This window comes from Carex rostrata, chromosome 21 (assembly GCF_964058835.1).
Source record: "Carex rostrata chromosome 21, lpCarRost1.2, whole genome shotgun sequence".
NCBI lineage: Eukaryota > Viridiplantae > Streptophyta > Magnoliopsida > Poales > Cyperaceae > Carex > Carex rostrata.
The window spans coordinates 1,362,643-1,425,762 of NC_135938.1; the positions used below are offsets into that span (position 1 = coordinate 1,362,643).

Sequence of the window (63,120 nt, forward strand, 5' to 3'; positions counted from 1 at the left end):
CAGAGGCGGCTGCTCGCTTCATCGCCCATGGTTGGCTCAGAGGTCCTTATGCTGATCCACCTATCTTAGCTGCTATCCATACTGAATTACCTAGATCAAAGCATAATTCATTTCTATGTTTCTAAAGTGTCCAGCATACAACACTAAAAATTAATAACATGGCATTTCTATGAGTACAAGGTAGTTGGTTTGCAAAATGAACTATATCTGAAAATGTGTTCCATTGTATACTAAAGTCTTGACATCACTACAACAGATCTAACTATCAGAGACCGGTTTTTCAATCGCTGATGTCAAATCCGGTCGCTGATGCTCGCCCGATAACGTCACCGATCGCTGATAATTTATCTGCGACTAAATTTTTTTAGTCACTGTTGTTTTTTGCTAACGTCATGAAAATGTATCAGAGACCGTTGTACCGGTCGCTGTTGCTTTTTTGTTTTTGTTTTTTTTTTTGCAAAATGTAGGTATTAATTATTAACACATTATAGAGTGCATCGCTAATTCAAATATCACATTTAGATAATATAAATTTTACATATTAATTCCACATTAATTCAAATATCAACACAACAATTCTAATTTTTCCATAGTATTAATTACGATTTCCTCAAAATTCTCAAGTCATGAAATCAAAAAGCAAAAAATAACCTGCATATTTAGAACTTCATATTCGGAATTGTAAATTGAAACAAAATCCTAAAATTACAGTCTTTCACTCATCTAAACCTTCCAATTCAGTAACAAAATTACATTTTCTGGTTTTGTCACAACAGTAGCTTCAAGAATACCTGAGCTTTGAAATAATAGAACCGGTCATGCCCACACAATATGAGACTTAATTTTATTAACAAATTCAAAGGAGCACAGAATTATCTCTTCATATACAAACATACTTGAAGTTAATAGTTGCATACTTGGAGTAGCCATGCCCACATCAAATAGACCAAAAGAAAAACAACGAAGGAAGGCGACAGTGTTAGAGTTGCAAATTTTATTTGATTAGCCTCCAAAATTTGGTCCAGCTCGAGCATGGCTCTGTTCCAAAGAATTTTAACTAAAGGGTATTAGCACCATAATAATATGTCTCACTTTATTAAACATACCAATGAGGATATATAGCCTATGAGAAGTACTTTAACAAAAATCAGAATTTCATGAGGATAGCAACTAACCAGAATAGGGCTGTATAAAAAGCTCGCGACTCGTGAGTTACTCAAACTCAGCTCGGTAACGAACTCGCTAACAACTCGTTCGTTTAAAATTCGAGTTATTCTGACTCGAGTTGAGTAACTCGTGAGTTAAACGAGTTGAGTTTGAGTTGGACTGAACTCGCTCGTTACAACTCGTGACTCGTTTGATTGATGATTTTCTTCATAATTTTTGACCTATTTTATTTTCCCAACTAGATGTGACTGACTCAAGTTGACCCAATTCATTTCATTTAATCATTTTGTTGTGAATTGTTTGTTAATTCAATATTTACTTCTCATATTATTACATAACAATAATCATAAGTTCAAATGTTCAACATTTCAACACCTTAAACGAGTTGACTCACGAGTCACGAGCCAACTCGAGTTACTCGCGAGTTGAATTCGAGTCAACGAGCCAGCTCGGCTCAATAATCTCAACTCGAGTCAACTCGACTCACTATCTTCCGAGTTGAATTCGAGTTGTCCATAACTCGAGCTAACTCGGCTCGTTAGCAGCCCTAAACCAGAAATATAACACAAATGAGAGAAAAGAAAAATAATCTTGCCACTAGCATCAGTGAAGTCTCTGATACCATCGCCCACTATAAGCAGTACAAACACATTTTTTGAAGCAAATCTCAATACCTTCATAGATACATATATAAAACTTAGTTATCAGGCAACAATACTTAATAAAAGTTTAAATTGAACCTTAATAGATTAGTTTAGTTCTGAATTACCTTAGCTGATGCGTTTCTAGACTCCTCTTGTATCATTGTTATTTCCTCTTCAGTCCTTCGATTAATCTCTACTAAAAAAAATCAGGTTGTTAGAATACCAGAATCAGTCCAAAAATAAATCAATAAGTTTAGGACTAACTATTGCTGGCATACATCTCAAATCCTTCCTCTTCAGGGCCCTTATTCTCTGTCTTTGGCATTTTCTTCTTTCTGGTAAATGATTTGGCTCAAGATTTAAAAATATTAGAAATAACATAATTAGTTTTCTTTTTCTTTGAATTGTGTTTTAGCTCAGTCCCTTCTTCTTTGAGCATTAATCCCCATCCTTCAAATTGTGCCGAGACTCTTTCCATAAATATATAATTGAATGGATTACATTCTAAAATTGAAAAATTACATACACCAGTCCAAATATACCATAATTTGTGTCTTTCATCCCAAGAAATGAAATAAATATGGAAGGTTACCTAATAATTTCTTTACGAGTACCATCTTATCAAGTAAAACAAGTTCTTGACCATTTGTGAATAGTACGTATGTGGCAGACATACTCAATTCTATAACACTACATTATAGATATGTAAAGGAAAAAAATGTACTTATCAAGCATCTACAACACTAAAGGGCTCAGCTAAGATCAGCATACTTCCTTACTTGTGGGGTACCTTCTCCAAATCTTTCAAAAACCTACCATGTTATCACAAATAAACATGTCATATTGCATAAAAAGACCTTCGTAAGTTTAATTTGTGACATGTTATGGCTTATGACCAATTACATGAAAAAGTATAATTTTGGGCATAAATAATGTGCAATAATGACCAATTGCAACTTAATTCTGCTTCATTATCAACAATTTTGATAAAAATTAAACAACTCGAAATTAAAAAGGGAAAGATATCAGATTTTTGCCTCAACCTAAGATAAAGAAACAAGCAAATGAAGAATAAATGTACCATTCGCTACAAACCTTCATATCTAGAAGCCAATTAAATGAATTAAGAAAGGGGACGACAAATTCCAGCCTTTTAGCCAAACTGAAAGAGTTGCAATGTAATGCTTAAGTGCCGATCATGGATCAGGTGTTATGGAATTCAGATTGGGAGAGAGAAGAAGAGGGGAGAACAAACCAGATCCGTTAGCGCTGACGAGGAGACAACGAGAGGCGGGAGAGACGCAGAGGTTGAAGCGCGTGAAGAGCAACAGTTGGCCGTCGTAGGAGATGGGTGGCGCGGGAGGAGAGGGGTGGCGCATGAGAGGAGAGGTGTGGCGCGCGAGAGGGTTTTGATCGGGGCGGAGAAGGTTTTCATTTTGGCGGAGAAGGTTTTGATCGCGCGTGTTTCATTTTTTTTTTTTCAGTAGCCGCGTTTTTTTCATTTTTTTTTGAGCGACATTATAAAAAATAAATAAATAACTTTCAGCAGAGCCAACAGCGCCGGTTGCTGATACCGGTCACTGATATTTTTAGTCGCCTGATTTTTTATAAATTCTTTTTTTTGGAGGGGAAATTGAGTATCTGCGACCGGCGTAAGCACTGATCGCTAATATCAGTCGCAAAAAGTCAATTCTACTATGGTGCATGATCCCATTCAAAATTAAGTTTACTTAGTGAATACATAATTAACAAACAAATGATTTCTAGCTTATGTCATCTAACAGAAACTAGAAACTTGTTGTAATAATTCGTTTCTCACTTTTAAAGGTTATTGATTTATAAATAATTCTCAAAACGGTTAAGATCGGTGCACTAATTAATGATCAACCCCATGCGCACTACCAAGTTCAATATTAATTCTTCAAAACGAATATAGAAAAAAAATGTGTACACCTAGCAATAATTCATGTTTTATAAGAATAGCTGGTTGATACAGTACCATACGAAAGCATAGCTAAAAATAACATAACAGGTACAGTTGCATGATTGAAACTAAATCAAGCAACAAAAAATAGTGTTTTTGAGACTCAATTGCAAGATACATTGGTACCAAAATTAATCAGTGCAAGTTTGACATAATTTTCTCGTTGGGTCTTGGGTGATAATTGTGAGACCTCAAACTATTTGTGTAATGAGAACACGTCAAATTGGTGCCTATGAAAAACATTAGTCTTTTCATGTTCTCTACTTTAAACCATTCAACCATTTAACTGAAAAAACAAAATTGCAATATTTTTATTTATCATTTTTATACACATTTATATATATTTAATAACAAATGTAATTATTAACAAATATATATTATCAATTAACAGATCAATAATTAACATGTATAAATAAATAAGTGGATGATGATTGTTAATAATTAAATGTGTTTTCAACTTGTATGAATATGATTGTTAATAGAGATATGGACTAATTATTTTGAACGCTGTAGTTCTTATATGGACAAAGGTACAAAACATATGCATCAGCGTACGAAAATTGAAATACATCACAAAGATGTATTATCTAGTTTTCTTCATGTATATGTCACATACAAAGAAAACAAATTATAATAATATAATAGTTATATTATTTTTATAGAGAATTAACTATGCTAATAATTCATATATCCAATCGTTGGAACTAATTTTCACGTTTGTTCTTATACCAGTTCAATAAATATTGCATCATATATTTAGAACTTTTATGATAATATTCACTAAAAACTTAATCCTTTATAGATACGCCTTATAAACATGCGATTCACATCCGATTCATTCTTATGTTCTGTAGTGGGTAGTTATTAGTGGGCACTTAATTAGAGAATGTGTAGTACTAATTTAAATACTGTAGAACTTTGTAATTGAAATAGGTTTGCTTCTATTCTGAAAAACAACTCTCTGTTTCTGAAAATACTGGCACAGCAGCACAGTATTCTGTTTTTATCTGTTTTGGTTGATTGAACTGTCAATTAGTTTTATGTCCCAAGTTTATCCAAGACAATACACATAGAATTGGGATTCTGTGAGCTCAATTGGGAAGGCAGCAGCTTGACATTGAGATGCTCAATTTGGGTAATTGGATAGAAAAGAGTAGAGTGAAAAGATAATGAGAAGTTGGAAGGAGAAGAGAAAAAATAAAGCTAATGAATTTCTGATTAATCGCATAACTATTCTTTACAATTATGAGCCTATTAATACCTGATTAGATATAATAAAGAAATTACAAAACTGCCCTTCGATTAACCAGTAACAAAAACATTGTTGTTTTAACATCTGTTTGCTTCTATCAAAGCCCAACACAGCATACAAGATTTGGCATCTCCTCAAATCAAGTTTATTTTATTTACTCAACTGAATCAATTTTATTTTGTAGTCATTTAAAAAAATTCTGTAATGTATACACATACCCTTTGACATGCACTATTATCAAGAATACAAAAAGGAGAAACCAATTGCTCTTTTGTTATTTTCAGATATTGTCCTGAGTAGTCGACACTCTTGCTGTAGAAGTACTTGTCTCAGTAAACAATCCTTCCCAGTACCATTCCGGCCATAACTATTGCTCCAAACCATTTGGTTGTTCTAAATCTGCAAAGAAAATAAAACACCAGCTTCTTTATCGACAAGTTTAAGTGTTGGTTATTCAGTTACCAGCATTTATGGTAACTGAGACAGTTCAAAGTTTTGACAGTTTTGCACTCTGTAATGAGTGGTGTTTTGTTTACTTATAAGATGGTTAGAAATAAAAAGATCTTAATTTGATGATATTCAATTTTCAACACTTGTACAGTGTTGAATTAATCTGAGACCGTGGAAAAATTCCAAATTGTTATGATGCATTCTAAATTAATCAATATAATTAAATGGTTTGGTTCAACCCATTTATGAATAAAAAAAACTCTTCTGAATGTGTTTGGAAGTAATATTTCTGGCCTAAACCATAGGAAAAAAGGCAAAGGAACTTATCATATTTCATAAGAATTCAATAAATAGCTGATACACTGGTACTTACTTCAGATAACAATCCAAACCATTTGACAAGTCAACTGCATATGTCTGCCATAATAGATGTCCATATGCAGGAATCATAGATAAGTAGAAGGGCCAACCTAACAAAAAGAAAAATAAAATCAGTTGAAATAAATTTGACAACAAAGTTAACAAATTCAGTATGTAAATGCACCACTCAGTAAATAGATCGATTTTAAGAGCCTGAATTTATCATTTAAAGGCAATCTTATATATGTTGCAATTAAGCTAAAAAATATACCCATATTAGCATTGTAGCCAGCAAACATCAAGCTTCCAATGCAAATGGTTGCAAATCCAAGGAGCCATGTCCTCGTTGAGTCTCCAAACAACAATGCTATGGATTTCACTCCGGCTTCCTCGTCTTCATTTTTATCCTTTTTTTAATGGAAAAAATAGAAAATTGGTTTCAAATTAATATTGAAATCTTCCAATTGACTATATGTCAGTACAGTATTGAAGCTCTTTTTTGGATATTATTTTTTCTGTCAAATAACTTTGTAAAATTCAAGGTAACCAAATGTTATTTTTTGAAATTAATTAGTAATTAAGGAAGTAATAGGTTTATCTATCATTTTGTTGGCACAAGAATCCTGGTAAAACTATAATAAATTAAGCTTGAAAGTTGAAACAGTTTGTAATGTGAAATAGCAGGTATGAGCTATGCCATAAGCACAAATTCAACTTGGGGAATGTGATATTCAAAAATAAATAAATAATTATACCTGATGTGCATATATTGTCTCATATACCATTGTCCAACATATACCAGCAATGTGTACGGGGAGGAAAATGTGAACATCATTCAAATTTCCTTTTACAGCTGCCCAGCCGAGTGTAGCACCCCAGCTCTGGACTAGACCAAGAAAGGCTGGAGTCTATAATATTTAACCCATCATGTCATGAACAAAACCAGTTTATTGAAGTGATTCTATATTTTCATTAAGTTAGAAAAATTAAAAGAAACCAATTAATTGCACCAGCTGAAAACATACCCAGTGAGTCACTCTCTTCATAAAAGGATAAGCAAGACACAATACTTGTTCCACTGCTGCTAGCACAATACTATTTTACCAGTAGTAAAAAGATTTCAAAACAATTAGTACTGGAAAGGATCAATTCGATGTGCCATTTAATATGACATAATAATGTCACAATAGCACTTTCTTCATCATATATACCATAATTTGTTGAGTTGTAGCACAAGTGGTATAAGCAACGAGATAAGGAATGCCCAAAACAACCACCCTTGAACCGGTGTGATTTCACCAGATACCAGTGGTCTAGTCTTGCAACGCTCTACCTGAGATATAGATTGAGAGAGACAATTATATCAATTGAAGGAAAATAACTATATATAAAACATAGTTGACCAGTAAACCTAGGAGTGTACTACAAGAACAGAAATTTGCAGAAAAGCACTGTGTTGCTATGTTTAGTGGATGATTTCTTCTTCAGGAGTCAGAAGTCGAGATAGCTAGGTTGAATTCCCAGTGAATTAAAAGGCAAACATGAACAGGAGAATGGCTGTTGGGTTTTTATTATTTTAAAAAAACAATAAGTTGGCAATCTATATTACAAATAAATATGTTTTAAGACTAGATAAGGAAAATATACAGTTTTTTAAGATATATTAAACTTACCTTTCTGTCATATTTTATATCAGCGAGGTCATTTGAAACGCAACCGGCGATAAATATAATGAAAGACATCACGTAATACAGTCCGAATAATTTCAAATCAGGAATCGTTCCAGGTTTTGTTGCCAGCATAATAGACCTATCAATAGAAAAGTAGATGTCATTTTCAGAAGCTAAAAACTGATCATAAGAAAGACACGGGACAAAAAAAAATTTCCCTGATCAGTTTTATTTTGACATTTGAATTGAAAACTTGATGAAAACTTGTTTCAACAAAGAAGGGAACCAAAAAGAAAGGTCTGGTCTAAGTAGTTTACAAGTTATGCAACTTTGCAAATAATTGAATTGCCTTAATTTTCTTGCCATTTATGCACTTTAATGTTCCTTAAATCATAACTTAACACCTAATTAACTAGCTCGATCGGTTCATATAATCATATGTTGGATATTCAAAATATTATCTTGCACTACTATTTTTTCATAAAATTAATGTATATAGCACAGTTGTAATTTTTATATCTACCAAAACGCAGGCCAGGAATGGAGCCGAACTGCCGGCCCGTAAGCCCCTATACGACCTAGTTCAGCATACGGCTTGAGCTTCTTCAGTACATTCTCATCCACCCATGATATTACAGGACTGGCCTTGCAGACAAACGATTTGTCTCTAAGCAATGATGGAGACAAAGATAGACCCGGCTTTAGCACAGGAAGAAACTTTTGTTGCAAAGGCTGTGCATGCGTCCTGCGAAGACTCACTTGTTTTTCAAAGTAGGCACGGTTAAAGTTACCACGTCGTGTGTCGTATGGAATGGCGACAGAGGTACGTAAGACTTGCATTTTTTAGAGAGAGGAGATATAGAGAGAGAGAGATACAGAGACACAGAGACACAGAGAGAGGCTGTTAGTTGTAGTTTGAGATGGTAATTAACATGACAGTTGTAGTTATAGATGCTGAAGAATTTTCTATAGACGTTGTAATTGTTTTTGATGAGACATATTCAAATTAAGTTGCGTGTAATATTCGACCCTACCATGCGTTTTTTAAGCTAGGAAATTATAAAGTTTGACTTATCTAACTGTAAAATTGACAACTCACCAAGTATATATCGTAATTTACTAGTTAAACTATTTGTAAATCTATAATTAATTGCAATCACTACTACAGAACTCCAGTCTTCTATTGTATAAAAACTGATTCTGTCAACGGCTTCATGATCACCATACCGATAATAGACTAATTATCTTCTATCGGTATAAAACACATTACCGATAAACGAATTATACTTCGTCTAGCAGTAGTAAACTATGTACCGATAGAAGGAATTCGTTTATCCTATCGGTACACTATCATGCAAGTTGATATTTTTTTTTGGGAATTTTTTTTTTAAAATTAGTCAGCTCTCCAATTTGCTAGCCATATTAGTCATAAACAAACATAGATACATAAAACAACATAAACCATCGTCAAAGGCATTCAACAAGTAAATTTTACTGTTTAACTATTTTACTACCAAAAAACATACACATCTTCATCATAAACTACAAAAGAAGAAGATATACACGTCTCCATAAATAAAAATCAAACATAAGGACTATACATTTACAGCTAGCAACGATCCCTTTTCTCCATGAGCCTCATACTGCATGCGGCGTGGCCCAATAGTATCTCTTATCGATCTTTTGCAGACTAAGACTGCAAACAAAATATGGCGTCTCAGTTGCTGGTGGCTTGTTTCTCTTCCTGAGACGGGATTTGGGTGCTTCTTCAATACTAGAGGGTTGAGAGGGAGGCAAATTTGGCATAAATCTACCTTCGTCAACAGTAGTAATTGAATTGCTAGTTGGTTTGGTATCTGTCAGTGGCGGATTTATGTACATTGAATTGGAGTTAATTGGTCCATTGTTTATGCTTGATTTTTTTATATAATATATAGTAAAATAGTATCGGTACTAAAAATGGACTTTCATTCTCAGCTTAAGTTTTTATATAATTGATTTTCATTGTGTTTGAATTTCATAGTTTAAATTACAAAAATAGACCACTATCTATGAAGGTAAAAAGTTTCTCAAAACCCTAAACCCTAAACCGTAAATTAAGGAGAAAAAGGGCGATTCCCCTGGCGAATAATGGCGAAACTCAAAGCAATCCCAACGGGAGGGGGTTGGCTCAAGATTACTGACACTTCCCATCAACGGTGTCACCGCGACAGAGTCTACAACCGCCGCGCAGGACCGGCGCCGACGGCATGGAGGTCACGGTACCCACAGTCGTACCTATACGCGAAGGTAAAAGGGCTACCTAATGGTACCCAGTGCCGCCCAAGGTCTTCTCAGCGCCGAACACTGTCACTTCACCGCTCAACTAACCCCTTGCTGACTCTATTCCCCCCCATCTCCGCTGTCTCCCCAGAACAATTCCTGGCGACTACCAACCCGATCCACCCTTCTACAAATACCCGATCCACCACCCACAGCCTCACCGCTTCACTATTCCCCACTCCTTACCCCCTCTCTTGTCACCCAAAACCTACAACCATGGCCAAGAACAAACACACCACCCCCACCAACAGACACCTTAGCAACCCCACCACTCAACAGCTACCCAATCGCTCTTATGCTCAGGTTGCTTCCCCAATTCCACAGCCTACCTCGGCAGCCCCCTATCACCAATCTGCTTGGAGGTTCTTCATGGACCAGAATCCCTGGACTGTTACTGAAAATCCAAATCTGAATTCGGTGAGCAACCTTGACCAGCCTGACCTCCCATTACCACCAAACCCATCGCACCCGGCCTGGAAGAATCGCTGCTACATGTGTCTCGATTTAGGCCATGATCAGAACGACTGCCTAAGTGAAGACAGAGTTTGTGCCAGGTGTTGGAAAAAGGGACACCTGGCAAGGGACTGTGGGCACTCCCTGGTGGCTAAAAGGCAGAGGTTCGATCCCCTACAACCAAGAGGCAATATGGGGGATTCTGGCCTACCACCAAACCGGCCCCAGGCAACAGTAGTCTTCATCCCAACAACACCCCACATCCAACGCACTAATATAGAGCTTTCCAAAGCAGTAATGATCGATGCCCGTCTCATTCCTTCACACGATCACTGCACCATCCAATCCCTCCTTATGTCAGCAACCAACTCTCAACTACCATTCCCTCTTACCCACCTTGCTGACACAAGATACATTCTCTTACTACCTGTTGAGGTGAACCGTGAATTCTTCCTCAACACTCATGGTAAGAGACTTCATGAACTGGGGCTGGTGGCATACCCATGGAGTGCAGGTATCGATGCGACAAAACAATTCCTTAAGTTTAAAGTTTGGATTGAATTGAAGAATCTCTCCCCACAACAGTGGAACCTTGACCACTTGATCCCGGCCATAAGCACCTTTGGAGTAGTCCTTGAGCACTCACCAATGCAAGGGGTCAGATCATTCGAGAAGATGATGACAGTTGTTGCCCTTCCCGACTTAGAAAATATCCCTCGATTGATCTTGATGTGGGAACGATGCTTCCTTCGCAAAATTGAGGTCATTGTGCACAGCTGGTTAGAAGAACCAATCCAGCCGGTCACGGAGACAGACACAACTCCACCACTTTCAGTCTTTGATGAGGTACGTAGAACTAATCTTTTGGCCCTGTCAGGGATGGCAGTGGATTCGGGAGGTAAGGAGGTTATAACAATCGAATATGACACGCTATTGGCGGTTTGGGCGGCCATGCCGGAGGGGCCTGACAAAAACCGCATCGAGGAGTCTCTTAAAAAGAGCCCGCACTACCTCAGCCGCGAATATGAGCGGCGCAACAGAGTTCTTGCAACGGGGAAGGGCAAAGGTGCTCTAATTCAGCCGGGGGAGCTGACACCGGTTCAACCAACGGTCGGACTGGAGGACCAAAAAGAGGGTCCAATTGGAGATGAAGCAGCTAGGGCTATACTAGCAAGCATTAATTGCAACTTGGAGCGTGGGGAGCACAGCTCGGGTACAGACCTCAGGTCAAATCAACCTCAGACTTCGGTAGGTCTTACCTCTGCCCAGAGAATGTCATGGGCTGACATGGCAGACGAATTTGATTTGGGCCAAGACACAACAGCCAACTTGGGCCTTCAAACTCTTACAGGTAATTTCCTTACTAGCCCAACTGATTCAGCTGAAGGTGAAATGCTACAGCCGGCCTCCATGACAAATGAGGACATGGGCTCAGACCTGATAGTGGATCTGGATCCGATACATATCGACCTGGGCTTTAACAACTTGGAACCTCCAGTGCATGACGATGAATCAGAACTGGATGAGGTTCTACTAGAGGTAGAAGGGATCCCTGTTAATCCAGAAGTGGCTGCCGATGAGCTACAAGAGGCACATCTGGTGGAACTAGAGGCCGTGCCGGCTCAACCCGCGATCCAGGAAGACCTGGAGGACTTGCCGTTGGAGCATGCGGCTGTCAACCAAGTACCAGACATCAACCTGGAACCGGCGATCAACCAGGTGCTCGTCCCACTGGGCCCCAACACCGACTCTACAGTCAGAAGGTCAGTCAGAATTTCTGAGAGAGGTTCAGCCTCCAAGGTTTACATTAAAAAAAGGGCTCCGAGAAAGAAAAAAAAATCAGGCAAGGCAAAGGAGGAGGAAGCCAAGAAAGTGGAGGCGGCAATCATAGCTGCTCTTCAAGATGAGGTCCTGGCTAACAAGCCACTTACTGAGGAAGAGGTGGCACAAATAGACACCTACTGCGGTGCAATGCAGCTGCCGCCAAGCGAAGACACTGACCCAACTGAAGAGGAGGCCGAAGGAAATGAAACAACAGGTGAGAACAATGAAGAGGAATCGGTACTGGCTGGTATCAACTATGATTCCGATGAGGATTTCATGAAGGACGATGAAGAGGGAGGCTCTGCCTCAACTTAGACTAGGTCTAAGTTGCTTATTAACTTTGTTTTAATTTCTGTTAGTTTTTGAGGTTCTAATTAGTGATGCGCACTACTCTTTTGTAACTCAATGTCTATGGAACCAAATGATCTTAAGTTTGCTTTTAAATTACTTAACTGGAATGTTAGAGGTCTTGGAGACCTTAACAAATGCATGGTGATTAAAAATTCTGTGTTAGACTTAAATTGTGATTTAGTTTGCTTTCAAGAAACGAAATGGAATGACCATTCAATCTTTAAAGTAAGACAAGTCTGTTCGGCCAGATTTAAATCATACATTACCTTGGATGCGGAGGGTTCGAGGGGCGGGATATTACTCGCGTGGAGTAACTCCTATAAGCTCCTCAACTCTTATATTAAGAACTATAGTGTGAGTGTTATTTTACAAAGAGGCGATTTTATTTTTATGCTTTCGGGCACATACGGGCCACAACAGGATAGGGACAAAATGAGATACTTGGAAGAATTGAGAGAACTTAGAGCTTTCAATAATTTGCCGTGGATCTTAATGGGGGATTTCAACATTCACCGGTCTCAACAAGACACAACAGGAGGGCCAATTAATTTTGGTATCGTGTCAGAATTCAATAACACAATACATGAATTAGAACTCCTGGATGTGCCTCTGATAGGAAGGAAATTCACTTGGTCAAATAAAAGACCAACACCTACCTTCTCAAGACTCGACAGAATTTTTATCTCGCCTCACTGGAATTTGATGGGAGCCTCTTATGAGTTGCAAGATGCCCCGTCAACCGCATCCGATCACACACCCCTTCTTCTTAATGTAAGACCTCACTTCAATAATCATACAAGAGCCTTTAAATTCGAAAATTACTGGTTGAGGCACCCACAGATTAATGAACTGGTTCAAAGTGTGTGGGAGCAAGCAACAGATACACAATTAGATCCAATAAAAACATTTCACCAGAAAATAAAAAAAACAACAAAGACACTACACAGATGGGCTCAATTGACATATAGGAACAAGGATACATACTTAACAAGGTCGATGTGGGTGATTCAAAGGTTGGATAGAGCGGAAGAGTCACGAATTTTAAATAGCTTGGAGTTCATGTTACGAATACGATTGAGAGAAAAGGTCTTCAAGCTATCAAAGGAGAAAGAGGAGAAATGGAAACAGCGGTCTGGGGCAACTTGGCTTAAGCTTGGAGACAACAACACTCGTTATTTTCATGCAGTAGCCAACGGTCGGAAAAATCAAAATTTCATTTCAGAAATTAAATGCGGCAATACAACATACAGGGACCAAGTGCAAATAGAACAAGCTTTATTCACTCATTACCAATCTCTTATTGGTTCACCTCCATCTCATAATAGAGCTTTCAACTTATCGGGCAAGATAGGTCCACAGTTAGCCGATCAACTTGCTCACTTGGATGCCGAAATAACTACTGAGGAGATTAAAGAAGCAGTATTCAAATTGCCCAAAGGGAAAGCGTGTGGACCTGATGGATTGCCGGCGGAATTTTACCAGCATTTTTGGGATGTAGTCGGCCCTGATTTGATTGAACTAATACAATCCTTCTACAGTGGTAGACGGATTACTTCAATCAATAAGGCGTCAATAACCTTACTTCCCAAGAAAGAGGGAGCAGTGGATATCGTCGACTTTCGGCCAATCAGTGTGATCAACACCTCCGCAAAGATTGTTACAAAAATTTTGGCAAATAGGCTTCAACCTATGCTTCAAATTTTGGTTAGTAATGCGCAAACGGCGTTTATCCGAGGCCGATCGATCATGGAATCCTTCCTCGTCGCAAGAGAATATCTGAGCTACTGTCATAAAAAGAAGATTCCCTCCATTCTATACAAAGTCGATTTTGCTAAAGCATTCGACACGGTCGATTGGTGTTTCATGACGAACCTTCTCATTGAGAGGGGATTCCCACCGAGATGGCTGTCAGCTGTCCTTAACATCCTAACTACTTCGGCTTCATCGATCAAAGTAAATAGTGCGAACACGAATTACTTTCGACACAAGAGGGGTCTTCGACAGGGTGACCCGCTCTCGCCACTCCTCTTCATATTGGTCACCGATTCGCTGTATTGGTTTATCAAAAATGCGACTCCAAGTATGCATTTACCGATGACATTCACCCCAAGACCAATTCAATATGCGGATGATACAATCATTGTTGCGGAAGCACACCCCACTACATTGAGAGTAATAGTCCGCATACTGCGCATATACGAGAGTTTGGCAGGTCTAAAGATCAATACACGAAAGAGTAGCTTCGTCCCGATTGCGGTACCAGAGCATCTCACGAGTGTAATCCGGGATATCATAGGATGTAACAAAACACAACTACCGATAACCTACTTAGGACTGCCCCTCTCTTGTAGGCGATTAACAAAGGTACACTTTCAACCATTGATTCATTCCGTTAGATCAAGAATGGCATCCTGGTCGTCTTCAATTCTTTCATATGGGGGCCGAGCTACTCTCCTCAAATCTGTCCTTTCGGCACTGCCACTTCACTACATGCAAGCTATGAAATTACCCAAGGGAGTGATCAACCATATTGACAAAGCACGTCGAGCCTTCCTCTGGAAAGGCAATGACACATGCAAAGGGGTTAATTGTTTGGTCAATTGGCCTACGGTTTGCACACTCAAGAAAAATGGAGGTATGGGGATCCTCGATTTACAAATGCAAAATGAGGCGCTTCTTACGAAATGGCTTTGGAAAATTGACAGAGATTCACAAAGCCTATGGGCTCAGGAGATAGCAAGGTTGCATGGCATTACTTGCACAGCACAAATAATGGAGGATAATAACCAATCCGACTTCCTCAAAAATATCTCCACTTGTATGCCTTTTTACAAATCATCAATAAGACCGGATGAAGATCTTCCTATTGTACACTGGCGTTGGACAACACATGGAAATTTCACCACTTCATCGGCCTACTTGATGATGCATGACAGAGGGGCACGTAGCATGCAAAATGGCATCATTTGGAAATTTAAGGCTCCACTTAAGGTTAGAGTGTTCATCTGGATTATATTCCAAGAGAGCCTATTAACGCAGGAGGAACTAAACAAACGAGGATGTCAGGTTAATCTGGGTTGTCACCTATGTCCGGATGTTGGCATGGAGACAATGAACCACCTGTTATGTACATGCACCTTTGCATTGGGGTTTTGGAGAATGATTTTATTTAGGTATAACCTGAGGATAGATTTACATCAACACGAGAAGATCATTGACCTATGGTGGGAAGCAAGGAAACGCATGGTTCAACCAATGACCAAACTTTGGGACTCGGTTTGGACCTCGGGCTGTTGGGCTTTGTGGCGAGAGCGTAACAGGCGTTTGTTTTCATCTGAGGCAAAGAGCATACCAGATCTGGTGGGCATAACTGCAATAGAGATTGACTATTGGCAAAGGAACCTCTGATCATAGGAACAAGATGGAGTATAGCGTTTTTTTTTTTTTTTTTTTTTTTTTAAATAATGTAAATATGTACATACTTTCTTACTGTCTTTGTAATTGACTTTTTCTTATTAATGAAATTGTCAGTTGAGCCATGCTCACTGACCTTCAAAAAAAAGAAGGTAAAAAGTTTCTATTTAAAGTGATATTTCTGAGCTTATTGATATTAACGACACGAATATCCACGACAATATCACCTGATTTCATCCCTGATATCAGTTAGAAAGAAGAACAATAATCAGCTCATTCTAAAAAAAAAAAAAATCCTTTTAATTGTAATCATTTTCTATTTCTTTTGTTCTCTTTAGAATTTGAGACTTTGATTCCACATTTTATTTTTGATAAAAGTTAAAAACCTGTTATAGCATGCCGACTTTGACTTTAACTTTCACTTCTTTTTTTAGAATTTGAGACTTTGAGTTCACATGTTATTTTCACTTTGACTTTATTTTTTTGAAATTTGAGACTTTGATTTCACATGTTATTTTTACTTTGACTTTCTTTTCCACGTAGTATTTTCTTTTTTTTTAAAAACGTTAAACACTGCTATAGCAAGCCGACTTTAATATTGACTTTTATGTTTTCTAATGGTTCCAAATTCAATTTCTCGTGGGACCCACCGAGAATAAGTCATACGGATAACACCTGTCAATGTTTTGTACAAGTTCCTAAGTTCCTGTACCAAATCCTTCCTTCAAAGTCTGATCTGAATAACTATAGCGCACGCACCAACCGATTTAGGACTTTCGTCGGACAAAAATAAAATAGCGAATTAAATTTAAATACTTAATTGAATTCAACTTTATTAATACTAGATAAAAATAATATTCCAATGAGTCAAATGACTATAATTCTAGATCTATTCTTTTATTTTCACGAAATTCTCAAAATTACTCAAAATTACTCTAATCATCCTTAATCACCCTCTAAATTCCTAAATCTACTCACTCATTTAAATTTTTTTCCTATATTTAATTACTCTTCTAACCCTACTTATATACTTAGAGCATCTATATTACAGCCACTTATTAACTGAGTATCTAGATAACTGTTAACCATTTTTTAGAAATTAAGACCTCTAAAGCTTCTAACTTTCACATCTCTGAAATGAATTTTAGAGTTTCTATTAAGTGACGTCAGCAACAAATTAAAAATAAAAACTAATTTGAGCCAATTATTTGGTCAACATAGTTCATAAATAACTTCTTAGTAAGAAAACTTTACTGTATAGTTTCTAAATAAAAAAAACTCTCTTACATCCTTGAAATTGGATTAGAAACTACCACATCATATTATAAACTCTAATAGTTTCAGGAATATAGATGCTCTAATAATCACTCTAATACCTTAATTCTCATCTCGCTTCATGACCGGATCCTTTCTTTCGACCGCCGTCGCTCTTCAATGACCAGATCTACTTACCGTTGCGCTTCAATCGAGATGAGGACTCTAAACTCTGAGTTTCGACGTCAACAACAATGAGACCGTATTCACGAGGGTAAAAAGTGACTTTTCGCAACAGAGTACTGTCATTGTTGTGTTTTTTCTATTCATGGTGGTACTTTTCGCGAGGAAGTACCATCATAAATGTATTTTTTTCCTCGTGAATACCGCACTCTCGGCTCTGATTGACTCCGCTCGGCTCGCTTCAATCTCCCTCATTCTTCTCTCCGAAAGAAAAAGATAGAGCTGAGATAAATGAGGTATTGTTAAATCGAGAGAGAGACTTAGAAGTGAGTGGGAGGGGCGGATTAGAGAGGAGGGAGTAAGAGGATTGTGGTTGCTGGGGCTGCGCTAGGTTTTTGGTTTCTCCTCTATCACTCTTTGGATCGTCCAATACTAGAAATAACTTATAAATTTTAGTATTGTGACTTATAATTTTGAATGCTCTAACTTTTAATACTAATATCAGTAAGAATTCAAGAATTTATTCAAATTTAAACCTAAAATTGAATCCTAATTATTAATTAGAATTTCATATTTATAAATAAAAATCCAAGAAAGAACAAAGTTAATTCGAACCTATAATTTGTATAAAATTAAGTTCAAAATTCACGAGCAAGACAATACATTTGCTTCTGAAGAAAAATTAATTAAGTCAATGCCGTAATACAACAGAAGAAATTCACCACACTTATTTTAGTTTTAAATTAACGTAAAAATAAGTTTCTATTCTCGAACTGTTAAGTATGATTTTTCTTTATGTATCGCTTCATCAGTCAACTTTTTTTATGCAATTGAAAATCAATGTGTTAACTTTGATTTTTTTTCATGGTCGACTATATTGACTGCATGTGCAGAGAACATGACCTTGAAATCTTGTTTGACTGAACAAATTAATAAGTGTAATTACATCAAAATCATTTGTGTAATGATGACATTGAAATCTTGTTTGACCTCTTATATATTAATGTAAGGGCTACAAATTACATGATCGCTAATATTGACAGTAGCAATATGGTAATTGGGAATAATGTTTTACAAATTTGGATTCAAGGACACTGTAATCGGTCACCGAGGCAAAGCGTGCGCTGAGATATAATTTGGACTGCTGGCGCATGGGCTTTCTGACAGAAAAGGAATAGAATGTTATTTTCAGGCAAAAGAAAACTAGTGCATGGTCTTATCAATGATACGGCTATGAAAATTATCATTTGCACGAATTCAGTGTAAAATTTGAGATATCTTTTATGTAATTATGTATATAGATAGATAGATAAATAAGAGTAACTCTAGGATCTTGTGTATAAACTTTTTCTTATCAATGCATTTGTTGACATTATTCATGCCAACCATCAAAAATATTGACAGTAGGATTCTAATTGGCCATTTGATTTTAAACCTCAAACAATTTAAACTCAAAATGGCTCGGAAAGACTGGTCTGGTTCACAATCTATTAGTTTTTTTTTCTTGAAATGATAAAAGATTACCTCCAATCAGAATTCATTCAAACAATTTTGGTGGGACCCACTATGATATAAAATTATTATTTTACCAATCAAATCTGAAATCCATTTTCCAAAAAAAAAATTAATGCATTCAAACAATTGTATAGACCCACTATTTTAGGAATTCAATCAAACAATTTTTTAATACATTCAAACAATTTTGGTAGGACCCACATAGATATAAAAATATTATTTTACCAATTCAATCTTAATTTCATTTTACTGTGAATATTTTGTATCCCAAACAAAATCTCCGAGCGTGTCCTCCAAGTAGTTTAACAGAAAAAACTTCCAATATTATCTAACTTTCTCCAAGTAGTTTAACGGAAAAAACTTCTAATGTTATCTAACTTTCATTTCTAGCGCTAATATCAAAACATTTAAAGCTCTATTTATAACATTTTACAATGCTACTCGCAAGCATTTAAACATCTATCTGCAAACATTAAAATTTTAAATCTGTATAGTTTTAACTCCTAACTACTTTTATTTTCAAGCGAAAAACTGAAAGATCCATTTCACCAACCTTTTTTTAATTTTTTCTCTGATTATTCTCATTCATTTTCTCGATGATCCATGATGAATTTTGCGAATCTAAAAATAAAAATGTTTTTTTATCTGATTTTCTCTTTCAAATGAGATCCATGAAGAATAACTTTCGAGTTATATTTGTGTCGTAATTTTTTTTACCACTTTAAATCTTTGTGACTTTCATTTTTTTTTAATTTTGCTTCAAAATAATTTAAACCTTTGTTCACAAGCATATAAACCTTATGTACAAGCAGTGTTTTAAAATGCAATTTTGTTCATGCATGCGGAAGGCCACTGCATACCGCATATGCGGTATGCGGACGCATATGCGGATTTTCATGCGGATTTATATATGCGGATTTTAAAATAAAAATTCACGTATATATATATATATAGAGAGAGAGAGTGTGTGTGTGTGTGACTAATGTGCATTCGTATGCATACGGTCCAAATTTAAAATTTCAAAATCCAAAACGTTGATCCGAACTGTTCATCTTGTTCTCCATATTAATATGTGCTTGGAGACCAAATTTTACATTTTTCTGAATTTTTTTACTATTTATTAAGCCACTTTGAAAATTGCTGATCCAACGGTGGCTGCTGATCCGCATGGGAGGACTGCATGGCCGCATATTCGGACCGCATGGCCACATTTTTAATCCGCATATGCATTTTTTTATTCCGCATGGCCGCATATTCGGACCGCATATGCGGCCAGATACTCAAAACTGCATGGGATGACTGCATGGTCGTTCTGAGCGCGGCTGCCGACCGCATACGCATATGCGGCCCATGCGGCTGCATTTTAAAACACTGTGTACAAGCATATAAACCTTATTAATAACACTTTAAATCTCTAGAATAAAACATATAAACCTCATGTATAAAGAATTAAAATCTCAGCAATAACATTTCAAAGCATATAAACCTCAACAATAACACTGCATTTACAAAGCTCATTTACCAAGCATATAGACCTCATGTACAAAAAATTAAAACCTCAACAATAACATTTCAAAGCATATAAACCTCAACAATAACACTACATTTACAAAGCATATAAACCTCATTTACAAAGCCTTGAAAATTTTAATGGCTGTAGACTGAGATTTAAAAACTTAAAAATTTAAAATGCTCAAGAGTTTTACTTAAAAAAAAAACAAATGACTTTAAAATTAGTCAAAAGTATTTATTCATGCATCTTATTTGAAAGATAAAATCGAATAGAAAACATTCGTATTTTTAGATTCGTAAAATTCATCACGGATTATCAGGAAAATAAATTGTAATGATCAGAGAAAAAATAAAAAAGAATGGGTGAAATGAATCTTTCTTTTTTTTCGCTTGAAGACAAAAGTAGTTAGGAGTTAAAACTATGCAGATTTAGAATGTTAATGCTTTCAGATAGAGGTTTACATTCTTACGAGTAGCATTATAAAATGTTATAAACATAGTTTTAAATGTTTTGATATTAGCACTGGAAATGGAAGTTAAACAACATTGGAGGTTTTTCTGTTAAACTACTTGGGGGACGTGTTCGGGTATGATGGCTCGGGGTATCAGAACATTTCTCTATTTTTTAATGCATTCAAACAATTGTATGGGATCACTATTGGAGGAATTCAATCAAACGTTGTTTTTATACATTCAAACAATTTTGGTAGGACCACATAGATATTAAAAATATTATTTTACCAAATAAATCTTAATTTCGTTTTGCTGTGAATATTTTTAATGCATTCAAAACAATTGTGTGGGACTCATTATTGGAGTAATTCTTTCAAACAATTTTGGTAGGATCACATAGATATAAAAATATTATTTTACCAGTCAAATCGAAATTTCATTTTGTTGTGAACATTTTTTTTAATGTATTCAAACAATTAAGTGAGACCATTATTATATGAAAATATTTTATTACCAATCGGATTTATTTTTTAATACATTCCAATGCGCCGCCTGTAGATTAAATCAAATTAACCTAAAATATACCAAAATATGAGGCGATATACATAGTTAAATCAGAGCCTATATGTGGGATGTAAATTTAGGAAATACTAATTAAAGAGGTACAAATTAAGGATATAAATTGAGAATTGTTTGTTCCTCGTTAATTAGTATCGAATACACTATGGGTTGAGTAAACAGATAAAAGGATGTCATTGATTGAATAGATATAAGTCATGAATAAATTATATCATATCATTCATCATCTCCATATAAATATATATCTATATATAATTTTATAAATTTTATTTTTAATTTATATATATAGAATAACGGATAAGGCATAGTCTTAACTATATCCTATATCCTTACCTGTTATGTTAACGAAAAAAAAAAAATTTACCCTTACCCGTACACTTTTTAATTTATATAAAATAAGTGATCTAAATTCCGAACTACTTGTTTGTACTGTACATTTTTATTTGAGTGGGCACATTAATTATGTCAGCTGAAAAATTAACAGTAAATCTTGTTGAATTTTCTTTTTTAAAATCCTAGGTTTTGAATCCGACCCTTGTTTCTCTTTTCTTTTCTTGGATCCTTGCTGAAAAATTAAAGAGTAATTAAAGTAAAGACAAGAACTGGTACGCTCAAATGCTCTTTAAAGCATAGAAATTACATAAAAAGGCAACAAAACATGGACAGTATCATCAATGCCTTAACACTAAAACACTTCATTCCATATTTAATTGTCCCAAAATATTTTGTTAACAAAAACAACAGAGAAAAGCATAGAGCTTGTTTTAGACAGAAAATAACAAAAACAACAAACTAAATATAACTAACCAAGCTCCTTTTGCCACAAAAGAAAATAAACAAAGCAATTGAAGTCTTAAAATAAACTAAAATAGAAACAGCATGGCACAATTTATTTAATATCATTTTGAAATCATGAATATCTCAAGGTTTACATCGCTGGAAGTAATATTTCCAGTCGGGGTGTGATTCTGTTATGGCGGGTTGTCCAAACGGGTTGTCTTTCACAAAGCACTGCACATCCTCAGCTGTAGCTACTAGTTCCAAATACATCCTGAGGGCTCCTCCTACACCTGCAAGCTTATAACCAATATTTAATTCTTTCAAATTAAAAAATATAAACATTTTGCACAGGTTAATTATCATATATTCCACAGAGTAAGTTTGATTAAAGTACATTAATTAATCCAACTTTTGGCATAAATAGTATTGTAGTTATATCATAAGACCATTAATTATCTGATTAAACTTGTGCTTTAGTAGCAAAAATGGTTATTTAGTTACTAAGTTATTAGATTTGTCTGCTCGATTTTTCAAATTGAAAGAATGGAGAAAAAATAAGTAAATAACAAACTAACCCAAGGATTTGTCCTCTTTGTTCTTGAAACTGTAAGGATTTGGGAAAATCGCTGTGAATAGCTGCAGTAGAAATCAAGACAAGTATTAAAACAAAAAATTAAGAAATATTTTAAAAGTAAAATTGTAACGATGTGAATAATTTCCTCATCATTAACTAATCGATAACGATGCTTATGTACGTTATTATATAAGAATTGTCAAGAAGGTACATTTTATTAAATGTTGGATCAAAAGCTTTTCTCAAGTAAGAACAAATTTGGTAGAGTTAGCATGAACATGCATGCACAATTATGATCACCTTTGTCATAAATTTCACTTTTAACATTCCTTTTTTTTTAAGGTTAGCAGCGAAGTTTGCCACCAACAATATATTGATAAAAAATATTTACAAAATTTTTAACACGGACTTCCTCTGTAAGATAATTAACTCGGTAATTAGCGATGACATAAGCTAATTAACTCGGTAAGATACTGATGCCAAGATGCAAATAAAATGAATAATGTTGGTAATTAATAAACCCAAAGAAAGTTAAAAAAAAATAGTTACGTACGGGATTGAGCAAGGCCTTGTAAGGAGAATCATCCACAAGAAGAGTATTAGCTTTTGTAAATCGCCCCCTCTTCCACGGCAAACCTGGTTCTTGGTTGTCCCACAATTTTTGTAATTCCTTGAAAAACACAGGCTTGTCCTGGTTTTCTTTACTTTTCAAGTTTGGAATTGTGCATTTAGATTGGTCCTGTTTATATATATGCAAGTATTAGAGGGAAAATAAAAAATAACCATATCACCTTTAAAAGAAGACAAATCAATAATAACAATACAAATGAAGGAAAAAACATGCAGAATGTGTGATTGAAGAATGTTGTAAGGTTTACTTCCACTGTCAAGTTTTTTAAAAAAAAAAGAGAGAAGAAAGTTGAAGGTTTTGTACCCAACAAAACAGTAGCATATTTTTCAAATCTCCAAGAACATAATTGACAGCTTCTTGTAGGTTATTCCTGTAAAAAAGACAATAGTAAACTATCTACAACTTTAACAAACATAACCGAATGAAGAAAATACGTAAGAAAAAATATTTTGGAGAAAATACTTGTTTCTTGATGACCAAATTCCGACATCAAAGTTTGTGAAACAAAATTGCAGAAAATCAGTACAGAAGGGCCTCTTGAAAACTAACCAAAGAAAAATAAAAAAGAGCTAGCATGAATTCAATATGTTCGTCTTTTCCCAAATTTTGCAGCATCAGAAATAAGAAAATCTTACCAGATTTGCCTCTAATCATTATGTGTTCCTGTTGTAAATACCTAGAATCCAACATGACAACATCAGCAAGTATCCCGTTTATGTCAAGAACAAGAAGTTTCTTCTTGGCAGGAGTCATCAATTCTCGGGGAATAAGTGCATTACTGGCACCAAATAAGCTTTCTAAGTGTTTAACGCTCCCAGGTTCAACACTTTCAGTTGTGCTGCCGACACTGATCATGACAGGATCACAGAGGAGTATGGAGGCAATATCTCTTGCCTCTCTTGGCCAGGTGGTAGTAAACACAAGGGTCTGGCGATGTTTTGATGGGAGGTACCGAACAATTTTTTGGATCTCGGGCTCAACACTAGTTTTGAGCAAGAGATCGGCCTCATACAAAACCAGGTACTCAACACATTTCAGTCTGTTTTTCACAATATCCAAATGGTCGACCAAACGCGTCATTGTCATCACCACTACATCTGGCTCTCCCTCCAGCTTCTGCTGCCCCTTCAATACCAATCCATCAAGGCCCTGTTTTCAATTTCAATTACGATCAATTTATTCAATTTACTAACTATAATTATAATTAATTTGGATCATGATGTTCACAAAAGTATGACAATGAATAATCTTGATAAGGCAATAAATACTTTTATTTTTATCCCAGAAGGTTCCCCGAAATTGATTGCCTCAATCAGAACCTTCGCTGTAATAACATCAGTCGGGCACAGCACAAGGACCGTGGGGTCTCTGTTGGGGTATTTGGGGAGACGCTTAGCATGGATGAAACCCGGGATGAGAAACCCTAGTTTTCTACCAGACCCACTCTTAGCAACTGCTATGATGTCCCTTCCCTGCATTGCTAATGGCCATGATTGTGCTTGTATTGGTGTCGGCTTCTCAATACCTGCTTTGTGGAGCTGCAAAAACAACCATATTTTCTAAGTTGACAAACAGTAATAGAAGAATTACCTATGGATCCGCATGAAATTTCAGGGGATTGGAACAATACTCAAAATTAGAATGTTTCAACCCAACTTGTCACTTAACTTTAATAAATTTAGATGTGAAAGAAACAAATCTAGTATGAATGTACAAAGGCATAGCAACACGTACACAAGTTTATGTAATCATTAGTGCCATCTGCTTATATATAGTAAGGAATAGAATGTAACAAAATAAAAAGTTGCAAGCACACATTTGTGATGTATTCCTGAGGGAAAGAAGACGCTTCCAAAGTAGTCCATGGCAATGGAACATCGTTTCCCTGAAACACAACCATAATATAATATTGATAACAATTAATGGAATTTAATTAAAGCAAACAAGCAAAGTACATTCAAACAATTTTACCACCACCATGTGGATCTTAGCTTAATTCATACGAAACATAGTTTACAACTAAACTGAATTTGAATGTTAATTAGCCGACGTGAGGAATAAAAAGAGAATCATATTTCATAAATCAAACCATATCCAACTCAATATTAGGCACCTTCTTTCCAAGATATACATCAGCAAACACCGGTTTTGATCGGAGAGATGCCTCCGAGGGCCCCAGATCCTATCAAAAGCATGCATGCAGAAATCTCACTTAGCAGTTAGCATTGAGAATAATAATGATTAAAAATATATATATATTGTAATACGTCTCTGCCATACCTCGTTTATTCTCAAATTAGCTACCTCCTTAGTCAAATCGACTTCATCCTTGTTAACACTAAATCTGTTATTTGTTAGTGATGGGGTTTGATGAGCCATATATATTTGCTCCCTTTCTTTCTCTCTTCAGTTTCTATGAAGAGGTTTGAGAAGCGTTCACCTATCACCTTCCTATAAATATAGGTTCAAAAACAGAGTCGTTACGGCTTCTCCACTGTGCGCGTTTCTTTATCACTGAGTAATTTATAAATTCTCTCTCGCTTCTAGGTGATGAAGCCTACGAGAACAGTCTCTTCGTTTTCTCCACTTTTGATTGTGCTTCTTTAGTATTAAAAAAAAAAAAAAAAACCCCATATATTAATCAAAAGCGGATGGCTACTTTAGATTTCATCATCAGAGAAAAAAAGAAAAAGAAAAAGCAAGATGGATATAATGGAAATTGGAAAGTGTAGTGACTAGTAGGGTCAAGGTGTCGCATTGCTATTTCTTAGTCGGTACGTATTGTAATTTTTAATTCATATTTTGGTAAAACAAAATGGATTAAATTCATTCGCAACTCTATTCTAGTTCACATTCTTATACTTAATTCATGATTTTCACAGACAATCTTTTATTAGAAGTCACATATTCAGTATATATGCATCCAAAAACAAAATCGAACCTTAATAAGTAGGTGATTTTTTGGAAAGTGTAGCACAAAAGATCTTGGTGCAGCGAAGAGGCAAATGATTTATGGTTATGTCAATCAGTCAATCAGACCATTAATTTTAAATAAATATATCCAAACAAATAAATTTTTTTTTTCCGGACCATTCAGTATCTAACAACAAATTGTAAAGGCATGTTTGGTAACGGGAATTTTTGTGGGAATATGAATTTTTGAATATGGGAAAGAAAATATCAACTTGTGAATTCTCAAGGTCTTTAAACCTATTAGAAAATTTAGAATGTAAGTGTTCAACAAATACATGAAAAATTTGTTAGAAAATTGGTCATTTTCTTTTTACAATTAATATGTTTGTAGAATATGTAATGCTAAACTCAAACTATAGAAGTGCGTTGATACTAAGAATTGATTCAAATTATATTTGTTTTACATATCAAATTAAACTAGCTTAATAAATTAAAATTAAGTGTTGTTAATTTAATTATGCTTGTATTATTAGATGTGTTTGGTTAATTAATAATCATTTCCTATTTGATTTTTCCATTTAATTAATTTCTTGTATTTATTAAATGTTTTTTTAATTTGATTTTTCCGTTTAATTATGCTCAGTTGTTTGCAAAAAAAATTCCTTTTTTCTGACATCATTAAAAAATATAAAGTTTATTATACGTAAATATTCATAGTAACCAGTTTCTGTTTGTAAGTTGTTCGAAAAAAAATTAAAAAGGAAGCTGAGCTTTGGAATAAAAAAAACAGAGGTCCAAAAAGTAGTTCTTTTTCCCTACAAATTATATGTAAGAGAATGAAAATATAACCTAGTTGAATGATGAAAATAAGAATAAAAAATGAGATCCGAACAGCTCATGAGTAGGGGTGGCAACAAATCGAACCGAACCGAACTTACCTTAAGTTTGAGTTTGGTTTGAATTAATTTCGAACCGAATCTGGTTTGATTCGTTTCAAATCGAATTAATTGCGAACTACACATTTTTCGAATCGAACCCAAATCGAATCACGAACTAAATTATTTTTTAGCAGCCCTAGTTATACCGGTAATTTATACATTAATTTTTTCTCATAGGACAAAATTCACATGACTTCCTTTTACCGGTATGAACTATGAAATGAGTACTTTTAAGTTGAAAATTTGTTCATGAAAAAATACATCAGAGACAGCTTTCCTGGTATGAACTATGAGAGACGACCGAAGAGAGAGGAAAGACAGTCATCTAGGCCGGAGAGAGAAGTAACAGCTGGTGAGACAGCCAATGGTCGAGAGCGTCGACTAGATTTTAGAGCTAGAGGGAGAGTGAGTTAGGGAGAGGTGGAGAGAGAACTAGGTTATTGAGATTTGAGAGCGAGGAAGTGTCGGCTAAGTTAAATTATGACTCTCTATCTTGGATTTTAATTTCATCAGGTAAATGAACAGCCGATGTTATTATGAGATTCAAACCATAAAAGTAACCGAACCCATTTCGATCGAACCAGGCTAGGTTTGAGTTTGGTTTGAATTAATTTCGAACCGAACCTGGTTTGATTCGTTTCAATTCGAACCCATTTCAAATCGAATTAAACTCGAATCAAACCCGAATCGAATCACGAACAGTGAGGAGTGGATCCAGGATTTTTTTTCCGAGAGAAGGACAGGCAAAAAAAAATATCAAATCAGGTTTAAATCCGTTAACTAATTAGGCACTCAATAAAAAAATAATATTTTAACTTATACTTTTCAATACTCTGACTCAAGGTTTTAAATAGCGATTATAGCAACATAGCGTGGAGATATAAAAAATATATATATTATTGCGAATAGTGTAGTTATAGTGAAAGTTATCATACATAAAATTTTTCTTTTCAAAATTTATATTTTATATTTTTACTAATTATCAAATGACCAATATTGGAGAATTAGAATAACAACTAATCTAAGTCTATACTTCTTCTTTTTCTATCAAGCAAATAAGAAGAAAAAAAAATATCAAAGTAATATTATTTAATAGTTCATATTTCATAGTATTATAGATTATAATAGAAAAGGAGCAATTGATTTTACAAGTGAAATGAAGTCGGTATACTCATTCGAACATTTTATATAGTATAATAATCAAAATCAACCTTCAATGAAACGATTCGAACTATAATAATTTTACAAGTGAATACTAAACAAAGACCAAACAAAAGAAATAATTAATATTTGAATATTTTCTTATTCTAAAATGAGTGACTAAATCACAAATAGGAATAGAGACACATAGTTGGATTTAGCATACTTATCATAGTAGATCATGTAGCATTAGAAATAGGAATAAAAGCACAAAAACCCATGTAAATCACAAAAAAAGACCCATGTAGCATAGCGGTAGCAATAGCGCATAGCGTGTAGTGGTAATAGCGGTCAACTATTACAACTATAGCAGTCGTAACTGAATTAGCACACTTTTATCTCATAGCTTAGCATTTATGGTCCGGAAAAAGCTATAGTGTAGCTATAGCGCAACTATAGCTACCTATTTTAGAACATTGCTCTGAATTATAATTTATGATTCTCTAACCTATAATTCTAATTACTAATTATGATTGAAGAAATTTATTTTAACTTTATTCTAAATTTAACTCGAATTACAAATCAAAATTTAGAGAGGCAAAAAAAATTCAGGAGAAAGACAAAGTCGATCGAAACATCCCAATCTCTATTAAAATTCCAAATTCAGAAGAAAACAACTGTCTCTTCTGAAACCATGTGAGTCCGCTCCTATGAACAGGCCCTAAGTATTTGTGTGTTAAAATTCAAAAACCAACTTTAATGCATCTCAGTCGTCTGATTAGGATCAGAGCCAATCCAGCCCATACCTATATCGCAAAGGGCCCATTAATATTACTGCAGATCTCAATCGGACAATCCAGTGTAAGAAAATATGATTCGGTGGCCCAAAATAAAACATTGGGCTGATGGGCTGGTTTAAATGGGCTGATTAAATGGCTTAATTAAAGATGCGCATCTAATGCATATTGTCAACAGATGCATGGTATAAAGGCACTGTTGATTAAAAGGCGTTATTGAATAGGTGCTTTATTGCATACGTTGCATCTGACTTGATTAAAAGGGCGCATATTAATTTTTGGTGCGTTGTTAACATATGCATCCAAGCTTAATTAAAGGTGCATGAATGCATACTGACATGGTGCGAATATTATCCAAGTTTGATTAAAGGTGCATGATAATAACAGATGCTTAATCAAAAGGTGGGACTCGCGAGTTATTATCAATCCTGCCGCCTTTATTCATTCTGTTCCATATTTATCTCCTCTATAAATATTGCTTTAATGACAGGCAATAAGTAACGTGTATTCTAATAGTAAGGTTGATCTTCTCTTCATCTATATTCATAAAGAACAAGTTGTCATTGCTTAGAAAGAGAAAGAGGAGAAAATCACTTTGCAGTTCTTCTGACGGTTTGCGAAGAACAATTCAAGTATTGTTCTAAATCACTTTGCAGTTCTTCTGACGGTTTGCAAAGAACAATTCAAGTATTGTTCTAAATCACTATGCAGTTCTTCTGACGGTTTGCAAAGAACAATTCAAGTATTGTTCTAAATCGCTTTGCAGTTCTTCTGACGGTTTGCGAAGAACGATTCAAGTATTATTCTAAAGATTACTATGGACAAAGGTATGTAATCTATTTAATTGATTCACACGTGGAGACTTTGATTTTTAAGATCTTTGATTTGCTTTTGATGATTTTTAATTCCGCTATCGAAACTTTAAAGATGATTAGTTATACCCATGATAATGATATATTGTATGTAAATAGTTGAGCACGAAATAAAGTCTATTTACATGTGGTATCAGAGCTTTTGGTTTTGGAATTCATATTCTCCCGTTAATTTACTTTATTTTATGAATTTATTATTATTATTATTATTAATATTTTTATTTTGAATAAGTACGCTAATTACATTTTTTTTTTTGGATATATGTCTACTTACATTATGTGTAAGTACACCCAATTTATGGATATGTGATTTTTTTTTCTCTTCTTTTAATGATTTATGATTAAAATTTGCGGTAACTTTGAATTATGACGGTATTGCTAGACACCAAAGTGTCCTTACCCTAAAGAAATCAAAGTATGATATTTTCTATAAACCGTAGATTAAAAATTAATTGATCATTTATTGAGATTATATGATATTAAAATATGTCATTGACTAAATTTAATGGTTTAATTAATTAGTAGATTATGAGATTTTATGAATTGCCCAAAGGTTGATTACATTCTCATAATTTACACAACTTAAGTTGATAATTTACGTTATTCTTCAATTGTTAGTTACCCAAAGGCAACAACATATATTGAAACAACAAAATTATCATATTAAAGTATTTTCTAGTAAAATATTATGTTTAATATATCTTAATAAATCCCAAAGGATAATTAGGATATATTAATTAAGTTATTGCTCTAAAATCTGAAATAATAAATTATTGCATTATGTCTCTTCTCTTATGATCTTTTTCCTTCTTATGTTTAATTTGATCTTCTTATCTTCTTATGTTTTTAATTTTATTTTCTTATCTTCTTTTCTTTTAAAAAATTACAGTTAATGTACCTGTATCGATGCAATCACATGCGTCATCTGTGACGGTCTTTAATGGTCTTAACTTTGCTGAATGGAATGAACAAGTCCAATTTCACTTAGGTGCACAGGACTTGGACATAGCATTATTAGTCGATAAGCCCGATGCTATAACTGATGAAAGCAGCGAGGAAGATAAGGCCTTTATGGCAGACTGGGAACGTTCTAACAGGTTATACCTTATGTTTTTGCGAATGACGGTTGATGGAAACATTAAGGTTGCTCTTCCGAACACGGATAACGCTCAAGAGTTTCTAGAAAACATCAAGGCACGCTCACAGACAGCCGATAAGTCGTTTGCCGGTGCGCTTATGGCAAAACTTACCACCATGAAGTATGATGGTAGTCGCACTATGCATGCACATATCGTAGAAATGACATCTCTCTCCGCAAAACTTAAGAGTTTGGGAATAACAATTGACGAAGGGTTTCTAGTTCAATTTATTTTGAACTCTTTGCCAAATGATGTTTATAGTCCGTTCCAAATTAATTATAATGCTCAAGAAAAGAAATGGAACATAAATGAATTGACTAGTAAACTTGTTCAGGAAGAGGCAAGGCTTAAGGAAATGAAACCTAACACTATTCATTTTTCAAACCTAGAAGCTAGGTCGGGTTCTAATGTTAAACCAGGGAAAGCTAAGACTAAGAAGAAGGGGAAAGCCTTTCAGGTGTCTTCTAATGCAAGCTTCAAGAAAGAAGGGAACAAGCAAAAGTGCCACTTTTGTCGTAAAGTGGGTCATTTTCAGAAGGATTGTCTGAAAAGAAAGGTTTGGTTTGAAAAGAAAGGTATGACTCATACTTTTGTTACTTTTGAATCAAATTTTATTGATGTTCCTAATAATACTTGGTGGATTGACTCAGGCTCTACAACTCATATTTCAAACAACTTACAGGGATTTCTTACGATCCAAACCACAAGCCAAAGTCAACAAAGTGAAAGATTTGTAATTATGGGCAATAAAGACAAGGTGCCAGTGTAAGGTGTCGGTACATATCGACTTATATTAAGTTCTGGCAATATTGTCGATTTGTATGATACACTATATGTACCTTTGTTTTCTCGCAACTTATTATCTGTATCTAAGTTGGATGATTGTGGCTATGTATTTAAATTTGGATCTAAATGCTTTAGTTTATATAAAAATAATTGCATGATTGGTTGTGGCAATTTGATTGATGGATTATATAAATTAGAGTTAGATAATTCTTATGTAGAATCTCTGATTGCTGTAAACAATACTATTGGAATGAAAAGAAATATGAATGATGAAAAGTCGGCATACTTGTGGCACAAAAGATTGGGTCATATATCCAAAGAAAGAATGCAACGTTTAGTGAAGTCCGAAGTTCTTCCAAACTTGGATTTTACTGACTTAGGTGTATGTATCGACTGTATAAAAGGCAAACAGACAAAACATACAAAGAAAGGTCCCACTCGTAGCTCTCAACTTCTAGAAATAATTCACACGGATATTTGTGGACCATTTGATGTTCCCTCCTTTAATAAAGAAAAATATTTCATCACCTTCATCGATGATTTTTCACGTTATGGGTTTGTTTATCTTCTAAATGAGAAGTCACAATCTATTGATGCACTTGAGGTGTTTAAAAATGAGGTTGAACAACAGTTGGAAAAACAAGTGAAAATCATTCGATCTGATCAGGGTGGGGAATTTTTTGGTAGATATGATGAATCAGGACAAAATCCTAGACCTTTTGCTAAATTTTTAGAAAAACGTGGTATATGTGCGCAATATACTATGCCCGGCACACCACAACAAAATGGTGTTGCTGAACGTCGTAACATAACACTTATGGACATGGTTCGGAGTATGCTCAGTCACTCAACTGTGCCTAAATCTTTGTGGATGTATGCACTTAAGACCGCCATGTATTTACTAAATCGGGTTCCAAGTAAGGCAGTAGAAAGGACTCCTTTCGAACTGTGGACAGGAAGGAAACCTAGTTTGCGTCATATACATGTATGGGGTTGCCCTGCAGAGGTACGTTTGTATAACCCACACGAAAAGAAATTGGATTTCAAAACTGTTAGTGGATTCTTTATTGGATATCCAGAGAAATCCAAAGGTTTCAGATTTTACTGTCCGAATCATAGCACGAGAATTGTTGAATCCGGAAATGCACGTTTCATCGAGAATGCTGAAGTTAGTGCAAGAAGTTCTGATCAGTGTAATTCTGATCTTCAGGAAATTATATAACAAGTTACTGTTCCTTTGTCTGTTATTTCGAAAGTAGTTGTTCCGACTGTTGTTTCGAAAGTAGTTTATCCGACTATTCCAGAACAACCAACTGCTACTGAGGACATTCCGATTGATGACATCATTGTTGATGATGTAGTTGAACCGAATGATATACCATTAAGAAGGTCTACCCGTGAATAGAGATCGGCTATATCTGACGATTATTTGGTTTATCTACAAGAATCTGAAATTGATTCTGCAATTGATGATCCGGTTTCATACAAGAAAGCTATTGAATGTGAAGAATCTGATAAATGGATTGATGCCATGAAAGATGAGTTAAAATCAATGGAACAAAATCAAGTCTGGGACCTCGTCAAATTGCCTCACGATTCCAAGCGAGTTGGATGTAAATGGATCTTTAAGATCAAACGTGACTCAAAAGGCAAAATTGAACGATATAAAGCTAGACTGGTTGCCAAAGGTTTCACTCAGAAAGACGGCATTGATTATAAAGAGACATTTTCGCCTGTCTCTAAGAAAGATTCTTTGCGTATCATCATGGCTTTAGTAGCTCATTACGATCTTGAGTTACACCAAATGGACGTCAAAACTGCTTTTCTGAATGGAGAACTCGAAGAGGAAGTCTACATGGATCAGCCCGAAGGCTTTTCAATTGGGGGAAAGGATATGGTTTGCAAATTGAAAAGGTCGATATATGGGCTGAAACAAGCATCACGACAATGGTATCTCAAGTTCAATGATGTGATTACTTCTTTTGGTTTTAAGGAAAACATTGTTGATCGTTGTATATACTTGAAGGTCAGTGGGAGTAAGATAATGTTTCTAGTTCTATATATTGATGACATTTTATTTGCGACTAACGATCTTGATATGATGAAAAGCACCAAGAATTTTCTCTGGAAGAATTTCGAAATGAAAGATATGGGTGAGGCGAACTATGTGATAGGAATAGAAATATTTCGTGATCGATCACAAGGTTTGTTAGGTTTGTCTCAGAAAACATATATTAACAAGATTCTCGAGAGATTTAAGATGGAGAAATGTTCAGCTGGTAAGGTACCGATTCAGAAAGGGGATAAATTTGGTTTATATCAATGTCCTAAAAACGAATTGGAAAAGGAAGAAATGAATAATATTCCTTATGCTTCCATTGTGGGTAGTTTAATGTATGCACAGACTTGTACAAGACCAGATATCAGTTTTGCTGTAGGAATGCTTGAACGTTATCAAAGCAATCCTGGAATAGAACATTGGAAGGCAGCAAAGAAAGTTTTACGATATCTTCAAGGTACTAAAGATCACATGTTGACGTATAGGAGATCAAACTACTTAGAGACAGTCGGTTATTCAGATTCAGATTATGCCGGATGTTGTGATACACGAAAATCCACTTGCGGATATGTGTATCTTCTAGCCGGCGAAGCAATCTCATGGAAAAGTGCGAAGCAGACAGTAATCGCTGCATCCATTATGGAAGCGGAGTTCGTGGCATGTTTTGAAGCCATGGTACAATGACTATGGCTGCGGAACTTTATTTCGGGACTTGGAATTGTCGACAGTATTGCCAAGCCGCTGAAAATTTATTGTGATAATTCTGCAACAGTCTTCTTCAGCAAAAACGACAAGTACTCCAAAGGTGCCAAGCACATGGAGATTAAGTACTTTGCCGTGAAAGAAGAAGTACATAAACAAACAACAACAATACAGCATATAAGCACAGAGATGATGATAGCTGATCCTTTGACGAAAGGATTACCACCCAAGATATTTCATGAACATGTCAAAAGAATGGGAATAGTTATCTGTGATAAATGATTGTTGTAATTAAACTTAGAGTGAGTCTATGGTACTATGCATATTACGATTTGGCACCGTGCTACGGTTCTATATTTGAGTTTTCAAATTCTAATGGTCGATCCGAACCGTTCATCTTGTTCTCCATATTAATATGTGTTTGGAGACCAAATTTTATATTTTTTGAAATTGTTTTACTATTTTTTAGATTTCTTAAAAATCACTGTTTTTGGATGGTCCAGAATTTTCAGATCAAGTGATTTTCTAAATATCTAAAAAAATAGTAAAAAAATTTCAAAAAATGTAAAATTTGGTCTCCAAACACATTAATATGGAGAACAAGATGAACGGTTCGGATCGACCGTTAGGATTTGAAAACTCGAATATAGAGCCGTAGCACGGTAACAACCCGTGATATGCATAGTACCATAGACTCACTCTTAAACTTATATTATAAATGAATGATTATTTATGATGATATTATTGATTGATTGTTTCAAAAATAATTTCTATTTATTTAAGTATATATATATTATTGTTTTCTATTAATAGGAATTTGTCTATATAAATTAGACAATTAACGTGGATCCTAAAGTATACCATTATGATTTATATTAAGTTAGAATTGATATTGTAGTACATGGAAGGAAGTTAGTAGCAAATATTATTAGCAACTGCCATGACTCGTATTAATTTTGCTTAAGTATAAATATTATGATTTTACAATTTATGAAATATAAAGACATACAATATTATTGTGCACCTTATGAATGTTGTAATGCCATAAAGTTTTATAATGGACCAAGTTGGAGAATGTAAGAAAATATGATTCGGTGGCCCAAAATAAAACATTAGGCTGATGGGCTGGTTTAAATGGGCTGATTAAATGGCTTAATTAAAGATGCGCATCTAATGCATATTGTCAACAGATGCATGGTATAAAGGCACTGTTGATTAAAAGGCGTTATTGAATAGGTGCTTTATTGGATACGTTGCATCTGACTTGATTAAAAGGGCGCATATTAATTTTTGGTGCGTTGTTAACATATGCATCCAAGCTTAATTAAAGGTGCATGAATGCATACTGACAGGGTGCGAATATTATCCAAGTTTGATTAAAGGTGCATGATAATAACAGATGCTTAATCAAAAGGTGTGACTCGTGAGTTATTATCAATCCTGCCGCCTTTATTCATTATGTTCCATATTTATCTCCTCTATAAATATTGTTTTAATAACAGGCAATAAGTAACGTGTATTCTAATAATAATAGTAAGGTTGATCCTCTCTTCATCTATATTCATAAAAAACAAGTTGTCATTGCTTATAAAGAGAAAGATGAGAGAAATCACTTTGCAGTTCTTCTGACGGTTTGCAAAGAACAATTCAAGTATTGTTCTAAATCACTTTGCAGTTCTTCTGACGGTTTGCGAAGAACAATTCAAGTATTGTTCTAAATCGCTTTGCAGTTTTTCTGACGGTTTACGAAGAACGATTCAAGTATTATTCTAAAGATTACTATGGACAAAGGTATGTAATATATTTAATTGATTCACACGTGGAGACTTTGATTTCTAAGATCTTTGATTTGCTTTTGATGATTTTTAATTCCGCTATCGAAACTTTAAAAATAATTAGTTATACTCATGATAATGATTGTGTGTAAATAGTTGAGCACGAAATAAAGTCTATTTACATCCAGATCTATTAACGCACGTTCCATTAGTGCAGAGAATACTAATTCAGTTTCTTTTCTTTTTTTTATTCATTTTTATTATTCATGTCAGCGAAAATTTGAAAATTTAAATAATCGTAGCACTAAGTTATTTTGAAAAATAGACAATGGACCTAAAAGGAATCTTTTAATTTTCAAATTTCTGGGACATGATTAACAAAATATATAAAACTAAAGAATCCTATACTGTTATAACTGTTTCTTAGAATATTTTTTTGTAAAACATACATTATTTTTGTAAACTTTTTAAATTAGTAAATATATATTAGAAAACTGCTGATGGGATTCTTTTAAATTTTGCTTAAAACTATCAACTAAAAAATTCACGATTCACACGAGATTCGACAGCTCGATTTAAATTTAAATCGTCAGCTCGAGCTACGGGATTTTCGAAATCTTTTTCTGAGATTTAGATTATATATTCAAAGGGCATATCATATCGAAATCTTTTTCTGAATCCGACCCTTGTTTCTCTTTTCTTTTCTTTTCTTGGATCCTTGCTGAAAAATTAAAGAGTAATTAAAGTACTAAAGACAAGAACTAGTACGCTCAAATGCTCTTTAAAGCATAGAAATTACATAAAAAGGCAACAAAACATGGACAGTATCATCAATGCCTTAACACTAAAACACTTCATTCCATATTTAATTGTCCCAAAATATTTTGTTAACAAAAACAACAGAGAAAAGCATAGAGCTCGTTTTAGACAGAAAATAACAAAAACAACAAACTAAATATAACTAACCAAGCTCCTTTTGCCACAAAAGAAAATAAACAAAGCAATTGAAGTCTTAACATAAACTAAAATAGAAACAGCATGGCACAATTTATTTAATATCATTTTGAAATCATGAATATCTCAAGGTTTACATGGCCGGAAGTAATATTTCCAGTCGGGGTGTGATTCTGTTATTGCGGGTTGTCCAAACGGGTTGTCTTTCACAAAGCACTGCACATCCTCAGCTGTAGCTACTAGTTCCAAATACATCCTGAGGGCTCCTCCTACACCTGCAAGCTTATAACCAATATTTAATTCTTTGAAATTAAAAAATATAAACATTTTGCACAGGTTATCATATATTCCACAGAGTAAGTTTGATTAAAGTACATTAATTAATCCAACTTTTGGCATAAATAGTATTGTAGTTATATCATAAGACCATTAATTATCTGATTAAACTTGTGCTTTAGTAGCAAAAATGGTTATTTAGTTACTAAGTTATTAGATTTGTCTGCTCGATTTTTCAAATTGAAAGAATGGAGAAAAAATAAGTAAATAACAAACTAACCCAAGGATTTGTCCTCTTTGTTCTTGAAACTGTAAGGATTTGGGAAAATCGCTGTGAATAGCTGCAGTAGAAATCAAGACAAGTATTAAAACAAAAAAGAAATATTTTAAAAGTAAAATTGTAATGATGTGAATAATTTCCTCATCATTAACTAATCGATAACGATGCTTATGTACGTTATTATATAAGAATTGTCAAGAAGGTACATTTTATTAAATGTTGGATCAAAAGCTTTTCTCAAGTAAGAACAAATTTGGTAGAGTTAGCATGAACATGCATGCACAATTATGATCACCTTTGTCATAAATTTCACTTTTAACATTCCTTTTTTTTTAAGGTTAGCAGCGAAGTTTGCCACCAACAATATATTGATAAAAAATATTTACAAAATTTTTAACACGGACTTCCTCTGTAAGATAATTAACTCGGTAATTAGCGATGACATAAGCTAATTAACTCGGTAAGATACTGATGCCAAGATGCAAATAAAATGAATAATGTTGGTAATTAATAAACCCAAAGAAAGTTAAAAAAAAATAGTTACGTACGGGATTGAGCAAGGCCTTGTAAGGAGAATCATCCACAAGAAGAGTATTAGCTTTTGTAAATCGCCCCCTCTTCCACGGCAAACCTGGTTCTTGGTTGTCCCACAATTTTTGTAATTCCTTGAAAAACACAGGCTTGTCCTGGTTTTCTTTACTTTTCAAGTTTGGAATTGTGCATTTAGATTGGTCCTGTTTATATATATGCAAGTATTAGAGGGAAAATAAAAAATAACCATATCACCTTTAAAAGAAGACAAATCAATAATAACAATACAAATGAAGGAAAAAACATGCAGAATGTGTGATTGAAGAATGTTGTAAGGTTTACTTCCACTGTCAAGTTTTTTAAAAAAAAAAGAGAGAAGAAAGTTGAAGGTTTTGTACCCAACAAAACAGTAGCATATTTTTCAAATCTCCAAGAACATAATTGATAGCTTTTTGTAGGTTATTCCTGTAAAAAAGAGAATAGTAAACGATCTACAACTTTAACAAACATAACCAAATGAAGAAAATACGTAAGAAAAAATATTTTGGAGAAAATACTTGTTTCTTGATGACCAAATTCCGACTTCAAAGTTTGTGAAACAAAATTGCAGAAAATCAGTACAGAAGGGCCTCTTGAAAACTAACCAAAGAAAAAAAAAAGAGCTAGCATGAATTCAATATGTTCGTCTTTTCCCAAATTTTACAGCATCAGAAATAAGAAAATCTTACCAGATTTGCCTCTAATCATTATGTGTTCCTGTTGTAAATACCTAGAATCCAACATGACAACATCAGCAAGTATCCCGTTTATGTCAAGAACAAGAAGTTTCTTCTTGGCAGGAGTCATCAATTCTCGGGGAATAAGTGCATTACTGGCACCAAATAAACTTTCTAAGTGTTTAACGCTCTCAGGTTCAACACTTTCAGTTGTGATTCCGACACTGATCATGACAGGATCACAGAGGAGTATGGAGGCAATATCTCTTGCCTCTCTTGGCCAGGTGGTACTAAACACAAGGGTCTGGCGATGTTTTGATGGGAGGTACCGAAGAATTTTTTGGATCTCGGGCTCAACACTAGCTTTGAGCAAGAGATCGGCCTCATACAAAACCAGGTACTCAACACATTTCAGTCTGTTTTTCACAATATCCAAATGGTCGACCAAACGCCTCATTGTCATCACCACTACATCTGGCTCTCCCTCCAGCTTCTGCTGCCCCTTCAATACCAATCCATCAAGGCCCTGTTTTCAATTTCAATTACGATCAATTTATTCAATTTACTAACTATAATTATAATTAATTTGGATCATGATGTTCACAAAAGTATGACAATGAATAATCTTGATAAGGCAATAAATACTTTTATTTTTATCCCAGAAGGTTCCCCGAAATTGATTGCCTCGATCAGAACCTTGGCTGTAATAACATCAGTCGGGCACAGCACAAGCACCGTGGGGTCTCTGTTGGGGTATTTGGGGAGACGCTTAGCATGGATGAAACCCGGGATGAGAAACCCTAGTTTTCTACCAGACCCACTCTTAGCAACTGCTATGATGTCCCTTCCCTGCATTGCTAATGGCCATGATTGTGCTTGTATTGGTGTCGGCTTCTCAATACCTGCTTTGTACAGCTGCAAAACAACCATATTTTCTAAGTTGACAAACAGTAATAGAAGAATACTTACCTATGGATCCACATGAAATTTCAGGGGATTGGAACAATACTCAAAATTAGAATGTTTCAACCCAGCTTGTCACTTTAACTTTAATAAATTTAGATGTGAAAGAAACAAATCTAGTATGAATGTACAAAGGCATAGCAACACACAAGTTTATGTAATCATTAGTGCCATCTGCTAATAATATAGTAAGGAATAGAATGTAACAAAAGAAAAAGTTGCAAGCACACATTTGTGATGTATTCCTGAGGGAAAGAAGACGCTTCCAAAGTAGTCCATGGCAATGGAACATCGTTTCCCTGAAACACAACCATAATATAATATTGATAACAATTAATGGAATTTAATTAAAGCAAACAAGCAAAGTACATTCAAACAATTTTACCACCACCATGTGGATCTTAGCTTAATTCATACAAAACATAGTTTACAACTAAACTGAATTTGAATGTTAATTAGCCGATGTGAGGAATAAAAAGAGAATCATATTTCATAAATCAAACCATATCCAACTCAATATTACGCACCTTCTTTCCAAGATATACATCAGCAAACACCGGTTTTGATCGGAGAGATGCCTCCGAGGGCCCCAAATCCTATCAAAAGCAAACACCGGTTTTGATGAGCCATATTTGCCCCCTTTCTTTCTCTCTTCAGTTTCTATGAAGAGGTTTGTTCACCTATCACTTTCTACGAAGAGGTATTGTAATTTTTAATTCGACAAAGGAGCTTACGGAAACTGCTTTATCACCTATCACCTATCACCTATATCTTTTAATTTTTAATTCTATGAAGTGGTATTGTTCACCTATCACTTTCTATGTTGGGTCCTGATTTTTTATTATATAATTCATATTTTGGTAGAACAAAAGGGATTAAATTCATTCGCAACCTATTTAATACAAGATTCTAGTTCATGTTCTTATACAAGATGCATAATTTTCACTGACAATCTTTTATTAGAATTCACATATTCAGTATATATAGATCCTAAAAGGCAAAAACAGAGGGTATAGTGCTTTTCTATGACCAAAAGAAATTGAATTTAATATAACAAAATAGGGTGTAGTGCCAAAAACAGAGCCGTTTAATTTCTTCTCTGCGTTTGTTATGATCAAAACAAAATCGAACCTTAATAAGTAGGTGATTTTTTGGAAAGTGTAGCACAAAAGATCTTGGTGCAGCGAAGACGCAAATGCTTATGTCAATCAGTCAATCAAACCTAAGCTTGCTAAGTTCCAGCTTGACCTCGTTAATTTTGGACCGATATAGTGACAAGCTAGCTCGTTAACAGCTCGATCCAATAATGAGCAAGTTGTTAGCGAACGAGTCATGTACGAATCATGATCGAACCACGAGCTACGAGCTTTTTTGCCACCCCGAGCTGTGTGTGTGGCTTAACAGTATGAAATAGGTTGTAAGTTGTAACAATTTTTTATTTTTTAAAACGTATTTCATTTGCCGCTTAATTAGCATCGAATGAGCAGTACGACTTTTTAGCTTAGAATGTCCATACAAAAAAATTATTATTGAAAGAACATTTTCTAAGGTATAGACTCAATAGCGAATTGCAACTTGCAAGCAGCAGATTTTTTTTTTTTTTCTTGTTTAGAGAGCAACAAATAAAAAGTTAATGAAGCTATACATTTTTGCTTTCAAAATAAGTTAACTTCGAAAAATATCTTCGTAAATATTTAATTTTTAAAGTATTTCATCAATACGAAACAATTTATTTTATAATATGTAAATTCAAACAAAAATTAAGACGGCTCTTATACAACTGTTTTTTATATCATCCAATTGAAAGGTGTGAGTAGTAAATTTTATAAGCAAACTCATCATTCATGTTTATTGGTTGTTTGAACTTTGAAGTTAAAGGGACAGGTTGTGAAATTAAACTCACAAAATACATACATGATAAGTAAAAAAGTATTCTAATTATTCCAAAGATGTGACCGGACGACTATTTCATATCATCTAGAGGCCCTCTCTATCGTAGTAACCAATGTCCGCACGAAAGCATAGAAAAAGTAAGTTCAAATGTTCAATGGACATTAGATTTTTTTTTTTTATTCGATGAGCTAACTATCGTCTGATTCGTATTAAGATATGTGCTTTCTGCTTTAAAATTCACACTTAACTATTGTAGTTTTTGTGTACACAGATCTTATTCGATGAGCTAAAGACGGGATTTGATTTCCCCGCTCTCGCCTCTACGCCGTACGAGCCCGTCTAGTCGGTTGTCGGGAGAATCGGCCGATTCTACACTGTTCAACCCGTTTTTTCCTCCAAAACTCGGAAACCGAGTAAATCGGTCCAAAATCGGATCGGTCTTGTCCGATCCCGACCTGAATCGGCCGATTCCGATCTGGATCGTCTGATTTTGCCTTCTATGATTTGAATGTTAATTAGACGACGTGAGGAATAAAAAGAGAATCATATTTCATAAATCAAACCATATCCAACTCAATATTAATTAGGCACCTTCTTTCCAAGATATACATCAGCAAACACCGGTTTTGATCGGAGAGATGCCTCCGAGGGCCCCAAATCCTATCAAAAGCATGCATACAGAAATCTCACTTAGCAGTTAGCATTGAGAATAATAATGTTTAAAAAAAAAAAAACATTATTGTAATACGTCTCTGCCATACCTCGTTTATTCTCAAATTAGCTACCTCCTTAGTCAAATCGACTTCATCCTTGTTAACACTAAATCTGTTATTTGTTAGTGATGGGGTTTGATGAGCCATATTTGCTCCCTTTCTTTCTCTCTTCAGTTTCTATGAAGAGGTTTGAGAAGCGTTCACCTATCACCTTCCTATAAATATAGGTTCAAAAACAGAGTTGTTACGGCTTCTCCACTGTGAGCGTTTCTTTATCACTGAGTAATTTATAAATTCTCTCTCGCTTCTAGGTGATGAAGCCTACGAGAACAGTCTCTTCGTTTTCTCCTCTTTTGATTGTGCTTCTTTAGTATTAAAAAAAAAAAAAACATATATTAATCAAAAGCCGATGGCTACTTTAGATTTCATCATCAGAGAAAAAAAGAAAAAGAAAAAGCAAGATGGATATAATGGAAATTGGAAAGTGTAGTAACTAGTAGGGTCAAGGTGTCGCATTGCTATTTCTTGGTCGGTATTGTAATTTTTAATTCATATTTTGGTAGAACAAAATGGATTAAATTCATTCCCAACTCTATTTAATACAAGATTCTAGTTCATGTTCTTATACAAGATGCATGATTTTCACTGACAATCTTTTATTAGAATTCACATATTCAGTATATATCAATGTTCTAAATAGCGCACTATAGCGCCGCTATAGCGTTTTTCTCTCATAAAAGCTATGGTGCTATGTCCAAATAGCGCCACTATAGCACGCTATTTCGCACTATAGCGCCGCTATTTAGGTATAGTACAATTTTTTTAACCCGGCCGCTATGACGCGATAAACGCTATTTAAATCATTGGTATATATAGATCCAAAAAGGCAAAAACAGAGGGTAAGTGCTTTTCTATGACCAAAAGAAATTGAATTTAATATAACAACATAGGGTATATAGTGCCAAAAACAGAGCCATTTCATTTCTTCTCTGAGTTTGTTATGATGATCAAAACAAAATCAAACCTTAATAAGTAGGTGATTTTTTTGGAAAGTGTAGCACAAAAGATCTTGGTGCAGCGAAGAGGCAAATGATTTATGGTTATGTCAATCAGACCATTAATTTAAAAACAAAAAATCACCAAGCCACTGCCAAGCTTTTAAAAAGAAAATTCTAAAAAAAAATTATAGTCATAAAAAAGAAAGAAAGTTGGGCTTGATACTGGATAAATTCCGGCCTAATTTGAAAGCACTGCAAGTCAAATAGGCATCCAATTATTGGCTTAAAATACCATTCAACATAATCGAAAATGAAATGGGTTCATCAATGTTGAATGGTTCAGAGATCATTTAAATGGTTCACCAATATAAGCAACTAACTAGATAAATGAGTAGGGTTAAAATATTTTATTGGTTCTGTGCTCCAGCATGTTTCAATATCGTTATCTCTATTTTTAAAGTCTAAATTATCGATCTGAACCGTTCAACATGATCTTCATGCTAAAATGTGCTTGAATAACAAATTTGTTAATTTTTATAACTTTTTTTACTAATTGTTTAGAGAGGTACAAAATCACTATTTTGAATGGTTCAGAATCTTCTAAAAACAATGATTTTGTACAAATCTTTAAAAATAGCAAAATATTTTTAAAAAATATATTTTTTTTAAACTGTGAAAATAGAGATATCAATGTTGGTCGTTGGAGCATGATGGGATACAAAATCAATGAGACATTTTAAATAAATATATCCAAACAAATAAAATATTTTTTACACAACGTTTTTTTTTTGCCGGACCATTCAGTATCTAACAACAAATTGTAAAGGCATGTTTGGTAACGGGAATTTTTGTGAGAATATGAATTTTTGAATATGGGAAAGAAAATATCAATTTGTGAATTCTCAAGGTCTTTAAACCTATGAGAAAATTTAGAATGTAAGTGCATGAAAAATTTGTTAGAAAATTGGTCATTTTCTTTTTACAATTAATATGTTTGTAGAATATGTAATGCTAAACTCAAACTATAGAAGTGTGTTGATACTAAGAATTGATTCAAATTATATTTGTTTTACATATCAAATTAAACTAGGTTAATAAATTAAAATTAAGTGTTGTTAATTTAATTATGCTTGTATTATTAGATGTGTTTGGTTAATTAATAATCATTTCCTATTTGATTTTTCCATTTAATTAATTTCTTGTATTTATTAAATGTTTTTTTAATTTGATTTTTCCGTTTAATTATGCTCAGTTGTTTGCAAAAAAAATTCCTTTTTCTGACGTCATTAAAAAATATAAAGTTTATTATACGTAAATATTCATAGTAACCAGTTTCTGTTTGTAAGTTGTTCGAAAAAAAATTAAAAAGGAAGTTGAGCTTTGGAAGAAAAAAAAAACAGATGTCCAAAAAGTAGTTCTTTTTCCCTATAAATTATATGTAAGAGAATGAAAATATAACCAAGTTGAATGATGAAAATAAGTATAAAAAATTAGATCCGACAGTTCATGAGTACAAATATCTATAAAGTCATATGAGTAGCATGGCTACCGAATAGGGAGAAGTGGATCCAGAATTATTTTTTTCCGGAAGAAGAATAGGCAAAAAAAAAAAAATATATCAAATTGGGTTTAAATTCGTTAACTAATTAGGTACTCAATAAAAAAATAATATTTTAACTTATAGTTTTTAATAGTTATTATAGCAGCATAGCGTGGAGATATAAATATATATATAGAGAGTTAGGCTGGGGTGCTATGGATAGCATAGTGGCCTCCCGTGCTACGGCTCAATATTCAAGTTTTCAAAATCCAAACGGTCGATTCGAACCGTTCATCTTATTTTCCATATTAATATCTGCTTGGAGACCAAATTTTATAATTTTCTGAATTTTTTTACTATTTATTAAGCCACTTTGAAAATCGCTAATCCAACGGTTTTACTGTTTTGTGCAGCCACCGTTGGATCAACAATTTTGTAAAATACTTAATAAATAGTAAAAAAATTCAGAAAAATGTAAAATTTGGTCTCCAAGCAGATATTAATATGGAGAATAAGATGAACGGTTCGGATCGACCGTTTGGATTTTGAAAACTCAAATATTGAGCCGTAGCATAGAGGCCTCTATGCTATCCATAGCACCCCAGCCTAACTCATATATATATATATATTATTGCGAATAACGTAACTATAGCGAAAGCTATCATACATAGTGTTTTTTTTTTTCAAAATTTATATTCTATATTTTTACTAATTATCAAATGACCAATATTGGAGAATTGGAATAAGAACTAATCTAAGTCTATACTTTTTTTTTCTATCAAGTAAATAAGAAGAAAAAAAATATCAAAGTAATATTATTTAATAGTTCATATTTCATAGTATTATAGATTATAAAAGAAAAAGTGCAATTGATTTTACAAGTGAAATGAAGTCGGTATACTTATTCGAACATTTTATATATTATAATAATCAAAATCAACTTTCAATGAAACGAATGATAATAATTTTACAAGTGAATACTAAACAAAGAGCAAGCAAAAGAAATAATTAATGTTTGAATATTTTCTGATTCTAAAATGAGTGACTAAATCACAAATAGTAATAGAGGCACATAGTATTGGATTTAGCATACTTATCATAGTAAACCATGTAGCATTAGAATTTAGAAATAGGAACAACAGCACAAAAGCCCATGTAAATCACAAAAAAAAGCCCATGTAGCATAGCGGTAGCAATAACGCATAACGTGTAGTGATAATAACAGTCAACTATTACAGCTATAACAGTCGTAACTGAATTAGCGTACTTTATCTCATAGCTTAGCGTTTATAGTCTGAAAAGGAACTATAGTGTAGCTATAGCGCAACTATAGCTAGCTATTTAGAACACTGCTCTGACTTATAATTTATGATTCTCTAACCTATAATTGTAATTACTAATTATGATTCAAAAAAAAAATTTTAACTTTACTTTAAATTTAACTCGAATTACAAATCAAAATTTAGAGAGAGGCAAAAAAAAATTCAAGAGAAGGACAAAGTCGATCGAAACATCCCAATCTCTATTAAAATTCAAAATTCAGAAGAAAACAACTGTCTTTTCTGAAACCATGTGAGTCCGCTCCTACGAACAGGCCCTAAGTCTTTGTGTGTTAAAATTCAGAAACCAACCAAAATAGAAGCATTGGCCAAAAATCTTTTGTGTCGCTTAACAGTATCAAATACGTTGTAAGTTGCATTGTTTATTAATTTTTGTTATTTTATTTTATACTAAATAAAATTTAAATTTTGTAAGGAACCTCATCATTGTGAAATATATTAGTTTCATCTACTTTAATTCATTTCATTGTTTGAACTTTGAAGTTAATGCGACTATGTTGTAAAATTAAACTCACAAAATATATACTTGATGAGCTTTAAAATATTCTAATTATTTCAAAGATGTGGCCCGGCGACTATTTCATATCATCTAGAGGCACATCGAATGCAAGTGTCCCTATGTATCATAGATTCGTAGTACCCAATGTCCGCACATCAATTATTAAAAAAAAAAAAAAATGTCCACGCAAGCAGAGAAAAATACAGAATTTTTTTTAATTAGAACTCTAATAAATAAGAATTAAATAATTATCATTCAGTTAGTCAAATTTTATCGTTACCATCAGCATATTCAATCGGAACATTAAATTGAACTGGTGTGCAGATTGAAAATGCAGACTAATTTGGTGCGACGACTAAGTATGCACACCAATTTTTTTTTTTTTTTTAGTCTTCCCGTATAAATGAATCAAACTTTTGACATCAGTAATCGTGTATTCGTGTATACTGTATAATGATGCGCACCCATCAAACTTACGGTTTGAACATATTTCAAATAAAAAAAGAATGGTGCTCATATTCAGTCAGCGCATCGAATTGGTGCGCATATTTTCAGTCTGCGCACTATTTCAATTTGGCGTGCCGACTGAGTATGCATGGGTGGTATGATTTTAAATATAACTGATTAAGTTATAATCATTTAATTCAAATTTAATGGAATGGTAAGTAAGAAAATTTCGAAGAAAAGTAGGTAGGCTAATCATCATCCGATTTGTAATAATAAGATATGTGTTTTTCATTTTAAAATTTGTAATTAAACTGTTTTAATTTTTATGTACACAAATCTTAACACAAATTAGATGATTTTAAAGTTTATTAAATTTAAAAGTAAATATGATGCTCATTGGATCTATTCCGATCTCACACGGAAGACCTCTGGAACCACCATACTTTCCATTATTCCATATCTTCCAGAAGGTACGCTTTCTTCTTCTTATTTTATTTCAAGACTAATCACACCACATTTGTTATTTTCTCCGTCCGTTTCTTTGCTGATTTTGTCAACAAATTGGAATTAATTATGATGTCAACTTTCATGAAAAAAGGATAAAGAAATTAATGCAAGCCTCCGACAAACGAGTTGTTGTTTGCACTTTGCAAGCTTGACGAAGTTCAATAGTTAATTAATTAAAAATAATTATAAGATCGAATCAATGTAGTATTTAACACTTCACAAAAAGTTGCTCTTCGTTTGCTTAGCCAAAGCAAAGCTAACATCGGTTGGAGTACGAATTATAATTTATTAATATTATTTTAAGTCCTAGTTAATATAAAATGTATATATATTTTTTTTATTTAAGCACGGAAAGAATATCAAATTCTTAATCTCAACTAGATTGAATTTTTTTAATGTTAAACAAAATGCGATTGTATTTGAAAATTTAGTGTTTTCCAACTCAAGATGTTGCAAACATAATGAGCTCTACACACATGTAGACGTTAATATAGGTTTCAAATTTTATGGGGGGCATACACGTTTTTAGAGGTGGTTTTTTTTTCTCCGTTCAATCTTGTCCATATTTTTAACGATTTGTGAGAAATTTTGCGTATCTAAAGCCACAAACATCTTATATGCAATTTTCTTTTTCAAATAAGATCGATGATGACGTACTTTCGAGCTCATCGTCATGCAAGAATTTATAACTTACTGTGCAAGTATTTATACCTAGCAATTATTTTTTTACATATGACATGGAATTACACCTGAAACCATATTTGTATCCGTTTTTATTTTCTGGATACGGATACGAATCGGATATTAATCGGATATGAATACGGATCAGATATTAATCAGGTACGAATACGAATCGAATATTAGTTGAATACAAATACGAATACGGATATAAATCGAATCCCTAATTCAGATATATATATATATATATATATATATATATATATATATATTACAACAAAATTGTATAACATCAATGGAGTGAATTAATTTTTTTAATTGTAAAACAACAAGTATCCACATTTGAAATCAGAACAAAACTAATTAATGTATTATTTAATAAAAATAAAATAACCTATCATAAACAATAAATTACATCAAAACTCAATTAGTTAAATGAGAAAATAATTAAAAAAATTAAAACAATTATTAGCATTTTTGAAAATTTATTATGAATTTTTAAACCTAAGATTCAACTTAAACAAAGAAATGAAAATTTAAAATGTTGTTTGAATGTCAATGGGGTCCTATGGCAGGACCCCTCACTCACGGATGGCTACACAGATCCCACCTCTTTCTTCTCTTCTCTCTATTTCTATTACAGGCGGACCCCATCCGTATATGTATCCGAATATCCGAAAAATTAAAAAATCTGGATATTCGAAAAATTATCCGATTATTCGAAAAATATATCCGAAAATTGCAAAATTCGGATATCCGAAAACTCAATATATCCAGATCCGGATAATTATCTGAATCCGTATTTGCTTCCGAAATTAAAACCGAATTCGTATACGTATTCGGATAAATCATATATGTATCTGTATCTGTATCTGCAAATTATCCGTATTCGACTATCCGAATCCGAAAAATTCGGATACGGATCCGAATTCAATCGGATAATATCCGACCCCTTTTCACCCCTAATTGCAAGTGTTTATACTTATGAGGTTAACTATTTTTGTTAAAGGAAAGTTGACGCGGGGATGATTGAAAAAGGTTGATGCGGAAGTACGGATTCTCTACTACTTTATTAGAGCAAGGCTGACAAACATGCTGTAATTTGATCACGTGACGTGGTAAATTCTTTTTAATGTGACGTGACATAACATAAATTGTAAGTATTAATCTAAATATTAATATTTATAAATGTTGACACGGAGATAACTGCGCAGAGACTGAAAAATAAAAATTATATAATTAGTAGAGATCATAATATATATTTTTTATTGTTAATGTGGATACAATACAAATTTTAAAGTGGGAGGACTGAAATAATTATTCTATTTTAAAAACTAAAATCTTTAATTGCACTATTATTTTTTTAAAATAAACCAAAAAACTCTGATTTTTGGAGAATTTGAAATCTAATGACCGTAAAACATTGGTGCAAATTCAAAGCCGATGCAGCTCCAAAAAGAAATCCGCAGTGGTGTTCTGCGCCCCAATTTTTTGCTATTTGGAGATAGCGCAAGGGACATCGTAACCTTGGAGATTAACTTGAATTAAAATATTGAGATATCTCAACTTTGGAATAGTGCAGGGCCCAACGTGTACGATGTCTATTTAGGGATAGTATTTTAACAGTTTTGATTTTCTAAAAGATTGAGATATATCATAGGATAAAAGTTCCAAACAAAAAAAAATATTAGACACAAAAAACAAAAATTATATTCATCATCACACTTCTATATCCCACAGCTACAATTTAAGAATGTTATATTATGGTATCCACTAATTATTTAAACACTTTTAAAATTAAAAGAGTTCAAATTAAATAAGAAATGTGATAATTATTTAGAGGTTATATTATAGTTCCCATTAATTATTTAAATATTTCTAAAATTAGAGAGTTCATTTCTCAAATTAGAAGGTTGTACTATGGTCCCCACTAATATTTTATCCATATAAAAAATATTCATCACGATAAACGTTTATGAGGTGATTATTCAAGTATTTTTTTACATAGGTATAAATACTCTAGTGTATAAGTATAAATACTTGTAATACTTAATATTAATACTTTCATATGTGAGTCAGTGTCATATGTAAAAAATACTTGCAAATATAAGTATAAATACTTAGATGATGGGGGTATAAATACCTGTGTGACGACAAAATTCATCATGGATCTCATTTGAAAGAGAAAATTACGTAGAAGACGTTCTTGGTTTTAGATTCACAAAATTCCTCATAAATCATCAGAAATGTGTACGAGGTTGAAATGAAATTAAAAAAATCTACCTCTAAAAACGTGTATGGTCTCCCATGTAGTTTGAGATTTTGTTGGAGAGAAAATTATTTATGTAAAAATTGTTCACTTTGTAGGGATAAATACTTCCTTTCTTAGATATAAATATTTTTGTGCATGGAGATTAATACTTTAGAAAATAAAATTAGTGCTGGAGTTTTTGTGGTCCCAAAATAGTTATGAAAGTTAATGCGGAGATAAATGCATAGATGAAAGTGCGGGGATATTATTAGCATCCAAAAAAGAAGAAGGGCATGCTGATACGGACTCATATCTAAAGCCGCATTGGCATACTGGGACTCCAGTATTTGAAACCGCACTGGTGTTCTACTGCCGTTGTAGAAATTAAATTCTCCATAAAAAAAATGATCTTTTAATTATTATTTTTTTTAGAGATGGTAGAAATAAAAATTTCGGTTTTAAAAAGTCGCACATTATTTTAACTTAAAGCTTACTACTAAAACATTAAAATGCTCCTGACATTGTCAGTACCATCTGCTGCGTCTCCCCTTCTCTCTTCTCTCTTCTCTCTTCTCTCTTCTCTCCTCTCTTCTCTCTTCTACTTTCGCAACTCAAAATCGATTTTCACCACTCTTCTTTAGAGAAATTAAGAATCGTTACACGATTTTCTTCCTTCTCCTCCCAATCTCGGTCCGCCGCGTGGCCAAATCTGCCCTCCCGCTTCGATCCAATCTACTAAGCACCTTGCTGGGGAAATGGCAGAGATGGTTCTCTTCAACTGGAGAGAGAGTCGTGTAGCCAAGTGCGCCTTCGCCGTGGCGGGAATTATGAGCACGCTTCTAGTCTATGGCGTCTGTCAGGTTCAAGTTCAACTCCTCTATTTGTGGACACATCATTTCCATTACATTCGATTTGGTGAACGGATAAGTGTAATGGATTAATTATTTGTTCGATTTGATTTCATTCTATTTTCAGGAGAAGATAATGAGAGTTCCATATGGAATTGAGAAAGAGTATTTTAGATATTCTCTTTTCCTTGTGTTCTGTAACCGTATAGTGACATCCATTACATCTGCCATAGTATTGATGGTAGGTTAAACTACACATGAACTTGTTAGATTTAATTCTAAATTGGTGTATCTGAATTCTAAATTGGTTACATTTTTTTTTTAATTGTTATCCAGGCAAGTAATAAATCCTTTGATCCAATTGCTCCAGTTTATTCATATTGCGGCATATCACTGACTAATATATTGACTACTACTTGCCAGTACGAGGTCAATTTTTTTATCCTGTGAGATTTAAATCTGTTCAAGCTAAAAGGATAAATATAGTAACATTTAAGTATTCTTTCAGGCTCTGAAATATGTCAGCTTCCCTGTTCAGACACTTGCTAAATGCGCAAAAATGATTCCTGTTATGGTAACTTTTCTGTAGATAAAAAAAAAAAAACAAAAAACAAATGAAAACACTTAGATACAGTGAAATACTCTAAATGCTCTTGTAATATTCCTTCTTTTCCAGCTATGGAGCACAGTTATAATGCAAAAGAAATATAATGGAAGGGATTATCTACTTTCTGTGGTTGTAACAGTTGGCTGCTTCATTTTCATTCTTTACCCGGTGCTTAATTTCTCTTCATTTCTCCTATGCATTGTCTTTTGGTAGATTGGTTATTTGATTATGTAAATCTAAACTCTTCGAAATGTAGGGATCGGCTGGTATAAATTTACAAAAGAATGGGAGGGAAAGCACAGTATGGGGGGTTTCTCTTATGCTTGGATATCTTGGGTATGTTTTGTGATATTATTTGTCTATCTTAGCTATTGTACATATTGTCATTTGAAGCTCCTGTTTATAGTATTGCATTGTATTAAAGGTTTGATGGCTTCACAAGCACATTACAAGACAAGCTCTTCAAAGGGTATAGTATGGAAATACAAACACAAATATTCTATACCACTACTTGTTCATGCCTTCTCAGCCTCTGTGGTAGCTATTTCAATTATAAGTTTGTAGATCTGCTTCTTTACTTATCAAATATGTTGAACTTTAATTTATTTTTTATCAATTTGATTTCTTATTTTTGGCTGCTTTAATAGGGCTTGTATTCCAAGGTCAGCTATTACCAGCAATTGATTTTATGTTTCGCCACCCTGATTGCTTCTATGATGTTGCTATTCTTTCCAGTGTAAGTAAAATTGAAGATTTCAATTTAACCAGTATTTACTTTTGCTGATCACTACCGAGTGGTACCCTCACGGTTACATGCATTCCTACTCAAAATTGGCTACAAAATTGTAGATTACAATTCAACCAATATTACTTGTACTGATCACTACCAAATGGCACCCTCACAGCACATACATCAATACTCAAATTGACTTGATTCCCGGATAGCCACAATTAAGCACTGTTCAACGCACTTTTGCATGGAATATCCCTTACATCTTGAAGTTTGCAAGCAGATCTTGACCTCAAACTTTTTTTGTTGTCAAATTCTACTTTGTCATGCAACTAATAGGTTCACAAGCCAATCATGAATAGAAATAATAGATTTGACAATAGTGCCATTTATGGTAAAGAGAAAAAAGACATTTGCTAGTAACACTAAACAAAACTAGTTAAAATATTATACTCAGAAGTGCTTGTGGTTTCTCCTAATCTGAGCTAATTGGCTAGTTATTTTCTACTGGTAGGTAGCAACAGCTAGTCAATTCTTCATTTCCTACACCATCAGAACTTTTGGTGCTCTTACATTTGCCACTGTTATGACAACCAGACAGGTACACTTATTTTCATTTGTTTTTGTTCCGTTGCAATTTTTGGGTACAAAGAATAATTGTAACTTCTACATTTGTATCACAGCTTGTGAGCATATTGCTTTCATGCATCTGGTTTTCCCATCCCTTAAGCAGTGTTCAGTGGATTGGAGCTGTAAGCATCTATTTTTATTTCCCTCCTTTTATGCATGAACTCGAAATATAGTTTTTTTTTTGCTAATAGAACCTTATTTTTATTGTGGTTGCAAGTAATAACCTCGATTTTTTGTATTTGCATCTAGCATGCCACATTGTTTGGGATAACTAGAACCGGGTGCTCAAGCTTAAGACTGTTCTACGAAATTGACAAATTTGACCTTAATCTTAGTAGCAACTTTTTCTTAACTCAAGATCAGCAAAATCTGAACCAGAGGCTACCCATTTTGGGCAAAGTATATATTTAGCCTCTTAAAAAGATTTGCATAGTCAACATATAAATGGTTAGGGGTAATTTGGTATTTTTTTTCTTTAACTTACCCCCAGTTTAGTGGTTGGGTGTAATTCAAAACAATAAATAAAAAGTAAATCTTAATTGCAAATATGTGATTCTCACGTCTTATTGGCAAATTTGGTACAATTATTTGTAGTTATTTTCAAAACCAAGTCCTTTTCTAAGCTTAATACTCTGAATTGCTATTTTTGGGTGATCAGGTAATTGTCTTCTCTGCGCTGTACACAAAAAGCTTTTGGAGAAATAAGATCCCACATAAGCCTATTCTGGTTACTCATTTGCAAGGTGCTAACTCTGCAACTAACAGCTAACTACACGTAGGACCAAATTTTGAAACAACTCAAAAGAGTATTCAGTAGACAGTGAGCGTTTAGGAAACACATGTATACTGGCTAGGTTGAAGTTTTGACATTGTTTCTACTTTCCCTAAAGTAGAAATTCACTGGGTTGAATATTCATTTGTAACAATATTTCCTAATCGCCATTGTAAATAGACAAATGCTTTGGGAATTCTTCCATCTATTTTTTCAATATAACCTTTATATTTCATTGGATCTTATGAGAATTATATTTTATAACCTTTATATTTCAGGGGATGATTGATTAGATTTTATTTTCTTTATATAAGCATGAATTACTTTTTGTGTGATTATTCTTCCAACTTATTTTCTTATTATTGACAAGAAGCTGAATATAGATATGGAAGTTTGCATGAAACTAAAATTATCATGAAGTGTGGATCAAATTCTGTGTTGTACTTGATTTGTTGCCCCTTAATTTGCTTTTGACATATTGTCACTGGCCTTTTATTATTCTTGAGAAAACTGTAAGGGGGCAGGAATTGTTTCTACAATTTTTTCGATCAATTATAATGGTCACAATATTTGCAGGAAAAAGGACAATAAAAATAGATGGCATCGACAATTCAGCGTTCATTGTTTCGTCTTATTAAACACCACATAAAATCTCCAATGGGATGGAGCCTATTATGGGAAAAAAAAAATGTATCTATAAATATTAGAGTTTATATTTAATACAAGAGATCCAGCATATAGAAGGTACGTTTATTTTTTTCTTCTAAGAAATATTAGGTAATTAAGCCATCACAAATGGGGAGATATTTTTTTAAAAAATAGAATCAATTTTAATTATTTTATTAAAACAAACACCATTGATTTGATTTTTATAAAAAGTAGTTCCATCGATCTTAGGGTTTGGTGGAGAGAGAATTTTAATTTTGTTCTAAGGAATCTGTGTTGATCATTTGTACTTTCCTCCCTCCTTTTTATTTTTATAAAAATCAAATTAATGGTGTCTGTTCTGTTAAAATAATTAAAATTGATTCTATTTTTTTAAAAAAATCATGGGGGAATATGCTGAGTTGTTCAGAAAAGGATGAATGTTTCCAATGTTTAGAGAATTTGGTCCTAAAAAAATAATTTCTGAGCAAACTTATCCTTTTATCTCTAACTTAACAAATTCGATCTTTTAGCCTTATCACTGCTTAACTGCTAGTTCATTCAGGATCACCAAGCTTTCCTAAAGACCGTTTGTATCTTTTCAAATTTAGCAAATTCATAAAAATTCTGAAAAAAGAAAATGTTCTCTCCTTCCTCCCTTGCCACCTCCCTTCTTCCCCTTTCTCTTTCTCTTTGATCCAAATTGTTGAACCAAAAGTAATAATCAAATTATAATTACACAATGGTGGAGATGCCACAACCCCAGTTGAAAGAGAACCACGCATTAAGCTGTGCTTTTGCCGTTGCCGGTGTCATGATCACACTTGTCATCTATGGCTTCCTGCAGGTTTTGCCACATGTCCTTTCCCATTTTCCATGCTCAGCAAGAAATAATATAATTTCCTGGGGTAAAAACTTACATAGATTTTGTAATTCAATTGCAAGTTCCTCTCCGTATGCAGGAAAAGATCATGGCCGGTGAATATGGAACTGGAGACAACAAGGAAAAGTTCACATTTTCTATATTTCTTGTTTTCTGTAACCGAATCACAACATCCACCATCTCTGCTGCTGTTTTACTGGTACATTTTCTGTAAGAAATTTTTATGTATTATATATATATATATATTTTTTTTTAAATGTAAAGTTTGTTTGAATTGTTGATAATCTTTCTCCTATTGTGCTTAGGCTACTAATAAATCGGTGAATCCAGTAGCACCAATTTATAAATACTGCGGTGTGTCTATAACTAACATAATTTCCACGACATGTCAATATGAGGTTAGTTTCATGTCCATTTTATTCTCCTTTTAGTGCTAAAATGTAATTTCATATTTTCATGTGAAGTATCTTTTCAGATAAATAAAAAAAAGCTAAGTTGTTATCTTGGATTTTATTCAGGCTCTCAAGTTTGTCAGTTTTCCAGTTCAGACATTGGCAAAATGCGCAAAAATGATACCTGTCATGGCAAGTTTTTGTAATACAAATTTGACATTTATACAAGTAACTAGCATTAATTTGTTATTTAAAAAATTCACATTATTCATCTTTACACCATTTTTTTTAATTTATTTTTAATATCAGGTTTGGGGAACTGTAATAATGCAAAAGAGATATTATGTGAAGGACTACTCATTGGCTTTGTTTGTGACCTTAGGTTGCTCGTTATTTATTCTTCACCAGGTTACATTTTAATTTACAGCAATTGTAGAACTTGTTAAATTTTTCTTACTATATTTTGAAAGAAATATGTTGTTATTTGTCACAAAATGCAGCCAATGATAAACACAGAGAAGTCAAAAAGAGAAAGCACAGTGCGCGGCGTCTCACTTATGCTTGGTTATCTAGGGTACAATTTCAACCCCAAATTTTTGGCATTGGAATCTCATTCAATTTGATTTGTGATTTATGTTGTATAATTTAAGGTTTGATGGGTTCACAAGCACATTTCAAGACAAACTTTTCAAGGGCTATGAAATGGAAATACAAAACCAAATTTTTTTCACAACTACTTGCTCTTGCTTCATCAGTTTATGTTGTAAGTTCTATGAAATACTCCTGTAGTTTTTTTTTTTTTCTATTTTTTTCAGTTGAAAACCACATAAAATTCTCCTTCATTGAATAGGGCTCATTTTCCATGGAAAGTTGATTCCAGCCATTGATTTTATGTTTCGTCATCCCGACTGCTTTTTTGATGCTACAGTTCTCTCTTGTGTAAGAAGCTTGAAAAACATTTTGAAAAATAAATCCAACCATTTATTATGCCAATTAATTATTTTTTCTATATTAAAATGCAGGTGGCAACTGCTAGTCAATTCTTCATATCCTACACCATAAGACACTTTGGCGCTCTCACATTTGCCATTGTGATGACAACTAAACAGGTGCAACATTATAGAAATGTTTCTCAATCCTCAACAAGTTTATAAGTCTAAATATTTACCTTAATTTGTGCATAACAATGCTATATACTTTTGTTTTTAGCTGGTGAGCATTGTGCTTTCCTGCATATATTTTTCACATCCCCTTGACCGGATGCAATGGCTTGGAGGGGTAAGTATTTATCTCTCTTTTTTTCTTTCAGACTCCCCTTTATTTTCCTGTTTTCAATTTCTGAGTAATATTCTGATATTTTTGCAATCAGGCAATTGTCTTTGGGTCTCTTTATACAAAGAATTTGTTGAGTAAAAAACCACAAGGACTACCAACTAATGCTCAGTAAACTGGTACAAGCACGACAGATAACAGCTGATCAAAGTTCGGAAGTTTGAATCAGATCCAAATTAATTTTGCATACAGTGAGCTCCCATATTAATACAGTCACACTTTCATTGTTAAGAAAAGGTGCAGTTTAGTACCAGTAGCACGGAGAGGCGTAGCAGGTGTATAAATTTTACTGTAAATACACCAATGAAGATAATGTGGTGAATTCTGATGACTTAGTAAAGTCAAAAGGCATGGAGATTGTTCTAGGCATAGAGATTTATTTTCCTTTTTTTTTTTCTTTTTTTTTTCCTTTGTGTTCTTGTTGTTTAGTCGAAAATTAATTTGCTAGCACAAGCAACAATGCTTGGTGATGTAACTATATAGATATGTTGACTGTTGCATCGTGTACTTTGGCGAAGGTTATAACCAATATTTTATAACTTGCTCGATTGGAGCATACCATTTCCTTACTCCAACATAACCTCAATCTTCCAAAGAACAACAAATCTACCTCCTCATTTAAAACAGTCATCATAACAGCATATTAACAGCACTTATGGTTGTAGTACTACTTTAAAGGTTTTTCGTCTTGTTACCGTGAAAAGAACTTCATGTTGCATATAAAACTTCAGTTAGCATCAGTCAGGAACCTTCCCAATTTTGATTGTGGTCTGGTATCCGTTCGGTCTGACATTAGATACCGTACTGACTACTGAGCAATTGCACCTTTGTCACTGTCTCAAGCTTTTGGTTCAACAGATGCACAGGCATCTCTTTGTTCACAATCAACCCCCATTTTCTTTGCTGCTTGTTCTCTTTTTTTCTTTTATTTAATGTCTAATTGTCAGATGCTGCCATGGTGAAATTTCATTGAAACAAAACAAGTTTACAACTTACTGTTCTTTACATCTTACACCCTGCAATTTAATTTAATTAAAAAACCAGTAACTAACAGCCTAGTATGCTTCTGCACTCAGAGCTATAGCACCAATTCAAATCAAACCATATCAGCTCTTCCACAAAACATTTGCTGCTTGTTCTCAAAAGAAATTTTATGCAATTGACATGTCATATAACTGTTATATTAATCATAGTCGTCTCATAAATGAGAGAGAGATCTTGTAAGCTATGAGTCTTGACTTGCAAACAATGGTAATAAGAGATTATTAAATGATGAAAGTTGACTACTTCGTTGTATCATAAGGTATATTTTTTATTCTTATTTTTAATTTTTATTTATAATGCATTTTATTTTTATGAAAAGTGGGTAACCCCACCAATTTCATTAGAAATCAAGTGCACAGGAGTTGGTACCGAATTGCATAATTAGTGTAATTGTTTAATTAATGATTGTGATAAGTATTGTTATTGTATAAATTAAATTTCAAGTTCGATATTTTATATGAATGTAATTTGTTGACGCAAACTAATAAATATTTCATCAACTATAAAATTATTTTTCAATGACCTGCTTTTAGTGACGACTGATCAATTGGCCATTGATTTGATACAGATTTCAGTTTTTATGAATTTGAGTTTTCACTAACATGAAACCGATTAAAATTTTATAATTTGCCGAATTACAGAGACGCCAATAAATAAGTTCTTCATAGCGAGTTAGCTACCAGTATTTACAAGTTACAACAGTATAAACAATAAAATAGCAATCACCAATTGTACCTGGTACAAGAGTGTAGAGACCTGAAAGGCCAAAAAGAACAGAATATTTTGTTTCTCTTTTAGCTTTCAAATATTCTTCCAAAACCCATTCATGAGCTCAAAAGATCCCAATTTATAAATAAAAACAATAGGTGAATTACCTGAACCCCAAATCATGAAATGATCACAGTTCCCTTGATATTTGGCTTCTCAAGAAAAAAAATTCCAATTATAAAATACAATCCCCCATGAAGAGTGTCCAATTTGTCAGACAGCCAAGCAGTGGTGGTATCCCCGTAGAAAATGGTCATGCTGCTTGAGTTAGTGATCTGACGGAGACCAAACGGCTGCCCTAGGAGCTGGTACAGCTCAATAGTTTGCTATGGGCCCACCCAAGTACTCTCCTTTGGGTCATGGACAACGATGTAAACCCCAGATTTCCCTTCTAGTAAAAGCTTGGTAACAGATTGTAACTCTTGCTGGAATGAGAGCACAAGCCTCTTCTAAAAAACCATTACAACTCCCTCGCGAGAGAGCAAATAGAACCGTCCATCATGGTAAGAAAAATATTAGCATGGAACAACCTAATAGAAGGATTATACAATGACATTTCTATACCAGCACAAAATTACCAAAACAGTTGGTCCATCACATATAAGGAAGCGGCTACAGCAAACTTGGTGTCAGCCAAAAAGACTTTTGCCAATGCCTATTCACTTGAAATGAGCCTAAATCACCAGTTATATCAGTAACACCTCCGACCGAAATGACATTTCGATTTCCAAAAAAAAAAAAATTCGGACCGAATGACATTTCTGTTCTTATGATTTATGTAATTGATAATAAGAAAATCCTGAAACTTGGGCCTTTTTAAATTTTTTTCAATCTTAGTTATTTTTAATAAAATATATTAAAAAATAAGTAAAAATAAAAATGTCGGTAGTTGGATCTAGCTTTATAGGAAATAAATTTGCTGCGATTCTTGGAAATCGTAAGGACCTGCTTTTCCAAATCAAACCATCCATTTCTTAGAATATACAGATCTGAAAATCAGTTGGTTTTAAACACGAATCTCAAATTAAATGGATGGTTTAATTTGAAAAAGTAGAGTCCTGCGATTCTTTGAAATTGCAGCATATTTATTTCCAGCTTTATAAGGCACAGTACAATTGCACGCACGTGGAGAAAGAGAACAGCTTGATAACAAAGTTACCAAGCCGAGGCTCAAACCATTGACGAGCATTATATCGGGAATCCTCCTTGTCAGCCCCAAATACTTTCAATGGAGTAGTAAATGGAGGAAGCTCGATACAAGCCCGGGTTAATGGATTCAATAAGAAAACCTCTCACTACTAGAATTCAAGTTTATTGCATGCATCTGAAAATAGCTTGTTGCAAGCGCCTAGCCTTGCAACAAGCCCGAAAAGGCTTGTTGCATGCGCTTACCCTTGCAACAATAACCTTGCAACTGCTTTCCTTACAACTGCTAAGTATTTGCAAGGACACCCTTGCAACAACTATTTTCTGACTTGTTGCAAGCGCCTAGCCTTGCAATCACTACGCATGCTAATACTTTCCCAGTTGACACCGTTGCTAGTATTTGCAAGGCTAACACTCGTGGGTCCCACCTGACTATATGCAAGGCTAACACATGTTGGTCCCACCTGACTATATGCAAGGCTAACACTTGTGGGTCCACTTGACTATTTGCAAGGTTAACAATGGTACTTTTTGCATGCTTTATAGTTCTTAACATTTGCATTTATATACCAACACAAATAATGACCATAATATCTATAATATATCACCATATTCCCTAATTCTACAATCCTCTACCTGTACCAATCTGGTACTAATCCGGTACCAACCTAATAATTTTTAAATTTCTCATTTTCCATTGAACCAGATTTACATAAACACATTGAAATATAGAGATAAAACATGTAATTAGCAACAATCAACATAATATATTGCATCAAAATACCAAAAAGTATTACAACAACAGTATAACAACATGAGCCTACGTCTTATAGTGCTGAACAACTAGAGTTGAAATTAAAATAGAAGTTGATAGAGCTTGTAAGTAATGAAGTTTTAATAAGGGATCAAAGTTCAACACAAATCAGCTTAACTCTCCCGCCCAACATCTTTTAACCTGAAGTAAAAAAAAATTATATGAAGTTAGAAAATATGAAAGAGAGTTCTGTGGACTTTCTCGTTGTCAAAATAAGGGATTTTGTGTTGGACATACAGAATCACAAACAGGTGTTGCATACTTGAGGTCTTCATCCCATGGGCACTCCGACCAGAAATTCTCAAAATCTTCCTACATGGTACATGTTAACACAAGGTGCAATCAGTTAAATCAATATTTTGATCCTGAGGTCAGAATTGTTGAGTTTAATTAGTTGTGGACTTAAGTTTGGGCAAATTAATAATGTGATATTGTTTGGGCAAATAAAATCTATTCTTTAGATTGTGCACAAACTGTGTGAGCTACAAACTCAACCATCCAACGATCCATTACTGTACTGGTACAGATGGCGAAACTGTGTGAGCTACAAATACAAATTGCTTATGTATTCTTGGGAGTTGGGATAGCAAGGTTAAGTTGGTAGGGTTAGATACCAGTACCAATGTTCAGTATGGGATAGGGGTCGATAGATAGTCTAGTACCACTTTCATCAAAAGAAAACCTAGAAAACTAAAAATCAGATCTAACTATACTGATATACAACTAGGTCGACAGTCACTCTTTATTGTAATTGTAAATCTGTGATATACAATTAGTTTGACAGCCACTCTTAATTGTAATTGTAATTTACAATCGGACCAATTTGATATACAACTAGGTTGACAATTGGACCAAATCTTGATATACAACTAGGTTGAGACTTAAATCTGTGATTTTAGGATTCAATGTGCGTGTGTGTGTGTTTTTTTTTTGAAACTTCTATTGTGGTGTGAATCATCTTGGGCTGAAATCATTGTTATGATTTGTCAATTATAGATTTAATGCATGGAATACAACCTGAATTGAGTTACAACAAGCCAGAATTACAAAAAAAAAATATTATTACCGAACTGAGATAAAATCACTTATCAAACGGTGTAATATTCAACCAACATTGTAAATGTACTAACCGTATTGAATTCCATTTGCAGATTTGAAGGTAGTTCCTGAGATGGTTGAGAGGGGGTACCTTGAACCTAAGAATTATAAGTGGAAGTGCAATGTTAGAATATGGAGAGCACAACATGGCTGGTTCAGACTTATAACAGCTACATCCCATAGATTTTTATCTTAAAATGTTACCTGTAAAGAACCCATATTCCCTGCTGTACCGTCTTGTGGTAGTTCAGCACTGCTAGCTAGTTCCTAAGAAAAAAATGTATATGTGAGAATCCATGAACACAAGAACCCTATTATTTTAAAAGCCTAAA

At 33.8% G+C, this 63,120-nt stretch overlaps 6 protein-coding genes and 1 long non-coding RNA gene across 17 annotated transcripts; 3 read left to right on the top strand and 4 right to left on the bottom strand.

Annotated features, from left to right (window-relative positions):
• Nucleotides 1–615: 615 nt before the first annotated feature.
• LOC144573404 (uncharacterized) lies at nucleotides 616–3,394 on the bottom strand. 6 transcript variants are annotated; one of them, XR_013517957.1, is made up of 5 exons: nucleotides 3,067–3,394; nucleotides 2,907–2,973; nucleotides 2,090–2,623; nucleotides 1,937–2,007; nucleotides 616–1,841 (listed from the first exon to the last, which is right to left on the bottom strand). It is a non-coding gene; the product is annotated as an uncharacterized LOC144573404 (long non-coding RNA). The 6 variants fall into 6 exon arrangements; XR_013517958.1 differs by having other exon boundaries at nucleotides 616–2,146; nucleotides 2,536–2,623; XR_013517956.1 differs by having other exon boundaries at nucleotides 616–2,004.
• A 1,868-nt stretch (nucleotides 3,395–5,262) lies between these two features.
• LOC144573431 (4-hydroxybenzoate polyprenyltransferase, mitochondrial-like) lies at nucleotides 5,263–7,660 on the bottom strand. Its single transcript, XM_078323219.1, has 7 exons — nucleotides 7,531–7,660; nucleotides 7,069–7,190; nucleotides 6,883–6,952; nucleotides 6,613–6,765; nucleotides 6,129–6,264; nucleotides 5,871–5,967; nucleotides 5,263–5,446 (listed from the first exon to the last, which is right to left on the bottom strand). Exons 1-7 carry the CDS (start codon nucleotides 7,657–7,659, stop codon nucleotides 5,377–5,379), a joined length of 777 nt encoding a protein of 258 aa, XP_078179345.1. The 5' UTR covers nucleotide 7,660; the 3' UTR covers nucleotides 5,263–5,376.
• A 14,333-nt stretch (nucleotides 7,661–21,993) lies between these two features.
• Nucleotides 21,994–25,970, bottom strand: LOC144573615 (DEAD-box ATP-dependent RNA helicase 20-like). Of its 3 annotated transcripts, none has more exons than XM_078323391.1 (10): nucleotides 25,653–25,970; nucleotides 25,486–25,554; nucleotides 25,189–25,257; nucleotides 24,641–24,910; nucleotides 24,008–24,521; nucleotides 23,835–23,916; nucleotides 23,676–23,742; nucleotides 23,295–23,480; nucleotides 22,743–22,803; nucleotides 21,994–22,457 (listed from the first exon to the last, which is right to left on the bottom strand). In XM_078323391.1, exons 1-10 carry the CDS (start codon nucleotides 25,749–25,751, stop codon nucleotides 22,309–22,311), a joined length of 1,566 nt encoding a protein of 521 aa, XP_078179517.1. In that variant the 5' UTR covers nucleotides 25,752–25,970; the 3' UTR covers nucleotides 21,994–22,308. The 3 variants fall into 3 exon arrangements, with proteins under 3 accessions (XP_078179517.1, XP_078179516.1, XP_078179518.1); XM_078323390.1 differs by having other exon boundaries at nucleotides 25,462–25,554; XM_078323392.1 differs by lacking the exon at nucleotides 25,486–25,554.
• Nucleotides 25,971–29,892: 3,922 nt separating this feature from the next.
• On the top strand, nucleotides 29,893–32,115 carry LOC144573396 (uncharacterized). The gene is made up of 3 exons (XM_078323177.1): nucleotides 29,893–29,987; nucleotides 30,922–31,746; nucleotides 31,854–32,115. Exons 1-3 carry the CDS (start codon nucleotides 29,978–29,980, stop codon nucleotides 31,895–31,897), a joined length of 879 nt encoding a protein of 292 aa, XP_078179303.1. The 5' UTR covers nucleotides 29,893–29,977; the 3' UTR covers nucleotides 31,898–32,115.
• A 5,208-nt stretch (nucleotides 32,116–37,323) lies between these two features.
• Nucleotides 37,324–43,091, bottom strand: LOC144573501 (DEAD-box ATP-dependent RNA helicase 20-like). 3 transcript variants are annotated; one of them, XM_078323281.1, is made up of 11 exons: nucleotides 42,868–43,091; nucleotides 42,698–42,766; nucleotides 40,741–40,809; nucleotides 40,444–40,512; nucleotides 39,896–40,165; nucleotides 39,263–39,776; nucleotides 39,092–39,173; nucleotides 38,933–38,999; nucleotides 38,552–38,737; nucleotides 38,004–38,064; nucleotides 37,324–37,722 (listed from the first exon to the last, which is right to left on the bottom strand). In XM_078323281.1, the coding sequence occupies exons 1-11, from the start codon at nucleotides 42,964–42,966 to the stop codon at nucleotides 37,574–37,576; spliced, it is 1,635 nt and encodes a 544-aa protein (XP_078179407.1). In that variant the 5' UTR covers nucleotides 42,967–43,091; the 3' UTR covers nucleotides 37,324–37,573. The 3 variants fall into 3 exon arrangements, with proteins under 3 accessions (XP_078179407.1, XP_078179408.1, XP_078179409.1); XM_078323282.1 differs by lacking the exon at nucleotides 42,698–42,766; XM_078323283.1 differs by lacking the exons at nucleotides 40,741–40,809; nucleotides 42,698–42,766 and having other exon boundaries at nucleotides 42,868–43,090.
• Nucleotides 43,092–51,605: 8,514 nt separating this feature from the next.
• On the top strand, nucleotides 51,606–54,892 carry LOC144573530 (UDP-galactose/UDP-glucose transporter 5B-like). 2 transcript variants are annotated; one of them, XR_013518018.1, is made up of 12 exons: nucleotides 51,709–51,939; nucleotides 52,055–52,168; nucleotides 52,264–52,356; nucleotides 52,436–52,501; nucleotides 52,604–52,702; nucleotides 52,791–52,870; nucleotides 52,959–53,071; nucleotides 53,182–53,270; nucleotides 53,604–53,658; nucleotides 53,779–53,865; nucleotides 53,948–54,016; nucleotides 54,553–54,892. XR_013518018.1 is itself a non-coding variant. In XM_078323316.1 (11 exons), the coding sequence occupies exons 1-11, from the start codon at nucleotides 51,835–51,837 to the stop codon at nucleotides 54,661–54,663; spliced, it is 1,026 nt and encodes a 341-aa protein (XP_078179442.1). In that variant the 5' UTR covers nucleotides 51,606–51,834; the 3' UTR covers nucleotides 54,664–54,892. The 2 variants fall into 2 exon arrangements, 1 of the variants encoding a protein (XP_078179442.1); XM_078323316.1 differs by lacking the exon at nucleotides 53,604–53,658 and having other exon boundaries at nucleotides 51,606–51,939.
• Nucleotides 54,893–55,735: 843 nt separating this feature from the next.
• On the top strand, nucleotides 55,736–58,478 carry LOC144573338 (UDP-galactose/UDP-glucose transporter 5B-like). The gene is made up of 11 exons (XM_078323090.1): nucleotides 55,736–56,158; nucleotides 56,274–56,393; nucleotides 56,500–56,592; nucleotides 56,713–56,778; nucleotides 56,896–56,994; nucleotides 57,087–57,160; nucleotides 57,237–57,349; nucleotides 57,437–57,525; nucleotides 57,609–57,695; nucleotides 57,796–57,864; nucleotides 57,956–58,478. Exons 1-11 carry the CDS (start codon nucleotides 56,054–56,056, stop codon nucleotides 58,031–58,033), a joined length of 993 nt encoding a protein of 330 aa, XP_078179216.1. The 5' UTR covers nucleotides 55,736–56,053; the 3' UTR covers nucleotides 58,034–58,478.
• The last annotated feature ends 4,642 nt before the right edge of the window (nucleotides 58,479–63,120 follow it).

Coding starts and splice junctions, on each gene's coding strand:
- LOC144573615 (XM_078323390.1), bottom strand. CDS start 25,751: ATGGCTCATCAAACCCCATCACTAACAAATAACAGATTTAGTGTTAAC. Junction 25,258..25,461: donor CTAATATTGAGTTGGATATG/GTTTGATTTATG, acceptor GTTGTGTTTCAG/GGAAACGATGTTCCATTGCC. Junction 23,743..23,834: donor ATTTGGTCATCAAGAAACAA/GTATTTTCTCCA, acceptor TCTTTTTTACAG/GAATAACCTACAAGAAGCTG.
- LOC144573396 (XM_078323177.1), top strand. Junction 31,747..31,853: donor GGTTTGGTTTGAAAAGAAAG/GTATGACTCATA, acceptor AACAACTTACAG/GGATTTCTTACGATCCAAAC.
- LOC144573530 (XM_078323316.1), top strand. CDS start 51,835: ATGGCAGAGATGGTTCTCTTCAACTGGAGAGAGAGTCGTGTAGCCAAG. Junction 51,940..52,054: donor TAGTCTATGGCGTCTGTCAG/GTTCAAGTTCAA, acceptor TTCTATTTTCAG/GAGAAGATAATGAGAGTTCC. Junction 52,169..52,263: donor CATCTGCCATAGTATTGATG/GTAGGTTAAACT, acceptor ATTGTTATCCAG/GCAAGTAATAAATCCTTTGA.
- LOC144573501 (XM_078323281.1), bottom strand. CDS start 42,966: ATGGCTCATCAAACCCCATCACTAACAAATAACAGATTTAGTGTTAAC. Junction 39,777..39,895: donor CTTCTGGGATAAAAATAAAA/GTATTTATTGCC, acceptor AATTGAAAACAG/GGCCTTGATGGATTGGTATT. Junction 37,723..38,003: donor CAAAGAGGACAAATCCTTGG/GTTAGTTTGTTA, acceptor ATAAGCTTGCAG/GTGTAGGAGGAGCCCTCAGG.
- LOC144573338 (XM_078323090.1), top strand. CDS start 56,054: ATGGTGGAGATGCCACAACCCCAGTTGAAAGAGAACCACGCATTAAGC. Junction 57,696..57,795: donor TTGTGATGACAACTAAACAG/GTGCAACATTAT, acceptor TTTTGTTTTTAG/CTGGTGAGCATTGTGCTTTC. Junction 57,865..57,955: donor GGATGCAATGGCTTGGAGGG/GTAAGTATTTAT, acceptor TTTTGCAATCAG/GCAATTGTCTTTGGGTCTCT.
- LOC144573431 (XM_078323219.1), bottom strand. CDS start 7,659: ATGCTGGCAACAAAACCTGGAACGATTCCTGATTTGAAATTATTCGGA. Junction 6,766..6,882: donor TGAAGAGAGTGACTCACTGG/GTATGTTTTCAG, acceptor TAAATATTATAG/ACTCCAGCCTTTCTTGGTCT. Junction 5,968..6,128: donor TGGCTACAATGCTAATATGG/GTATATTTTTTA, acceptor TCTTTTTGTTAG/GTTGGCCCTTCTACTTATCT.